Here is a 70,524-nt window from a genome sequence, read left to right as displayed (position 1 = left end):
CAAGTCTGTATTCTTAAAACTGATCGATCATACAACAGAAGCAGCGGGATTTACCAAACATTATTTAATAAATGATTTTGCAATACAAAACATCTGTGCAAAAATATTCAGACAAAATACAAAGCCAAGGCCTCTCTTGATCAATATGCATGTAAACCTGTTATGGGTACACTGGCATTGAAATATACATATACTTTTGTTTCTTCTTACCAATAAAAGACAAAAAAAAAGGCACTATAATGAATTTTTGCCAAATACAAAAATACCTAAACTTGATTAAGATTCACAGTCTTGTGTACAAGTGGTTTGTGCACTGCTATATTAGTACATAGACTACATAAAAAAAGATGACTGTAGCCACAATGACGGCACCCAATGGTTGAAACCTTCACTTGAGCATTTTCACTTTTATTATTTTATTCTATTAGACTCTGTACACTCATACGGTAGCCATGCCTTATACTATTCTCTGCCTTATTAGCAATTGTCAGTGACAGCATCCTTAACAAAATGAGAAACGTCCTGTATTAAATAAGGCTTCACTGATGTCAAAAATCAAGTGAGAAGTGGACTGGACTGGGGGAGTCGCCCCCTGTTGGCCATCAGTGCAGACTGCGTTGGCCTTGCTTTTTTAAATCTGGAAGCAAAGTCCAGCTTATATATACAGTCTATGTTAGTATTCGTACATCATTTACATTGCTGGGGCTCATGGGTAAAGATGCTTAGGTAGCTCACTCTGCTTTAGAAAATAGAATCACAAAAACACACAGAGAGGAAAGGCATTTGAAAAATACACTCTCAAATGATTTCAAATAGCATGGAAACAAGAGCACACCCTTCATGCTGCTAATAACAGCCAACCAGCTTCACTACTGACCTCTACTCACTTGAATGCTGAGGAAAACTAAAGAGCAGTAGGATTTATAAAGACAACTGAATTTGATTGTGATGCCATTTTTGTAGCTACTTTTTTCTTGTTGCTACATTTCACATGTGTCCACTTACTTTACAACTCAGAAATGCACTTTATTCTCTGCATGTCCTCAGTAAAAACAACCCGGATGTGTTATTGCTGTAGTTAAAACATGCACTCAGGAACATTCGCACCCATAGATTGTTGACTTGACACATTACTGCTGGTTTTCTGACTTTTGTTTTGAGGGAATGAAAGAAGCTTCATATTTGGCCTCTCATAAACCATCGTGGATGGCTGAGGCATAGTTTGTGCGGCTACGAAACTGAGACTCACCAAACACACACTTCATCATCCTTCACTGGGAAACAGACAAAACGGTCAGACTTTTTTTTCAGGTTGTACTTTTTCTGTTAAAAGCTGCACGTGCTGAGCTTTTTTTTTCCCATCTCCAAAATGAAATCCGTAAAAACTTTCGGAAAAAACATAAAAGACTGTATCCAATCAATTATGCGGCGAATGAAGTGTTTGCCCTGAGAACGGTGTGGGTTAGCTGTGGAAGGAAGCGAGTGCTTTGTGATGTCTTTTGTTCATCTGCAGGGGGCCCTCTTGCCAGTTCTGAAGTTAGATGCGATGTCTCCCGGAGAAACAAAACTGGGGGGCGATGATGAAAAGAAATGATACTTAAAGGGAGGCCGATCAGATAAACTTCTAGCTTCACTGTGTCCGGTCTTCTTGTTGCAGACGTCTCAGACAGCGTGATGAAGTTGGAAAATAAAAAAACAAAAAAAAACAAAACACACATTCAGCTGTCATTCTCAAAGGGACTTCTTAGCACCTGCATTAGTACTTTCATAGCTGTTGGCAGCATGGGAATTATGCATGCTAACATAAATGTTACTGATTGGTTTATGAGGGCCAAGGAGGCATCATTTATTGGAGCAGGCCACTGTTGATCGTTTTTATAAAGTTACTCGCCGTTCCAATTCCCTTGGATATTTGATTTTTTGTGTTGACAAGCAAGCCAATGAACTAGTTTAGAAAAAAAGGCACCTGAAAGTCATCACATGAATATCCATGTCTGCCTGACATCCTGTAGGAAAAAGTCCATCGAGTGGGAATTGTTTAGTTTTTTTTTGTCTGATTGGAACACAAACTGTTGAATAAGGCCACGGGAAGAATGTTTTCACCTTTAAAGTGTTTTACTTAATAAAAAGTTCATTTGAATATATATCTTTGTATTTCATTCATTCATTCAGGACCTATGTACTGTATTTACACAGAGGTTAAAATAACATTTTCAAACCATGATAGTAAGTACGCCTCCTGTAAACAGTAAGGCATGACAGAGTCAGACAGCTGCTTATATAGCCTGCTTAGTGTTTCTTGGATACCCAGATGTGTGGCACGCTCCATCTCTGTTGGGTCTCGGTAAGACCAGAGAAGAACTGTGACGCTGCGCCACTGGCTGAAGCGCTAAACGTCTCATATCTGGGATCTAAGCTCAAAGAGGTTGAATATTTACAGGTCTGCAGTGATGACTGAGTCGTTGTACATCAGCACATCAGAGTCAGGGGTAAGCAGTGCTGAGGTCTGAGACACGTGGTCCACCATCCCCTTCTGGGAGATTTGTCCGTACACCTGAGCCGACCCTCCGCCGCTCCCCGGCATGATGCAGTGGGACAGCAGCGGCGTGTTGGCGTCATGGTTGGAGCCCGTTGTGGAGGGCACGCCGCTGACATGACCCGTGCTGGTGGAGCCGCTAGCGCTGCTGGGGGAGCGGCTTTTTGGAGGGGGCAGGTGGTGCTGGATTACCCTAGTAGGCGGAGCTGGGGGTGCAAAGTGAGCTGGGAATGCTGCGTATCCTGGCGGGATTGGGTATCCGTTGACTGGGATAAAGCGCTGGTGGGTTTGGGTCACGGCCATGGGCGTCCATGCTGGAACTGCACCCATCTGTCCCGGCGCGGGAATAGCCTGGGCTGGGTAGAGGTACCCCGCGGCGGCGGCAGCAGCGGCAGCATAGCGTGGGTTGCTAAGGTTGCTGACGGGGCTGGCGCTGAGCGAGGTGGTCTGAGTGGTGGCGTTGCCTCCTCCTCCAGAGGGCGTGCTGGAGCTGGCGTGGGACGACAACCCCTCCCAAGCTCGCAGGCGGGCGTGAATATCCTTGAAGCGCGGCCGACGTGCTGGTCCTTCCTGCCAGCACTCTGTCATCAGACCATAAAACCTAAAAGCCAACAGAGTTATTTCATTACCACAAACAGCAACAATCAGACTGCTTCTAAAACTCTATTTGAATTGAATACACTAAACTAACCCTAATACCAGAGTCCAATAAAGACACTTGCACACTTGAGTTTCACCATTAGCTGGATGCACTATCTTCTTGTATACTTCTCATATTGCACCGGTAATTGCAACATACCTTGGTGGGCAGTCTTCGGGGCAGGGCAGCAGCTGCCTCTTTCTCGCCATCTCCATCACTTCCTGGTTCGAGAAACCATAGTAGGGCTGTAGCCCGTAGCTGAAGACCTCCCACAGCACAACTCCAAACGACCAGATGTCCGAGTCTGTGGTGAATTTTCCCGAAGCGACGGCCTCAGGGGGCATCCAGCGGATGGGCAGCACAATTTTAGGCTGGAGGCAGTAGTAGTCTGAGGAGTAGATCTCTCTGGAGAGACCCAGGTCAGAAATCTTGACGTGGAGCTGCTCGCCTACCAAAATGTTCCGAGCTGCGAGGTCCTTGTGAACGCAGAAGTGGCTGGCCAAGTACTCCATCCCAGCAGCCACCTGGTTCACAATATTTAGAAGACGTTTCAAGGAGCAGTGAAAGGTAGACATTAAAACACTGATTTTAATTCAAAGTTTCTACATGAGCGATTAAGATCATCATCAACATTTCATGTAAATGGTTCATGTTTAAATGGAAGGCACAACAGTACTTCTTCCACTACGCTTGTAGCCAACTACGAGGATGTTTTTAGATCCTACCTGTATGGCCATATGCAGAAAATCTCCATGATCCAGGCTGGATTTCACCGTGCCGTCCTCATCGCTGCTACAGCCGACGTCTGAGTGTGGCGAACGCATGATGAGGAACTCGTGGAGGTCACCTTGGGGCAGAAACTCAAACAGCATGCAGACCGGCTGCTCCTGGGTAACCACACCCACCAGGCACACCAAGTTGGGGTGCTGAAGCTCGGTCAGCACTGCGGCCTCCTTTGATGAAGTTGGATAAATAACGGTGAATTTCAAAGAAACAAACAAACAAAAAAAGGTGGCTGGCAGGTTGATTTCAACATTTACTGGAAAAGTGGATATTTACAAAAGATGTGGGAGTTTAATGGAGAAACTGAGTCTGAAACTGTGTGGCTTTGACAGGTGATTATAAGAAGATCACCCAAGCTGGTTTCACAACGGCTCATTGATCACTTTTGAAATTGAGTCGATGGCAGTACCACTTTAAAATGTGGGCACAGTTCAGGTCTGCCTCACTTTCTGTAAACGGAAAGTGAGGATTACGTCTTACACATGCCGACTGCCTCAATCCGCCGTCACATCTAAATTTATCTGGACAACCTTCCACCAAGTTACAGTTTATTTTGGGAGCTATTTCCAGAGAACTCATCTACAGTTGAGCAGTTCAGCCGTCTCCAATCTTTCACCGCGTCTACCTTCTATAGACATACAACAAGCCGTGCTTGAAATCTTGTGGGCCTAGACGCCTTTCCTCTAAGAAAGCAGCCACATGTAGTTTTTAGCAATAGGATATTTTAGTGGTACATTTCATTTTCCAACTCTACACAAAGACGACTGATGTGGCTTCATTATTGTATATATATACATTTTTTATGTGTGTTGTAAAAACGGTTAATTTAGAAACATTTCTTACTTGCTGGAAGTCAGCCCACTGCTGGGCATTGGAAATGTCTTTGAGGGTCTTTATGGCCACAAGCTGGGCCTGGTCCATGCCCGGCAGATACAGATGACCTTTGTAGATCTTCCCTAGAGTACATTCTCCGAGCTCCTCCATGAAACGGACGGCTGATAATCAGAATCAGAATCAGAATACTTTATTGATCCCTGGGGGAAATTATTTTTTGTTACAGTGCTCCATTTTAAACCAACATTAAGACAAGACAGACAATACACTAACTAAGAATAGTACAATATATACATATATATACATACATACATACATAAGTCACTTATAAATAAATATTTGGAAAAGAAACATGTGTAGTTGTAGCAGCAAACAGTGTGTTAAGTGGATGCGTTGTACAGGGAGATGGCCACAGGCAGGAATGATTTCCTGTGTCGTTCAGTGGTGCTTTTCGGTAATCTCAGGTAAGGGAAGCTCCTTGGCCTTGCTCTACAGAAAGAAGGAGGAGGAAAAAAATGGTAAGGTGACATCAACAGGTTGAAAACACATTCAACAAAAATGAAATCATTACTTTCTTTGTCGGGTCAGCAGCCTTTCATCACCGCTGTCCTTGTAGGGAAAAGAAAACATGATGTCGCTGCTTTCAATCTGATGTAGGCGAACTGCCTAATATAACACCAAATCCGTGTTTGAATTGTAGAAGAAAAATAAAACTATAGCTCAGAGCTGATAATTCACGCAATCAGACTCAGCCCATTACATCAGCCCCCAAATCGCCCCTTTCACGCCTCTGGAAAGCGATGTGGGAAAATTGCGAAATCTGGCAACATGTCGCAGCTTAAAAATGTCATCTGGCTGACAGGTTAAGCAAAATTTGGGAAGATGAGGCAATTAATTCTCTTGCCAGTAAACCCTAGAATCAGCTGCAACAATAGCAGAAAACAATGTAGCGCTCCCTGTGAGGGATGACTTTGCTTTTTCATCTTTTGGAACTCACTGAGGAGTGCTCTGACTGGAATGCTGGGTTACAGCACATCTAAATCCAACAGGAATGAGCTGGGCTGTGGGGTTAGGACAGGGTCAGGCACGTTTTGGAATTCATTTAAAGTAAATTGCAGTCAATTAAATCCATTTCCTCATTAAGATAAAGAAAACGAATGATTCAAATGGAGAAAATGCGGTTCAGCAGTTTCCCACAAACACCACAGCAGATACACTGTGTAAATGCCATCTGTTAGAAATTAGTCACCTTAATAAGTATATTTAGTGTCAGATTTCTGTGTAAAATAGTTGAGGGGAAAGCAGATCACTTGTTTAAGAATTCATGAGGACTGTTCATCAGATGCCCCCCACCTTACCATCTCTCAAAAAAAAAAAACGAAATCCAGGGAAAATGGCCTTCTTCAAAGGAAAGTTTATAAGAATTTATTTTTTATATTTTATGAGTGATTATTTTTTAATTTTTTAGGGGGCAAAGTCTGTGAGCTACACTTCTGAAAGTGTGAGCACAGACTTTCAAACCTCAGCTCAAGTTAATCCAATTTGGATGTCCGATCTCCAGCAGCAGCTTGGGAGGCCAGTAGAGGAGATGGGACCCACATTTTTGTTTACAGCTTCACATGTGCAAAGCACGTAATAGACTTTAAAATGGAGCAAATCAGCTGAACACTTCACAGATATTAAAGCCTGATTATGGGGGAAAAACACATTTTCATCCATCTTCAGTGCGATAAGTCCCAGGTATGATGCCATAACTTTTTTTGAGACTCTTATCCAAAATCTGTGACGGTATTTTAATTTCTCAGTATGAATTTTTTTTTTTAACATAACGTCTTATTACAATGTGTATCTTTCCCCTGATTTTTTCTTCAGGCAAATCTGTGATGTCAGGTTTCTGTGTGTGTCTTCTTTTTTTATTTTGATCATTAAGATTAGTCTTCTTTGCAACCAGAGCATGACCACGGTTGATAATCATACCGACCATCTCATTAGAACAGCACCAACAGATGACGGTGGGGATGTTGGGGACTGAATATTTTTTATATAAAGTCGATGGTGCCAAACTGCCACTCGTATCTATGCTTGGGAAGAGATAAAAGGTGCAGAAAGGTTGGCAGAGATTTCCAGATTCCAGGAACTTTGAGATGAATAATGAAATTCCTCTGTGAGGACACATGCACTCACACACTCACACATGCACACCGTCTGTACGAGCTCTGAGGGGGGTGGTGAGTGTGTGTGTTGTGCATGATGTGAGACACAGATGTTTTTAGTTATGGGTTTTTTCCCCGCTGTCTTTCCTCCCCACACCCAAACCCTCAGAACCTCCTCACACCACCACAGATTTCTATGTGTGTGTCTAAATGGACTGTCATAGGCAGTAACCCTTGGGTGACCCCCTGCAAGCAAAGCCTGTTAGGTAGCAGCTTAATCCAAGACAAAGCTGCAGATAATGAAAACAGGAAAGAAAGACATTTGACTTAGTAAAACGTCTAAAAGTCGGAATATTTAGCCCATATAAAAAAGTTTTTAAAAGACAGAAATCACACAGCCGCTCCCTTTTATTAAAATTTTCTTGTAGATCTGTAAAATTTAGCTACAAGGCTGAATGGACGCATGAGGGCGGGGCTTTGGTAATCTTTCAGCTGATGGTTATGCAGTCTGCTATATTTCAGAACCAAGTTGGCAACAAAGACCATTTAAAATCAACTGTATAATTCCATGACTGCATGGCTGTCACTCTCCTGTAAACGTAACTCTTTGCAGACACAAGGTCTTCATGTAAACAGCAAGGAGAGACTCCCTTTTTAGGTCAGTGAAACATTTATTCCAGTCCCCCTCCCAAAAAACCCTCAGAAACAAAATAAAGCAAGGATATTAATGGATTCTGACGCATCTGTGACATCTGCAATTCTCTCCGCGGCTCTTCGCTGTAATACTATACGCCTTACCTTGAGCATCAGCTCAAGTGTGCCCAGCAATACATGCTGTCTAGATAAACCCCCAACCCTCCGCCCTCAACCACCACAATTATGTGGAAAAAAAGATGTGCTTACACGACATGACAGGGTGTGCAGCCTTGAAGGCAACATGATACTCATGCTGATGTGAGCTGTGTGTTTTACTGGGAGACCATGATATACATTACAAAAAAGAAAAAAGCTCCAGTGGTATTAGGATGGACAGAAGCATAGCAATGGAAAACTAGATCTACTTCTACTGAATCGAGAAAAGGTTCCTGAGAAGAGATTTAATTTTCAGTATATAAGAAATTTGGGGCGTTTCTGAAGGTACTGTACCATGTTAGAGCATCTTAACATAGAGTCCTTGAATACTAGGCAGTTGTAGAGGATGAGTTACTCTACTTTAAATGACTCCCACCCCTTATTGGAGGATTTCAGCTTCTTCCTTTGGGACAGAGGTTTGCAGCCCCTAAATGCAGGCGAAGCTTGAAGAAACAGCTTTGTCCAAATTGCTATTTTGTTGTCGTTGTTGTTGTTGTAGCAAATGACACACATGTTTTTTTCTGTATTTTTTTAAAACTGTATTTATTTATTTACTGTACTTATTTCTCTGTTTATGACAGTGCTTTTATCTCCTTTTTGCCGTTTTATATCAGTATAGTGTTGTCTAGTTTTAGAAGCTGTGATTAGGACGTCTATTTAAATTGTTGATTAAAGATCATAATTAGAGATCATAAGCTGCCTTTGATTTAGACATGTCTGATATTTTTGTAAAAACACAAAATAGTGTATATATATGAATATTTTCAAAAAATGCACAGAATGCTCTGTGAGTTCATGACATCATCATAACTGATTTACTGAGCAGCTGAGTTAGAACTTGTCACTCACACACTGAGCAGCACTCACAAACTTTCTGTTTCTAAACAATTTGTTCACTTTTTATCTCAGTCATGCCTGAAAAGACATCAGGTAACTTTTTCCATCGCTTTCGAGATTTGATTCAGAGAAAACGCACAGGTGGAGATGTAAGTAACTAAACATACTCATTCTTGACTTCTCTGCTGTTCAAATGTAAATGTTTCGGAGAGATGTGTTATATTTTGCTGCTTTGCACAGTGTAATTTTTGTGTAAGTCACTGTAGACAGAGCAACTGTCAGCGCTTCACCACAGAGTCCAGGATCCTGGACTTTCACAAAGCTCTGAGCAGTAAGAGAAATGTGTTCTTTCAACAGGCAGACACATCGCATATCGCACAGAGACCCAGAGATTATGCTGTGCGACTCCCACCTTTACCTAAGCAATGCGCAGGCTCTCCACAGAGAGTCCAGAGAAGCAGGAACTTAAGTCCCTGGTTGGATGACCCCTTTTGGAATCAGGAGGACCCTAAAAGAAGTCCGTGTAGCCTCAGCTCTGTAGACACACACACACCAAGTGAGCTGAGGGCCATTCCTCTCATTGACAGTCCTGTTGAGATGACACCGCTCACTCCAGTTCCTCCACCTCCTCGAGCAGCTTGTCCATCACAATTGCCTGTTTTCTCTGCTAAACATTTAGGAGCAGGTCAGTTCAAAGGTGATGCTTTTCTTTAGTGGTTACACCTGCTGTTAATCAGTTAGTTTAGATTTTAAAATTTGACACTGTAGATTATCTATTTTAATGCTAAATTACACATATTCTTGCTGTCCATTCATTTTATATGCTTTTTTGTAGAAAAAAAAAAATCAGGAAGAAAAATGTCTATTGTTGTTTTTTTTAGTAAGATGTCAATTTGTAGTTATTTATTTATTTTTTTGTCTAAACAGACACGAAGGTCATTCGTGGAATAAGAGTCTTGACAGTAAAAGACAAATTTGGGCCTATTTTGGAAAAACTGCAGCATTTCCAGGATGGGATTGTAACCTCACCTGGACACACAGTACCAACCAAAACATTTACTGCAGTAAAGCCTTTGACTCCAAAACCTCCAACAGTTCCCATACCGCAAAAACGAGGACCTCGGCTTGGGACGCTGCTGCGCCGTGCAAAAGTCGTCCCTATAGACGGTAAGTGGTTTTCCTCAGTAACTGTAGAAGATGCTGAATAATCAAACTTTAAATTAAGAGATTTTTTAAAAAGATTTTAATGAACAATTAATCACTGCATCATGTACAATGCTTCAAATTAGAAGAAATTACATTTTCTCTTTACTAACCTCGTTGATTATCAGACAAGAAAGCAGACAGTCAGTGCAGTCAGAATAATCCAAGAGAGGGCAGGGTCAAACTCCCGCCTCTAGCTACACCTGTAGAGAGCCTGTCCCACAGCTTTAGTCTGCTGTCTTCAGACGACTGGTAAGAAGCGTAGTAAGGAGACATTAAATACTGCACAGAAACAGTGCTGCATAATGTGGCTGTGTTATTTGTGGTGTTCCTGAAGTCGTGTTCAATGTTGTGTTGTGTAAATACAGGATTAAGAAAAGACAGGGGTTGCAAACTATTCAGTCTCTGGCAAAGCACCACTCGGACATCCTGAAGACTAAACTGCATGAAGTGTGTCTGGTCCTCACTGAGGAGGTATTGCACACTTTATGTTTCTTATATGTGTTTCATGCAGCTAGTTTCCCTTCAAGTGCATACTACAGCCTCAACTGATGATTTTCACTCACATTTTAGGTGAAAAACCAACGCTCAGCAGTAGCCTGTGAGGCCATACATACCATCGATGAGCTCTACATTCAGCTCCAGAAAACAATGGACCCAGAAGTTGAAACAACAGGCCGAGCTCTATTGCTGAAGCTTGCACAGACCAACAACAACTTTCTTCATCAGGAGGTCAATCTGGCACTTGATGCCATGGTGGAAAATTGCAGCCATGGACGGATTCTGAGCGCTCTGTTTAACACAGGACTGACGTAAGAGGAGAGAAGAAGCTGTAGTGATTTTATTAGAAGACATGAAAGAGAGATGATGTTCACTGAGTTGTGTGTCTAATATTGTCCTTGCTCAGCCATCGCTGTGTCGCAGTGAGGAATAGCACAGCTCAACACCTGCACCAGCTGGCTGACAAAGTTGGAGCAGCCGTCATCCTGAAAGCAGGAAGCTTCACTGAAAGGTTTCTAATTGCTGCCTCTAGAATGGCAGGGGATGCTGCACCTGAAGCCAGGTGGGTACTTTTAAATGGGTTTGAAGTGCAGCAATGTTTTATTTTCTGTGAGTTTACACAATTAATGACAACTGTAATCTTCCACAGGTACCATGGGCGAACAATCATCAAGAAACTGACCCTTCACAAGGATTGTCCCTGAAAAAGACAGGCGTCCTGTGGAGAAGAGCCTGAAAAAGGCTAATAATTACAGGCAGCAGGTCAGCATTCAGACTAGGCTCTCCTCTCCAGCAGGGCCTGGGATCCCCAGATGTGACAATGCAAGTCCTGACGAGTACAGAGGAGAAGAGCTACAGTAGCAGCAGCACTCTGAGGCTAAGCTGGGAAAGTGGTTGGAGGTTCAACCATCATGACCACAGACAGTCCCAGTCGCTCTGCAGGAGTAAACTTCTCCATCTTCAGGACTACAAACTATTTCTCTGAAGGACAATATTATTTAGATTTACATTAATTATTATTACATCATTCTTATTATTACATTATTTGTATTATTTCATTATTATTATCACATTTTTAAGATCCTGAATGGACAATGAATGAATAAATCCCTTTTTTTTTCATGTGAATTAAAATGGCACTTTGGTTGGCACATATACAGTTTCTGTTTTTCTGTCAACAAATATTAATACATTCTTAGTTCTCTTGTTTTCGTTTTTAACCCATGATTTTGCATTTTTATCAGGATTCAAAGTCATTTTTATAACATAAAGAAATATTAAATAAATACTAGAAAGCGAAAATTTCAGAAGAAATTTTAAGTGTGTCTATGCTAATCAGTGTAGTTTAGAATAGAATAGAATAGAATTCAACTTTATTGTCATTGCACATTTCTTGGATTCATTTTGTGATTTATTAAATCTATAACTGTTATTCTAATCTGCTGCTGAGTCTCTTACACTTTTCTTTATGCTGTATATTTTCACGTCTCTGGAATAGTTGGAAGTTAGATAGTCAGCTGGGAAACTTTGTGTTAACTCATGGAGCTGAGGATATCGTGGACATGCTGACCTCGCTGCGTGGTGTACAGAGCGAGGTCAGCATGATTAATATTCACAATAAAAATATTAGCCGAACATCATGAAGTCTGTATGTGTTTCATAGTGTCGAACAACCTTTGTACAGTTAAAGCCAGCAGTTACTACATGACAGAAACACCAACGTTATCTCTTTTATGCGTTTATACACAGGTCACGCTGATTACTGAACAAAAACCCAAAGATCAGATGTTAAACAAATTTATTTGCTCTCTCTCCTCCTTAAACATGTTTTTAATGTTAGTTATGATTCAGAATTGGCGACTGAAACACGTAAGACACATAAGAACATCAGGAAATAAAACACCGATAAATATAACCTCAGTAAAAGAAGTCAGCGGGGGTTACTACAGCTGTGCGCTTTGTCGGTGGGATTGCTTGCGAGGCGAGCGGGTCTATCCCACGCTTTGCCGTGAGACTGGGCAGACATCTCCGAAATCATCGAAACACTTTTGCAAAGAGGCTGTATCTTGACAAACCGACCAGACACATGAAGATTATAGTGATGGGATTTCCGGCTCTTTTTAGAGATCCGGCTCTTTCGGTTCGGCTCACTAAAAAGAGCCGGCTCTTTCGGCTCCGAACCGGCTCTTCAGGTTGTTTTGTTGCTTTAATTAATTTATTATTAACAATAATATAAAATTATGCACAAAAGGAATTACTAACGTAAAAACAAGTGGTTTTATTTATATATGTTTATATATAAATATATGCGGTGGCCCCTAGAGACAAAACACGTACAAACTCCAAAACACATTTCTAGCATGAACTGAACTTCCAAAGCAGAGCTACTAGATCACTTAAATTACACAATTGAAAGCATGTGTGTATTGTTTGTATATTTATACACAGGCACTCATATATATATTCAAATAATTTAAAAAAAAAGTTCATTTACCTGTTATTACCACACACCAAATCCGGTCGTTGGTACTTGCTGGCTTGTGTAGCCACAAGATAACAAAGGCTCAACACTGTGCCCAGCATCCTGGAGCACTTCTGTTGTCTTTTGTACGTGTTTTGAGTTTTTATGTGCTTCTGAGTTTTTATATGCTTCTGAGTTTTTACGTGCTTCGGAGTTTGTACGTGTTTTTACGTGTTTTTGGAGTTTTTACGTGTTTTGGAGTTTGTACATGATTCAGAGTTCGTACGTGATTTGAAGTTTGTATGTGCTTTGTCTCTAGGGGCCACCGTAAATATACTTTTATTTATTCACTCCACATAAAATGTAATAAATAAATCATATAATACAAAAATCAACTATTCACATTTCAAGTTTTAACTATTTAAATTTTCAGCTTTTTCCTTTCACAAATTTAAAGTGAAAAGAACACAAAACACTGCAAACCACAACACAATTAAATATAAATTATAATATGAAAACTAAAAGAACATGCATATTCTCTGTCATATGGACCTGCATGAATAAACTTTCTCAATCCTTTATCATCTGCAACCGAAAATAGTTGTGGATGATTACTATACCTTTCTAATGTTGTTGTCCCTGCCTCTCTTTCTCTCCCTCTGGCTCTGTTCCTGTGCTACTGAGTGTAATTACCGCCCCTCCCCCCTCTGCCCAGCGTAAAGCACAAGGCTCGCGTGCAGAGTGAAGCGGAAAAAAAGTGCGAGAGAGAGGCCGAGAGAAAGAAAAAAAAAAAAAAAAACCCCCACGTGACGGCTCGCGATAAGGAGCCGGCTCGCGTCGTTCACGTCAAAGAGCTGGCTCTAAGAGCCATTTCGTTCGCGAACGACCCATCACTAGAAGATTAAACCACTACATTCTCGGCTAAAAAAATATTAAAACGGTATTTGGTGACACACAAACAGGGTTTTTCAAAGCTCAGTTCTGTTAGCTTCCACATGCCGGTTGTTGTGTGCTAGAAACAATGGCCACCAGGCCAAAGCAATGGTTTTGACTCGATCAGCGTTAACCCCGCCCCCCTGAGTTTGAGGCTGACAGATAAAATTATTTCATGATGAGAGCCAGGCGCCAGGACTGCCAAAATGAAATAAATAAATATATCATTAAATAATTAATTAAATGTGTCAATAATTAATTAAATGTGTCAATAATTAATAAAAATGTGAAATACATAAATAATTAATTAAATGTGTCAATAATTAATTAATTAAATGTGTCAATAATTAATTAAAATGTGAAATACATAAATAATTAATTAAATGTGTCAATAATTAATTACATGTGTCATAACTATTTATTTAATTAATTAATTCCAATTTTAATTAATTATTGCCACATTTAATTCATTATTTAATGGTGTATTTAATTAATTCATTATGGCAGTCCTGGCGTTCCATACTGCTCTACCAGGTGTAACAATTGAGTTTAACATCCAGGCATCCATGAAAACGGAATTTATGACATTTAACGGAGTTAGAAGTTAGCAGGGAGTTAGCTCGCTAGCTTCTATCTAAATACAATATAGCATGTCCTGACTGCGGGGTTTTGGAAACAAATTAAAATGTACAGCTCTGTTATCACTTCCAGCATAAATGAAGACAGAAAACTAAACAGCAGTGACGTTTGTAGGGTTACTGAAGTTGGGCTAGCTGGTATATAATGATGTGCTACGTGACCGCTAGCGACACAGCTATGTTAGCATAATATAAACAAGCTAACTTTTTTTTCCACTCGATAAAAGTTAATGTGAGTGTTCTCGGTGGTCAGGAACAAATGTAATCGCATGGCAGGATGCTGTAAAAGGACCAAACTTCAGCCAGGAGAACAACTGAGATAATCCATCCACAATACGAGGTTAGTCATTCATATACTGCTGCATGGGCTGGGCTGTAGTTACATCCTAAGGTTTTAAAAACTGAGCTTAAATAAATGATTAGCGGTAATAAAAGCCGAGGGAGGTCAACAGTGATCACTGACTGTTTTAGGAGCTTTTTGAGATCAAATAGAAGAAAATACATAACATTAAACATGTTAACAACACAAAAGCCATATTAAACGCAGACTACTTTAGACCCGGAAGTAAGATTCGTCGCGTCATCACTGAACAACCGGATAAGAATAATAAAGCCGACGAATAGTAATAAGTGTGCCTCTTGGCATAGGCACACTTAAAAAGATGAATTAAGTGAGAGGACCAAGGATAAGGAGAAGTGTAAGGGAAGGGTGTGGAAAAAGAGACAGTGAGAAATAAACAGGAGGGAGGTGGTGGGCTGCAGTTGAACATTCCTGAACCTGCTGAGCTCTGATGACGGATCTGATGCTTTGTCTGAGACAGGTCGTTACCACACACACTCAAGCCAGTAACCCCGGCATGCCGTGACATATCCCTAATGACACACAGAGGGCTGTGCCAGTGTTTTGACTCCTTCTGCAGTCTGTTTGCATGCCAAACGACAGCCTCTTTACAGTCATTACACAACAGCGTGATGATGCACTTAGTGTCCACTTCAAAATCGTGAAGTTTACAGTGTTTAATTTTTGCGTTGATATTACATGTAAAAAGTGTTCTATATCTGCAGAAATAAACGGTAATCTGCAGGATTACCAGGAAGGCCCTCCGTCATTTATTCCCCACCCTGAGTGCCATCTGCTGTGACTGTAACGCTCCCTACCTTAGGCTTGTATGCAGTCGCGAGCATGGACATCTCAACGTTCTGGCCGCGGACGGGTTTGGGTTGGCGCGTCACGGGAGGCCTGGAGGACTTCTGGTTGTTGCGGCACACGCAGATGAAGAAGAAGACCAATGCGATGGCTAAGGGGATTACCACGCTGGGAACCAGGATGTACAAGATCTCAATGCCAGACTCCTTATGGTCTAAACAGATGGGACATCGAGAGAGGGGAATCATCTCATTTCACACGTCACACATGTGTCACAAAGGCAACATCGCAAACTACGATTTAAAACTAGCGTCTCACCACAGAGGGGTATGTCGCAGAGCTCCATTCTGACCCCCTCATCTAGTGTGAAGCACCAGGGGGCCTCGTGTTTGTTCCCTGGGTTGCGGCAGTACGAGTGTCCTCCGTTAAGCTCCGGGTAGCGCACAGCCTGGTAGTTGTGGCTGTGAGGATACTGGGAGTTCCACGGCTGACACTGACGCCCTGACTTGGTTATGCTTACCGTCCCTCTGTAGTCTACCCCACTGTTGTTATAACATTTGTGATCTGGTGGAATATAACAGACAATGATGTTTTAGCAGCGTCAACACAGTAAATCATTACAATTGCCACATGAACATGTCTCACTCTTGTTAATAGGCTCTGTCATAGGGATCCCGATCCTCAGACAGTTGGCGGCCTCGGGGCTGTCGGAAGTAGCCAGGTCATCGCAGTTTGGCAGTTTCAGTCTCTTCAGTATTATCGGGTTGGAGCGGGCGATGATGTACTCGGTTTTACACAAGTCGTTCTCCAGGATCTCGCATTCGTCCTTACAGAGGTCACGGGGTTTGTCGGACCCCGAGCTGCGGTCGCACGTTGGGAAGGCAAAGTGGCAGAGGGAAGGGATGGCGAACTGCGAGCAGCGGTCAGACAAATGGTTGGACGTCCCGATCATGGTGAAGGCCGCTGGGAACGAGAGGATTCAATTTCAGTTGCTTGAAAGTTTCTAAATAACGAAGAATTAGGAGACTGAATAAAAACAGAGAATTTCATACTTTAAATGCACGACTCGCGCACAGCGATGCTGTTCACTTATTGCAAACATGTGCATTGCTGCGGCTGTCATTATCACTACGGCGACTACGATGAAGAGGAGACGCGAATAAAAAGCGGCCAAGTGAACCTGACAACCATCCAAATGTTTCTCCAGCACATGTTGCTTGAGTAAAAAGGAACATAGAGATCAGTAAGTGTGACATTAAATTCAAGATGCTGAATCTGGACTCTGATATGATTTACAGTCCTACTGTTGGCCTGTTACGACTCTGTGGCGCCATAAATCTCAATTATCACTCGTCCTTGATGTTTCAGATCAGGCTCTGGATTCATGGCCTGCGTCATTCCCTGAACTGTTGCACGGATATAATCAATAATGACCTCTGAGGACAAACGCATGCATACGCATAAAACAAAAAGCACACACGCTGAGACACAGACGTGTAACAACACTGGAAACAGTGTGTCGGCCACATGTGATTCATACTGAGTGGTGAACTCCCTTTGAACTCTCTAAGTGACGTTCTGCTTCCTTCCTGGAGCATATTAATTATGATTACCTTCTGAAAAATCTGAATTTACACAAAGTTTTTATTGAATTACTACATCTTTTTTATTTTTAGCAGCAAATTATGTCTCTAAAAGAGTTTGGCAGTTTCAGTCTCTTCAGTATTATCAGTATTATCAGTATTATTTGTCTTTTAGAGACAAATTATGTCTCTGAAAGACATAATTTTCTCCCATTTAATTGAATCTACCAAAAATGCAGGTGCCATCTGCCATCAAGAGCAAGGACAGAAGAAGCGGCACTTATTCCAATTTTTCAAACAAAGCATAAAGAAATGACTTTTGGCTCAAGACTTTTGCACAGTACTGTATGCCCTTTGGTCATTGATTGTGTTCAGTTGTCTTTCTTGAATCTGCAGGAACTAAATATTTAGTAACATGGAATCATCTTCATCAAGTTAAGCCTGTACACACAAACTAATCAAACGTTTCTTATGAATGAATATGTATTTATGATGGATGTAGAAGTAAATTTAATCTATTCTCAAAACATTAATTCGATTTGTGTTGGCTCGAAGGAGGTTTAGCCCGCTCAAACTCACCTGTGATCTGGGTCTCAATCTCCCCCTGCATCTGCAGCGAGTCGACAAAAATGCTGCGGTTGCCGATAAAGCGGGCGCAGGCTATGCCTCTGTACGGCTGGCAGAATCCATCTTCAGGAAACCCGTTGCTGAGAGGTCAGAGGGGCGAGAAAGAGAGGGTGCTTTTAAAGTTCGTCTGAACAACATGAATCAATTTCATCGACTCTTTCACAGGAAAACCACTAGAGGTCAGTCTACATTAGCATATCCCACAAGACCAACTAGTTCCACTTCTGTGGAGGGAAAGGCTGCTCCTTGCTGCCTTTGCTTGGCTACAGATCAGGCAAACTCAAAGGCAGATATCTAATACACATAAATGTCCTTATTCACAGTAAACTGCTTTAAGAATCTCACGTCGGACTTTATTCGTGTTGCGTCAGAGAGTCGTCACTCTGAGCCACAATTTAAAACATATGAAAGGAGAAAGAGAGCAACCTTGTTTCTACAGCTATGCAACTCCACTCAGTGAGCTTCTTTTGGGGCATTTCTTTTAATTTCCTCGTTAATGTAACGATTCTTATCCCGCTTAACACAGTCATCATCATCCTCTCCCCTTCCTGTCTCACTCTCTGTGCTTTTTTATTCTTTCTCCACACACACACACACACACACCCACACTTAAGACCAGGCACAACTGCAATATGTGGTATAGGCGAGTCCACGATTCCACTGCATATATGAAGTATATCCTCATGGTGCAGACCTGCTGCCTGAGTAATGGCGAACAGAAGCAGCTAGACTATGACATTTTTAATATATTTAACTTAAAGTGCAGCCAATCACAGCTAAGACACAGGCCTCAGCTGTGATTGGCTGAACAATAACACCAATAGTCAAACATTTCGACTCTGATAGGTAAGGTGGCCCCGAGAGGTCGATCGGACCGCAGCTTATGAAAACACCAGCAAATAGAAAAATGCTGAAAAAGCACACAAAATAAAACTGAATAAAAACCCCAATAGAAATAGAAAAAAAGTTGCTAATAATCACAAAACAACACACAAATGTTTTTGGGGAGACAATAATGTGACGGAAGAGTTGCACAAATGACAAGCCAACAGTAGATGGCCAATAGCAAACTACCTACAGTATTATATGAAAGTGTGCAATTAAAACAACAATATAACACATAACATTGATGAATCCTCAACTGCTTTTAATGACGCCTCCGTATTTTTTGATTTCTGTCCGTTCTGTGGCTGGTCCATCACATTATTGTGTCCCCAGAAACATTTCTGGATTTTGTTTTTTCTACTTCTGTTTTATTCAACTTCTGTTGTGTTTTCTACGCTTTTGCTGCATTTTTCTATTTACTTAGTGTTTCCTTAACTTGCAGTCTGTTTGACCTTTCAGGGCCACCATATATGGGGGTTTAAAAAACACTATTGTGTAGCAGCCTAGTGAGAATTTAACTGCTTCTCTACTTCTTTTGCACATCATTCTTTTATTACAGCTTTACAGAAACGTCACTTTTGCTAATGAGAGTTGGATGGTTTACAAGAGATGGTACAAAGTGCGAAAAGCACTAATTTTACTCCACAAGCTGTAAAAATTGCACACACATTCCCCCATCCTGGTTTGGTGTGAGTGTGAGGTCAGTAGGTTACCTCTCTCTGTGGAGTGTTAAGTGACTGAAGGGCCAAGGTCAGTTAACCCCCTTTCCCTGTCTGTGCAGATCTTAAATGGGCTTTCCAGACATGGACACACACTCACACACACACTCATGCACACACACACCCACACTCACACACATGACTACCAGGGCAGCGGTCTGCATACTGCCGATTCCTCAGAGATAGGGTAACTTTACAACTTAATGCAGGTTTAAACAGATTTTATCCCCGGAATATGTAATTTCCTACTAAAATATGCAGTAATAATGACTTCATGTTGCGGTGGGCCTGCAGAGGGCTTAGCACCCCTTCAACAAGCCGCAAATGCATAAACTGATACTCCTTTGGATGTTTTTCACCCTTTTGGGGAAGAGCCGCCTGTGTTTAGGTGAAAGCAATAAAGGGAGTGTCTGGTAATTGTAAGCAGTAATAATTGAATAATTTGAGAGACTTACAATTGGTTAGGTTCCTGCCATTTTTGAACGTAATGAAGCGGAACATAAAAAAAGGTAGCTCTGGCATGAGAAAACATACACAAACGGGATAAAGAGCGAGGGCTGGAGTGTGTCCAGGCAACCCAGAGGTTAGTTTGGTTGTGCGTCACAGAGAACGGTGGACACAAACATCCACACTAGCATGAAGCCACACACAGACAAGCAAATGACAAGGGAGAGGAGACGATCCACCGCAGTGCAGCCAGATCCCCGCGGGCAAATTATAACTACTGCAAGTCAGAACGCCCTAAACCAAAGCGGCTCAGCTTGAATCCCAAGTCGCCCTCACTGGGCTTCCTGTATTTTAGCTTCTTTCACTGGTTTCCAAATCAACGGAGCTTCCAAGACCATGTCTAAGAAGATGATTAAAGCATCTCGTCTGGTAGGGAAGGAATGGATAACAGCATGTTCGAAGAGCGATAGACACATCTACGAAAACCTAATCACTGTGAGACATCTGAGGTTTTCCGAAAACCTCTCTCGGTGTTTTCTTGTCCATTTATTTTCTCATGTGTTTGTGTGTGTCAGTGTAAGCTATCCCGAGCAGGGGAAAGCTAAGCGCGGTTGCTATTTGTGTAAACAGTGAATAACTGTTCAGGCCTTTGATTTTACACACTAACGCCACGGGCCCTCTGTATAATGTTTTATAACAGTTAATTACAAAGGGAGCCTTCTCCGTTCCAGACTCGATCTATAATCCAGATATAAACAGAAAGACGAGCCTCACCACAGAGCCTAAACAAGGTGCTGAAGACACTGATGCATTGTCCAATTACATTTTTTCCGACCTCATTATTTATTCAGGGAAGTGCTTGCTGAGCAGCCATGGTCTTTTTCCACCCAACACCCAGGTTAACATCCACAGTATTAAATAGAGACTAGTATTTACCAGACCTGTGTGGTAAATACATTTGCACAATAGGTGTGTAGAAAAGATATAGAGTTCAACTCATTCGATTCATATGTAATTCAAGTATTTATTTACTTTTTTCACGCTCGAAATAAATAAATAGGGAGATGGATATAAATGGAACATCTAGCTCATGTGAGCTACATTTAGCAACCCTGAATTGGACAAATGGAAGACGTTGGATGGGTGGATGGTTGTTGAAGAATGGAAGTACAAAAACACCTACGTACATGTTGTTATTACCTGGTTGGACCCCATTATAACCGTCCTTTCAAAACAGCTTTAATTCTTGGTGGCACAAGATTTTATCCATACTAGCGTGAGAGCATGAAGCAGTTGGTGCACATTTTTCTCCCCTTCCACCGCATGCCAAATTGGACTGAGATCTGACAGTGTTGTGTGTCAAAATCCCAGTATATCAGCAGTTTCAGCACATCTAGCACCAACAATCATGCCACAGTCTTTGTTCAGCTTTCTTTTCCATTCCAATGCTTGGTTTGAATTTCTGCAGCTCATCTTGACCATGTCTGCATGGCTAAAGGGTTACTGTCATGTCATTAGCTGATTAGTTATTTGTTAATGACCGGTTGAGCAAGTGTACCTAATAAAGTGGGAGGTGAGTTTTATATAAATTTGAAAGCATCCAATAAGAGAACAACACTGATCCTATCCATACTAACTATTTTGGCACTGTTATAAAAACCAAGCTAACACTGCTTTATGTTTTCAGTCTCACTCGAAATCCCAAATGTAAATCCACACGGTGGTGCTAGGAGATTGTCAAATACATAAGGTAACATAATCCAACATCTGCATATTATTGCATGGTAATCCATCTAATAGGTGTTGAGATGTTTTAATTTGAACGAATGTGGTAAACCATCAGACTCAAACAGCAGCTCTGGAGTCATTCTGTAAACTAAAATTAGGATTACAAGGAAAAGAACATGGACATATTTACAATATTGTGTCTTGAGCCACTTCAAATTTCTTTATGTTTTGCTAGCAAAATTGGAAATAGGTGCAGGGATATATTAAAACATGTGCAAGCCTACATGGAAATAAAGTATAGAAAGCAAAAACAGAGTTTGTACAATTGTAGTGTGAGAGTCAGTATTTGGTATTTGGCCACCTTTATTTTTCATCACTGCCTGAATTCCCTTTGGCATCTTTCTTATAATTTCTTTAAGTAGTCTTCAGGAATAGTTTTCCTTGAAGGCCATTTAAGTTTTTTGTTTGATGTTGCTAGATAAATGGGAACAATTGCTACAGGCTGCTAGCCCAAAGTTGCAATTTCAAATTGGTACCTTGCGAAGTTTTCGATTATGTTTTGACACAACACTGATTCATCATTTGAGTAAGGTGCCTTTTTATGCTTGAACAAGCCATAGGTCAGCAGTCAGTTGCTTGAACTGGTCAGGTGCACGGACTACACTGTGAAAAAGCAGCCAATGTCCAAACAACTGTGAAAAAGCACCGAGAATCGTTGCTCAAGACCATTTTAATAAACATCACAAGAAAGTCTGGCTCCTAGAAGCAAATTCTAAAGAAATTAGGAGTGGCTCAAAACCTTTGCACTGTACATTTTCAGTTTTTCATAGGCAGAAACACACGTGCTTGGACAATGAAACATATAAACCACAAACTGATGATAGGATGGAGTGGGCTCGTTTTGATGTCTTCTCTCTGATCTCTTGACTAATACTGTGTCAGAACATCAGTACAATGACACAGACACGTTCCGGGATTTAAGGGCTGTGGTTTAACACAAACATAGAATTATCAGGAAAGGGAGAGTTTTCAGTTAAGGAAGAATGTTAAAAAATGTTGAGTCAACTCTGAATATCTCTAATAAGTTGTTCAATCTGGATTTTTTAAACCATATTCATCAAAACGTCCAAAGTTCTCAGGATTTCCACAGATTCCGCAAACTCTCCCAGTTCCACTTTCCAATGTGATGACTCGTCTTCACTCTTATCTGCTTTAACTTTTCCGTGACGATTTTTATTCATTAGTGGGACACATGGCAGTGAAGATAACTGTCCGACCAATGAACACAGAACATGAACACAGCTCAAAAAGGCTGTGACACGAATGAGCACACACTTTCTTTACTCCAGAATCAGAATCAGAATCAGAAAGGGGTTTATTGCCAAATGTTGAGCAGGTTTACAACATTAGGAAATTGCTGCGGTGCTTCAGTGCAAACATGCTGTCATAAATAGCACTTAAATAGACATGGAAAAAAATAAAAGTAGGGATAAGAATTAAAAGTGCTACGTGGAAAGATATGTGCATGAGATATACATGAGATATATACATGAGAATAAGAATTAAGAGTGCTACGTTGAAAGATATATACATGAGTGCAGGTGGTGATCAGTGCCAAACATAGAATGATGCAGTGAACACAGCATAGGGTCATGTGTTAGTGGCGGGTACAGTCATATGGTTATTGTTCATGTGTCCAACAGCAGAGGGGAAGAAACTGTTCTTATGGCGAGAGGTTCTGGTGCGAATGGACCGGAGCCTTCTGCCTGAGGGGAGCAGGTCAAACAGACTGTGTCCAGGGTGAGAAGGGTCAGCTGAGATCCGAGCTGCACGCCGCAATGTCCTGGAGGTGTACAGGTCCTGCAAAGATGGGAGTCTGCAGCCAATCACCTTCTCAGCAGAGCGCACAACACGCTGCAGTCTCTGTTTGTCCCTGATAGTGGCTCCAGCGTACCACACGGTGATGGAGGAGGTGAGGATGGACTCGATGATTGCAGTGTAGAACTGCATCATCGTCCGTGTTGGCAGGTTGAATTTCTTCAGCTGCCTCAGGAAGTACATCCTCTGCTGGGCTTTCTTGATGACGGAGGTGATGGTGGGCTCCCACTTCAGGTCCTGGGTGATGGTGGTACCCAGGAAGCGGAATGAGTCCACAGAGGTGATGGGGGTGTCAGACAGGATGATGGGGGGGGAGTGGAGCTGTGTGCTTCCTGAAGTCCACAATATTCTCCACTGTCTTCTGGGCATTCAGCACCAGGTTGTTGTGGCTGCACCAGGACACCAGACGTTCAACCTCCCTCCTGTAGGCAGACTCATCCCCGTCCGAGATGAGTCCAATAACGGTGGTGTCATCTGCAAACTTGATTAGCTTGACAGACTGGTGGGTGGAGGTGCAGCAGTTGGTGTACAGGGAGAAGAGCAGAGGAGAAAGAACACAGCCCTGAGGGGAGCCGGTGCTGATGGTCCGGGAGTCCGAGACATTCTTTCCCAGCCTCACATGCTGCTTCCTGTCCGTCAGGAAGTCAGTGATCCACCGGCAGATGGGATCAGGCACATTCATCTGGGAAAGCTTGTCTCGGAGATGGTCTGGAAGGATGGTGTTGAAGGCAGAGCTGAAGTCCACAAACAGGATCCTGGCGTAGGTTCCTGGGGAGTCCAGATGCTGCAGGATGAAGTGTAGGGCCATGTTGATGGCGTCGTCTACAGACCTGTTGGCTCTATATGCAAACTGCAGGGGGTCCAGGAGGGGGGCCGTGAGGGTCCTGAGATGGGAGAGAACTAGGCGCTCAAAAGACTTCATGACCACAGATGTCAGAGCCACGGGTCTGTAGTCATTTAGTCCAGTGATCCTAGATTTCTTGGGGACAGGGATTATGGTGGAGGACTTGAAGCAGGCAGGCACATGACATGCCTGCAGTGAGGAGTTGAAAATGCCAGAAAACACTGGGGCCAGCTCGTTTGCACAGTGTCTGAGGGTGGCAGGAGACACACCGTCTGGGCCGGGAGCTTTCCGAGCATTCAGGTTCTTAAACTGCTTCCTCACATCTGCTTCATGAATATGAAGAGTTGTGGTGGGAGGAGGTGGTGTGACAGAATATGACAAGCGGCCTCGTCCTGGTCTCATTTGAGGATTAAACTTTGGTGTAGGGTTCTGATAATGAAAGAAACCTTTAAGCCTTGAGGATATAAGCTCGAGTGTTTCCCCATAAGAAGTCTGTGATGATGGGTTTGTGCTGAGTTGTGGGGTAAAGGGATGTGAATCTCAATGCTCTTTGTTGGAGCATGCTATGGAAAGGAAAGGATTTGAGGATGATGAGAAGGGGGAGGGAAATCGTGATGACACTTTAGATTTTAGGGTTTTGTTTCCATTAGCTGCTCTGGGTGCTGAGTGAAGAGGAGATGAGCTGCTAGCAACATGAGGTCACAGCTGTTGTATCCTGATTAGGGATGCCCCTAAACTAGTTTTTATTTAATCACTCTCATCCTGGTTTGACAGGAATAATAAATGCTTTGACAGAATCAGGAGGTCTAACATGACCAATAACTTTTTGCTGCTCTAAACCTGCAAATTTAGTTGATAATGTACCTTTTTGTTACCAACCCATTATACATATTACGTTGTATAAATTCATAATTGTCATGTAAAAGAAGCCAAAGTGCAATGATGTGCAAATCATCTAAAGAGACTCAGAAAAGAAGGTGACTGGTTGGATATGCCCAGTAAAGCTCATGAGTTGTATTGTATCACTTGAATACAACTGTTTGCAAATTTATGTGTTAGACGCTATGTATGTTTGCAACAGATTAAAGATGCCCAACAACAAATCAGACGGCACTTGTGCATCTGGAGATGCACAAGTGCATCTAAGTCTCCGTTTTTCAATTTGTCTGTGCAGCAGGTGAAATCTACACGCATTCGTCAGCATGTTGGGCTCTCTCCATTGGTGTGCACTCGTGATTTCATTATCACAGTAGGGCTGTGTAATGATCTCTTACTGACAGGGAGCCAAAATGGCCACCAGAGGCTGAGGCTGACTGGGATCTGTGGCTGCCAGTGGCCCGTGACCACACTGGGAATGAACAGCAAGTGAGGGCAAACTGAGGCACTGCATCAGGATACAGTGGAGAGAGAAGGCCCTCTTGGTCATCATGTTACTGCTGCTCGCTGACTGCAACAATAGAGGCTTCTGTCAGAGAGAAGGAAACTAACAGAGCGCTAAGAGAAGAAGGATGTAAGAACAAACATGAGGGATTAATTTGAGCTGGTGTGCATTTTTTTTAAAAGGGAAAAAAATAAGGAGGCTTCTCTGAAAACAAAATCAAAATCACAGTTTTTTTCCATCCAGCATAGCAAAACTTTGGTAGTATGGTCGAAACTGCCTGAATGCTAAGCTTGATTAATATAGCCATCAGTATGAGGGTTTATTGGGTGCCAAAACCATGAATGAAGCTTTATAATACTAGGAGGAAGAAGGTTTCTTCTTCTGTGGTTTTGTATCACAGTATTAATATAAACAGTAACGGGGTAAACAGTACAAATGGGGAATTCAGTGTCTGCCGTTTACAGATGATCCAGCTGTTATTTTACTGCCTGCCTGGCTACCCACTCAGTCTGGTATCATTTAAATAAATGGGGAGGCTGCACTTTTAAGCACACAGACAGTGGGTCTAAGGCAAAGTGTATAAAACATGGATGTGTCACTGGTTTGGTTTGTGGACTACTGTTTTGGAGCCTCTATGGCCTTTTAAGAGACAAGTAACCAAACACTGGAGTGACCATATAAGCTGTGAGCTAATGCTAGCTAGGTTAAAAAGGATGATGCAGTGGAAACCAGCTAATTATGTGCTAATATATAAAAAAATCTCTCTCTCTAGATATTTATCTCACTGCGACTGTAACCGGGGTTTAGACATTAGAATTCTCTCCTAATGAGTCATATTTAAGGTGTAGCATCTGTGCTCCACTGACCAGCAGAAAGGGTACACTTCTGAAGAGACCAGGTGCCAAAGAATCAAAACCAGACATTTTGGAAAACTGTGAACAACTTCACTTTAAAAAAATTTCCTCTTTTACAAGAGCAACTTTGTATCAATAAATATGGAAGAAGAGTGTTGTTTACATAAAACAATGAAATAAGACAACAAAATAGAGAATTATTCCGAAACAAAGTTAGTTACTCAGTGGCTTTGACCCTTTGAATATTTTTACTCTGGCTTCATTTTTCAGTCTCATTGCTTATCACTTGGTCTGAACATAGTCTACAGTCGCAGTCTTTGTTTCTCTGCTAATGCCAAATATAGAATTCTTGCACATACTTCAACTGATTTTTACTGAAAAGCCAGTGCAGTGATTAGTGACTTTGAAAAATAAAAGCTAAAGCTTTCATTAAGCTGTCTGTTTGAATAACTCTTGAATTGAGATAAAACCTAGAAAATTATTTTTGTAAAACACTTCACTGAATGCAACTTAGATACTTATCTTGTCTATAATAACGCAAAAATGACTCCCAGATATAGATGCTGGTGTTGCACTGCGCTCTGCTATAAGACCCAGAAAAGTTTAATACAAGAGTTCAACATGCAGGAAAGGAACCGACATCAATCCCATCACTCCTCACAAAACTCCTGACCTGGTGACATCACTTTCCCAGAGGGCAGAAGGGACTCAGAGGTCCTGGAGGGTGGAGGGTTTGGGCAGTGAAGGTGTCAATCTGTCTGTCAATTAGGAGTATAGGAGGCAATATGTCTGCTTAAGCCTGACATAAACCCAGTGGTTTTTCGGCAGACGCATACATACAAGCAAACAGAGCTCAGGGGTCACAGAGTCGAATTTGCTGCCTGAGGAGGAGAGGGCTGGAGGGTTTTCGCTTGAATAGCCACATGAATGCCTTAGCAAAAACTATAACCCAAAGCAAAGGAAAGTAAAGGAAAAAGTGTGATGAAGAACATTAAAAGGAGGGTCAAAGATTAATAAAATACAAAATACAAAGAACCTGGCAGCTCTGATATCTGAAAAATAGAAATGTTGATAATTTTCAGAACATCTAAAGTTGTTTAAGCAGGAAGGACCAGCAAAATGGGAAAACAGCCTTATAATGTTTGACTTCCATGTAACAAAAAATTAGGGCTCTGAATTCCAAACTGTCAGTCGAGTATAACAAATACATCAGTTCGTAATTTATTTTCGTAAGAGGTCTTCTCCCCCCGGAGAGCTATTACAAATTTTATTCTTGTTTTCCATATCTCTGTTGCAAATAGATTCCTGACTTTATCTTTTTTCTTAATAGCATTCCTTGAATTGACTCCAGGCTGCCAGCAAACATCCGTGTGGAAACAATAATGACGAGAGAAGAAAGGAAAGCAGAAAATAAAGAAGAGTGAAACAAGACTGCCAGGAGCAAACCTGCTTCTACCCCCCGACACACAGATATACACACACACACACACAGATATATACACACACACTTTTGTGCATGATTTACGACAGCTTATAGCCTAGATCACAGATCCCAATCTGAACACACAGAGACAGACACTTAAAAAAGACAGGAGGACACATGTTTTGGCTAACTGGCTACTGACGGTGCTTAAGGAACAAGAATGTGCATGTTTGAACACAAGCACGGCTTCCTGAGGAAACTGAAATAATCCTTGATGAGAGCGAGTAAGAATCACAAAAGACACGGAGAAAGGTAACACTGTTGTGAAGCTCATAAATAATCCGTCTTTAAACACACTGGGGACTGTATGACAGAGAAAACACACAAAAAGACTTATGTTCAGTTTAAGGACATCCACCTTAAACGACATTCCTGTAACTAAACAAAGCTTCTAATGAACTGCTGACAGTATCTTCTGTATGCCTTTGTCCACTGGATACATTTTCTGCAATTCCCACGGAAAAAAAAGCATTACAAATGATAACACACTTTATTTATATAGCACCTTTAAAAGCAGTTTACAAAGTGATTTGCCAAAAGTGCAAAGCACTTTAGAAAGGTAGAAAGGTTTCAGGTGAAAAGGAAGGTGAAACTTAAAATTATATCTACTGCAATGTAAAAAAACCCAAACAAACCCTAACATCATTAACCCTTTCAAAATTCGCACTAGCGAAATGAAAATGTCAGGGAGCTATACCTGAGCCTGTGACTTTAAACACTGTTCTGGGGGTTAGAAAGATAGTCTAAGAAATACATTTGAGAAAAGGGATACTCTTCAACTGCATGTTGATAACAGATGTCATAAAATACATGTAGATTTTTTCTTTCTTTTCTTCTACAGCCTCTTTTTAATTTACTGCTGGATATATTCAGTCCGGGTGCGGTGTTGAATTTGGCTCTTTGTCCTTGTAGGAGGTGATAGAGTGAACAAAGGTGCAGCATGTTTGATTAACAATGAAGACCAGATCCTCTGTGCTAAAGTTTGCAGTAAGAGCAGTTAAAAGGAAACAACAGTAAAAAGTGTCAGAAATCAATATGCAAAATACTGGATTTTGATCCCAGTCACTGAAAATATATCTTTGGTTCACTTTATAAATTTCTTTTTAGGATGAATGAACAATTATTACCCAATGTGATCAGGTGGAACCCCCTTTCCTTTGCTATACACATCAGTCGTGTTGCTGTTTCTCGACACATTTTACATTCAGAGTATCCAGGCATTTTGTCTGGAGTTCCTGGGAACTACAGGCAAGTAGTAATATGTTGATGAAACTGAAGCACACAACCAAGCTTAAGGAATGTGAGTACAACAGAAAATATTTATTGGAATGCTCCAGCCATAATAGTACAATATTCACCTGCTGTGTGACAACCGGTGTAAAGCACAAATCTTGACACGGACATAAGAACTTACAGGCATACTCAAAAATGGTTTTGCTGAAGGTATTTTAAGGGATATGACTTGTCTTCAAGGTCCAACCTTCCAATAATAAGATAAGTTAAGGCTCCTGCACTCGTGGAAACAAACACAACTATTCATTTGGTGAAAGCGCCAGGCAAACCCTCTCACAGCTGTCGTATATATTTACAATGTGCTTGATATATGTGTACGTATGTGCAACTTTGTGTATGTTCACAGAACCTTTTTGTGATGGAGGAAACATTATAGTATTTCAACAAACCAAAAGGTTTCTGTGCATGCACGAACCTCGCCGACTCACACGAACTGCTTATCAGCCGAAGCTGCATTATAACAAAGTCAAAGTCCCTCTAGAAGCAAGCCAGCGCAAAACACCACTAGACACATATTTGGGGATTATTCTGAAGCATTAGCTAAATTAACTTTAATTTGATTGTTTACTTAGACATGGAAATGGCATGTATGGAATCACAGGTCAAATCAGATGAAAACTGTTTAAAGTGTTTGCTGGCTTGGCTGCAAAAACAACCCTCCTTGCTGTTTGGGGGATTTCCCCATCAATTTAAAATAGGAATTCTTTGAGTTCTGTGTTTATACCAAGAGACATGAAGTCAAAATGATCTCCTAATAGCAAATAATTTCACTTTAGCTCTTATTGAGGCGGTCGAGTCCTCAAGATTTTCTGATTAACAAATGCAAATGCAACTTTTTTTTAGATTCTAACATTTTATAAAAAAAATGGATATCCTGATATATCTCTGCTTTTCCACATAGTACTACATGGTGTATATAAAAAAATCACTTAACACACTTAAAATAAATGTATTGAGTGGGTTAACTTTTGGAGGCTTTGTTTATTTTTATTTTTTTGGACTGACGATGATGTGAAAGTGTCAAAGTGTATCGTTAGAATGTATCAAAGTGCTACAGAAAGCATTATCAGTGGTCAGACAAAGCAATGGCTATGGGGAAGGGTGAAATCAAAAAGGTATGCGATCCCAGTTGTAATGCATTTGGCAAATTCATTTGTGACTCATAAGACTCAGTTATGAACATGGGTGTCTGTGTGTCATTTTTCACCACACAGACTAAGAGTTTTCATGCTAAGACTGGGTCAGCAGCATTTTATAAAGTCCACTTTAAAATTGCTAAAGTGCAGGAGCAGTGTAAACTCTAGGCATACAATATATCTCTTACAGTCTTTACAAAAACAGAGCTGAACCCAGGCTGGAAAAAGAAACATAATTTAATCAGTTTTGTCACCAGGCTCCAGCAGCCCAAATTTGCTCATACTTGACCTCACCCTATCCTGGCCCACCTAAGATGAGTTTGACATCATTTCACAGAAGTGAATGAATCTGATCAAAACAGAAAAACATACGTAATCTGGGCTCTCTGCCTCACACTGACACTAATAAAACTGTAGAATTGGTCCAGTGAGGTTGCGTTCATCTAGCTTTTCAAGAAAATCCAGAAAAGGAGACTTTATCAAAACCCTGAATGGCCTTTGGTCACATGCATGCAATTTGGTGGGCGCCAGGACTAATAAATGCTAAACTGATTGATAAACTGACCTGAACTGATGGAAGATAATAACACTCTCAGCGCAAACTGCATTGATCACATTAAGTGCTGCATGCCATCTGGCTTTCGCTGGCAGGACAGCGATCTAAACTGCTAACAAAAGCGTCTATATAACCTCGAAATAGACACAACGTACACTGTGCCCATTTGTTTCTCTCACACACCACCAAGGGCAAAGAAAGAGCACTTTCTCTGCATACAGTTCCCTTTTTTCCTGTGCAAAAGTGTATATGTGTGTGTGTGTTCATGGGAGGTTTAGGGCAGAGTTCAGGGAAAACCCAAATACCCTGTGTAGACCTTCTAACCCTCAGGGAGAAACTGTGATTCACAAAATATCTCTCTCTCTCTATCTCTCTCTCTCACACACACACACACACACACACAGACACACACACACACACACACACACACACACACCTTAAAACACAGACTTTACCAGATCTGACCTTGACCAGACCTGCCAACGGGATCACCAACACACATACACAAGGAAACCTGGGAAACAGGAAGTCGGCCTTGTCCAAGCATGTGTGCGAAAGCTCCGTTAATAAAGAGTGGTGTATGAAAACTCATAATGTGTGTAAAGACAGACGTGTGTCACGTCTAATGCCTAATAATGTAAATTGCTTTAATGGCTAAGGCCGTCTACAATTTATGCCCCCCCCCCCCCCCCCCCCCCCCCCCGAGTGTGTGGGGCAGCAGCATTTAGGTGGGGCTTGTGGGAGGGAGGCTGTGGTGGTATCTCTGATTTCAAACAGCCGCTGGTGCTCTGGGACCAGGGCATGTCAAAAGGACCCGTCCCCGATGAGCCATATTAGGGCCCTGATCCCCAATCAATCAGCACCACGCTAAAAAGAATCCCAAACAAGACGGCAATTAAGCCCCGCCGAGGACTTAACTAAACATGTGAGAGAGATAGGCTTTGTAAGAGTAACTCTGTGGGCACTTCTTTGACTCGGTTTGTGAGTGTGCATTTTTGCGGGGAAAAAGGCCCCAATCTATGCAAAGTACAGAGGTTCAAAATGTCCCTGCAGAACAACCTTTGTTTTTCAAAGTGGAACAGTAAACACACTCATATTTGAACACGAAGCATCAGAGCGCCTACCGATTATGTTTTGACGACTAGACTAGAAGCTGAGTCTGATATGCAAATGCAGGTAAAAAGGAGACCTTTAATATGCTATAACTTGCTTTTTCACCTGGTGAGGTGACCATTGAACCTTTAACTATAATGCCCTTTTTTGAAAATTTCACCAGTAAATTATTTGATACACACCCCAGCTTATTTTAATGGGGTCAGGCTGGAGGATTTGATTGGCTTTCATTGAATGACCCAAACATGGACAGAATACCTTTTTATAAATTTCGCTAAGAAAGTTTCCCCGCTTCATGTTCCACGTTTTGCAGATAAACATAAGCAAATAGGGGACTGTCCACCAGCTACTGCTCTTACCCCAATTAAACTGCAAGCAGGTTGAGAAAACTCACAGAGCCATTTGCGTGCAAGTCCAAATGGCAAGAAAAAAGACTTTCAGTGTGACAGATGTGTTCCCCCTACTCCTAAAATTAAAAGAGAGAGAAGAGCCCCATGTGTTAGTCTGAAGCGCTGAAGAAAATCAGCATGTGGTCGAGAAGAAATGCATCCAAAAATTGAGAGGGCCTGTCATCCCCTCAGTCTGAATGGGTGCGATGCTTGTGGTGTAGAGCAAATCATAATCAGTCCTGGCCAGCATCAGAGAACCGCAGCCGTGTTGACACTGGCACCGAGGTGCGAAGAAGTGAAACCAAAATCCAGGGTTTCTCAATACAGCACACAAGTTCACAGTCTCAGTAAGAGTCTATTGTGACCAAAAACAGCACATGCACTATGCTGCGGGCTGGGGGGTTTAATGGGCGAGTGGTTTTGAAATGGCGGGCCTGCATATCTCTCTGAACTAACAGGACACTTTTTTGCGCCTCGTTTCAGAGTTAGCATGCATTTGGGGTTTTGTTAATATCAAATAAGGCAACCGGTTAGCCAAACAGCATGTTCACCTTCTTCCTGAAGTTAAGAAATAACGTTTGTATGCTGAATGCGACTCTATCGCCAGGGGTTGCTAGCATGATGACATAAATAAAGGAAGCAGCTACCTCGGCTTTGTCCAACACCACAGATTCACATTTTATATGTTGATTGTGTTATCTGTAAAACCGCTAAAGTGATTTAAAAACAAAAACCAGATTGTAGGGTTGCAGGAGGTTATGTGTGGTGCTTTCTGGGAGTCCTGAAGGCAGTTGATACATTTCAGTGTTTTCAATGGACTAAACAAACAGTTTGGATTTTGTTTACTTTGGACAGCAGCAGGCTATGGGGCGCCGTTTGTAAACTGAAACATGCCGAAATTAACAGCAACATTTTTCCACATTTAGCTCTAAATCTTACAAAAACATGTTTTTTCGAGTCATTTTTTTACAACATTTAGTAAAATATTTGTAACTTTTCATATTTAAAACAGGATTTTAAATGTTAAATCTAAATGCTAAATGTTAAATCTAAATGTTAAATGTTAAATCTAAATGCTAAATGTTAAATGTAAATATTATATTTAAATGTAAATGTTAAATGTTAAATCTAAATGTTATATATAAATCTAAATGTTAAATGTTAAATCTAAATGTTATATATAAATCTAAATGTTAAATGTTAAATCTAAATGTTATATATAAATCTAAATGTTAAATGTTAAATCTAAATATTATATATAAATCTAAATGTTAAATGTTAAATCTAAATGTTATATATAAATCTAAATGTTAAATGTTAAATCTAAATGTTATATATAAATCTAAATGTTAAATGTTAAATCTAAATGTTACGGAAAACTAAATATTTAGCTAATATGCAAATTTATTGTACGGGTCAACGGAAATACCAAAATAAAAGCTTCAAGAAAACCTCCCGCGCTAAAGTGTGCCGGTCGCGGTCAGGTTCTGTGTTTGCGCTCCTCTTACGGTCACTTTTGACTGCCATGAGCTGCTTCGACTATTCCCTACCAGCATGTTCAGCGATTTAGCTGAAAACATTGGAAGAGCCGTTTTGTCGGCCATCCAACGATTCAGCGGTAATGCACCCTCGACCTCACAAACGCCGCAGCACTTGGTAAGTTTATTGTATAGCATTTTGGACGGGTTGATAGCAGTGTTAGCAAAACTAGCAAAGCTAAATTACTTAGCTAGTCCTCAATTATTTCTCTCAGTCAGAACATGGTATGAAATGTTTAGGTGGAAACTAGCAAGCTAACTTCCTGTTAAAGCAATGTTAACAGTTTTTGATATTCACGCTGTTGTTATTTTAAATAAATATGTAGGCCAATAAGTACAAAATCCAGAGAGCTACACAACATGGGATGGTTCATTTACAAAGAAGTGGACAATTTTACAGAGCTTCATTAACTCTTCCAGTCACATATCCTGAAAAGGTTGAGTTAAATTGATTGTCCCCGGTGAATGGGAGGTGTCTGTTTACCTCGGAGATTGAGTGGCAGTCCACAGAGAAAAACGTTGGTCAGATCTGTCTTCATCTAATCCCAGCTAACTGAATTTTGTGTTTCTTCAGTGTTTGGCGGCATGATGTCGAGGATGTGCCGCTTCCCAACCACTGATGGGAACCACCTACGAGTGCTGGAGCAGATGGCTGAGAGTGTCCTGTCTCTAAACGTTCCCAGACAGCCTTAGATGTAAACTGGGATGGTTTGCATCAAAGAGTGAAGTTGCAGGAAGGACAGTGAGCACCTTCAAGTCAAGGGCCGTGGTCTTCAGCAAAGAAAGAGCAGAGTCCTGTCTGCAGGTCAGGGATGACTCGCTGCATCAAATGGAGAATTTTGGTACCTCAAGGCTTCCTGTTAAATCCAGAATTGAATTCAAAATCCTGCTCCTCACATACAAGGTCTTAAATAATCAGGCCCCATCTTATCTTAATGACCTTGTAGTACCATATCACCCTATTAGAGCACTTCGCTCTCGCTCTGCAGGCCTACTTGTTGTTCCTAGAGTATTTAAAAGTAGAATGGGAGGCAGAGCCTTCAGTTTTCAGGCCCCTCTTCTGTGGAACCAGCTTCCAGTTTGGATTCGGGAGACAGACACTATCTCTACTTTCAAGATCAGGCTTAAAACTTTCCTTTTTGCTAAAGCATATAGTTAGGGCTGGACCAGGTGATCCTGAATCCTCCCTTAGTTATGCTGCAATAGACGTAGGCTGCCGGGGGATTCCCATGATGCATTGAGTTTTTCCTTTCCAGTCACCTTTCTCACTCACTATGTATTAATAGACCTCTCTGCATTGAATCATATCTGTTATTAACCTCTGTCTCTCTTCCACAGCATGTCTTTTATCCTGTCTTCCTTCTCTGACCCCAACCGGTCGCAGCAGATGGCCGCCCCTCCCTGAGCCTGGTTCTGCCGGAGGTTTCTTCCTGTTAAAAGGGAGTTTTTCCTTCCCACTGTCGCCAAAGTGCTCATAGGGGGTCATATGATTGTTGGGTTTTTCTCTGTAGCGCCTTGAGGCGACTTTTGTTGTGATTTGGCGCTATATAAATAAAATTGAATTGAATTGAATTATTCACAAATGAAGGGAGAACAGAGCGGGAGGTTGACAGACAGATTGGGGCTCTGTTGTTTTGAAGTAAGAGTTAAGCATAAAAGTGAAGCTGTTGATTTATCTGTCAATCTACCTCCCCACCATCAACTATGGTCGTGAGCTTTAGATAGTGACAGAAAGAATGAGATGGCAGATATAAGTGACAAAATAACCCTTCTCTGAAGGGTAGGCAGCCTTTGCCTTTGTGATAGGATGAAGAGTTCAGTCATTGGGGAGGCATTTGGATTAGAGACACTGCTCCTTCACATCGAAAGGAGGCAGCTGATGTGATTCTGGCATGTGATTTGGATGCCTTCTGGACACCACCTGCATGAGGTGTTTTAGGCATGTCCTGGAGGTAGGAGGCCCCAGGGCAAACTGAGGGCTCGGTGGAGAGATTACATTTCACAGTTGGCTTGGAAATAATTCAGTTTTCCCCCAGATGAGCTGGAAGAGGTGGCTGGCAAAAGGGAGGTCTAAGTTTCTCTCCTTAGATTGACCAAACCCATGACTTTGAACGTGGATATATAGGACAGGGAGGATAAATAAAAGGATGTTACATTAAACCAGTGGTTTCCAAACCTTTTTTTTTTTTTTTTTTTTTTTGCTAGGCCCCTGTTTGTTTTACAAGAAAATCTTCGCAGCCCCCCGGCACAAACACATTCTCAAACCACACACAGCCATTTATTGTTTTCAAACTCCACTGCAGTTTCTTTCACACCTCAAACCTTTAAAAAACCAAAAGCAAACAAATAAAAGTAAACTACAATAAATTAAAGGTTGGAACAAAATAAACTAATACCATCTTTATTTTAAGCGTAGTTGTTTCATTCCCCGTTTGTAAGAATAATTTTTCAAAACATGCCTCTCTGTGCAAAGTGGGTTTAAAAACATAAAACGTGATTTGGACAGGGGAAATGGGTTTTGGTTTAGACACAAATACATATGATTTTAAAAAAATCTTCTTGTGATCACACATACTTCTTTTTGTGCCTCTAAAACATCCTCGTTTGTCTTTCCAGAACAGACATATGATGTCGTAACTGTCGGAGCACCGGCCTCTCACTGCCAGGGTTTCTAAAAATGGCGTTCTGAGGAAGCTCATCCAGAAGTTTGAGGAAGCAAAGAAACAGTAAGTTGAGAGTAAAGTCGGGCGTCACATTAGGGCTGGGCGATATGGCCTAAAATCCATATCGCTGTATAATTTGAAGCACGTGCGGTAATGATATATATCGGGAAATATTCTTTTCTTCTGTATAACATATTTTCCACACTATATGGCACACTTAATTAATTTTCTCAAAAATCGAAAGAGTGCCTATGTATGAATTCTGTTTGTGCTTACTGACCTCGAACCGATTTTGGCGTGCAGACATCTGTTAAAAAATGTTTTAGTACTACTTTGGTAAGCTGCACTGCTTGATGGATTGTCAGAGCATTACGGCTGCCGTAGTGAGGAGCTTCATGGAGTAATCTGGGTCCAAAACTCCGTGGGCTTCAGCTCCCAAAGTCGGATGAACACTGAGAGTTAAAAACGGTCTAAATTCTTTCATCTTTAATAAAATCATCAACCTTGCTGCTTTACCAGATGTAACAATTAAGTTTAACATCCATGCATCAATGAAAACAGAATTTATTAAATTTAACGGAGTTACAAGTTAACAGGAAGTTAGCTTGCTAGTTTCCACCTAAACATTTCATACCATGTTCTGACTGAGAGATTTTTTAAACTAATTAAAACGTACAGCTCTGCTACCACTTCCAACATAAATGAAGACAGAAAAGTAAACAGCAGTGGCGTTTGCAGGGTTACTGAAGTTGGACTACCTGGTATATAATGTTGTGCTACGTGATTGCTAGCGACACAGGTTTGTTAGCATAACATTAGCACAGTGAAGCTGGAGGATGAACGCCAGCTTCACTTTTTTCCACTTGATAAAAGTTAACGTGAGGGATTCTGGTGGTTAGGGACAAATGCAATGGCATAGCGATGACCTCTGCTCCTGTTTTGGGTTTTTATATTTTGCTTTATTCGTCTTGTGATTTGTATTTAAACAGTCGTTTTTGGTCATCTTGTTTCTTCAATTTCTGCATTAATACTTCAGTTCCCATTTTATGGCTTCCTCTTAATTTTGCTTTTGTTACTTTTCCAATCAGCGTAAATGAGGAGGAATGGTGAGTCCTTGCACTGCTTTGCTTGTTTTCATTTGACTGAACTAACTTCATTAGAGTTATTTGATATTGTATTTTGCACTATCCTACTGTATATTACTGTAATAGTAGTATTCTTATTGTATATATGGTATATCTTATTCCTCTGTTCCTCTGTCTCTCTTGCTGCATTGAGTATGTGTATGACTAAAGAATTTCCCTCGGGATAAATAAAGTTCTTCTTATCTTATCCTTAAGATTTGTACAACAAAGTATTTTCAGTTTTAAGCTGGAAGAATGGGGTTTTGCACAGCTTATCATGTTAATGCAAGGAAAAAAGGGCACGTAGTGCATCGGTGATGTGTTCACTAATATAGAACTAAAATGTGTGTTACCTTAAAATGAGCAAATCCTTTGTCACAAAGTTGTATATGAATACTGCTCATTGTATAAATTCAGTCATTTTAAAGTCTATCAAAAACAAGTCAAATCCTGACAATATTAATGAGACGTTTCTAAAATTCTTCTACACAGATGGTCTGAATTTGTGAAGCGAGTGGTATCGCTCTCCGTCCCCGGCAGTCGGCTCCTCCTTGTTTTTTCTAAGCCACGATTAGGCTCGTTGAGAGCAGGCATGTGCATGCAGACAGTGTTTGTTTTTACATCTGGTGGGTAACGTCCCTCCCTATATTTTTGGAACAGTACCTCTGAAGCTTGATTTAGATTTCTGCAGGAAATTTACGTTCTAACTTCAGATGTAACACCTCTTAACACTAAACCGGTCCATTCCACACTGTTGTTTCCAGTTACAGCGTATATTTCCTGCTGAAGCATATTTCAGGCATAAGACAGAAACATTACAAAAATATACACCTGCAGGCCACTCTATTGTCTTTATTTGACTAAATGCACTAAATTGCTGCCACAAGCTTTTGAACACATGTACCTAATAAAGTGGCTGGTGAGTGTAAGAGTATCCTCAGTCCCAGCTTGGATAAAGACGTGTCTGTGTGTCTTTGTTCCCTGCAGTAGTGCCCTCTCCAGCTCAGTCATCATCCACATACCCCAGGACACTGTCTGAGCCAAAGAGATCATCGCCCACGTCAACACGCAGAAGACTCAGGTCAGCTATTATGCAGAGGCTATCTCAAGCTGCCAAAGACCAATCGCTCGCCAGTCTGGCTGACAAGGTACTAAAAGTGTTTGACGTTACGTGGGGACGCTTCATATTTCATTCATACCCTCTTCCTTTCAGACCCGTCAGCTGGTGACAGTGTGCGGCTGCAAGCTGCTAGCTTCAGCTATTTAGGCCCTGAACGCAGTACGGGGCGAGTACATCGCAACCAAAGCTTCTCCTTCCGCTGAGTCTGAACAAGTAGTGCTCCGCAATGACCAGGATACGCTGAGAGCAAAGTACAGCGGTCACAACAGCCAGTCGTCACTGCACGTGGACTGGCACGAAGAGGAGTGGGTGAGTTGATCAGCAGTTATTGGCTGTTTTCTGATTCCAGATTTTTTATTTCTTTAGCATGAGAACAGACAAGCTTAGTTTCTTGGCACACATTGTGGATACAGCTTAATATCTTAACTAGACTCTGAACTCTGTTTTTCTTTTCTTGTTGCTTCTTCTTCTTCTTGAGTCATCCCTCTCATGTTGATTTCCAGCTCAGGTCACTCCTTACTTTTAAGAAGTTGGAGGATTCGTGAGCAGATTTTCCTTCACCATATCAGCCGACTTTATTCTAGAGAAAATACTCTTAAATGACTCTTCTTTAAAAAGTGTTCAGTGTTTTATGTCTGGTCCGTGTGTCATCTTTGTCTTTACAATGTTGCAGCAATACTGTAGTAATGATATGATATGATATACCTTTATTAGTCCCACAAGGGGAAATTTAAATGTTGGTTTAGTGTAAGCTCAGCTTTTTAACTAATGTAAGAAGTGTTATGACTGACTCGTTTTTAATACCTAAATCTGGCCTCAGTGCACAAACCTAAATGAATCGGTACATATGAAAGCGCCCAAGTCACAAGCTGTGTTCAAGGACATGGATAAAACAAAAAGGTTCAAATTTGTGCACAAAAACCCCACAAATCAGTGTCACTGTTTTAAAATCTGCTGCGAGACCGCTCTAAATGTCAGCTTTTTCTTTACGTAAAGACTGGGGTCTGTAACATATCAGCTCGTTTCTTATTTATTAAAGAACATGCCTGACACCAGGCTTTTGAGTTAACGGCTCCATTAGATCTCTGCAAGTATTTTTAAGTATTTTTAGGTTCTTTCCAGCAGGATTTGTGGCTAGTTCTGGAGCTTGACCCTAAAAGATTTCAGTGTGTCGGTGCTTCTGCTTTCCCTGTTGTCCTTCTGTTCCGTCTTTTTTTCTGTTTCTGTCAAATTTAAAAACAACTGCACTCTGAAATACACACTCTTTGCAAGATGTTGTCTAAACTAGTGGTTAGAAGGCATATTTGTGTTTGGTCTCTGATGGTTTATTTACACTTTTTGCAGGCCACGCCCACGGACTACAGAGCCACGATGAGCAACAAAGCCAAGAAGTCTATGGACTTCCTGCTGATGCAGGACACCGCCCCGACGATAGCCACGGACGTGTCACTGCAGTACCGCCTCGACATCGTCTTCTGCCAAACGGTCACCTACACATATTTTAATTATTGAATGTCTGAGCTGATGCGTTTATCCTGCAGTGACTCAGAGTGAAGGAGAAGGCCAAGAAGAAGTGTAAATATCATAAAAGCAAGGAGTTCAGAGCTCTACGACTTAGTGTCTTTATGGTATTTATGTGTGTAATGGAGACCAGGGGTTCCATTACCCTTACTTGTATTTTTATTAATTGACTGACTGATTTGTATTTAAAAACCATAATGAAGAAAAACACACACTGGTTGATTGTGATCTTTATTAGGTTTTTTGGGTTGTTATTTAAGTGACTCGTGAAAGGTGAAGAGACAGGGGGACTGGCCATCCTACCTGTGTCAGGAAAAGAACCCGTGTTAGAGCTGTTCACATTTAAACATTTGTCTGTAACCTAAATTAGTTGTATATGTAAAAAGAGAAGTGTTAACAGTACTCACTTTGTAAAGAGTAAAAGCAGCTCAATCACCTGCTTATGAGCTCCTGGAGCAAACCAATGTGCCAGGCTAGGGGAGTGTGTGTTGGAGTGATTTTGTTAAAAGTTGTCATTATTGTGCTTGGACCTTGTCTTGAACTGTATGTTCAGATATTTTTCTGTTCCTCCCCCACATGTAGGATGTTGGGGATGTTACTAGCTATAGTTTTCAACTGCAGGCCCAATCTATGTAAGATTCTGGTTTCCTTATTTGGTAAGGAATGTTCACTTCCTGCCCTTTACAGTATGGGCTCACCATGTAAATGGTGGACTGTTAAAGAGGTTAAGCCATATACGAGGTTGAGGGGAGATACCCTTTTATGACTAGAGATGTGGTTAAAACGTTTGTAACCAGGAAGTCACGTATACACACACACACACACACAGTGCCTTAGCTTTTACCACACAACATATGGGGTTTACAATGGGCGGTTGTGTAACTGTTTTCATTCAATAAAAGGCTGGAGTTGGAGTTGTCTGAGTTTGGGTGTAGAGCTTGCAACTCTGAGAATCTGACCAGGCTTCCCCTGCACAAGTAAAAACCAATCGAACTCTGATTGTCTTACTTTGTTCTGAGTCAGCGAGGGCTGAAACCTAACTGTGTGGTTAAGGTGTTTTAATGCAGCGGTCCCCAACCGCCGGGCCACGGACCGTCGTTTGGTCGAGAGATGAGGCTCGGGTGTGAAATGTATGGTTTTCAGAGTTTTTATCGTTATTTTGTTATCGTTTTTATCGTTAACTCTGTTTTCCTGGGTCTTTCACGTGTGTTATGAATAAATCTTTTTTTCCGGTACCGGTACTAGTTTTATTTTGTTGTATTTATCTGTGACACCTTAAAGGCCGGTCCATAAAAATATTGTCGGGCATAAACCGGTCCGTGGCGCAAAAAAGGTTGGGGACCGCTGTTTTAATGTATATAGAAGAGACTGAAGTTTATATGTTAATGAATTATTTATAGGACTTGTTCCAAATCTTCATATGTCTATGATGTGCTATATCAGCCCATTCTCACTCCCGAGGCGTAACATGTCGACGTTTTGTCACGTCCCGCAGCGTTCCTGAGGAACGCGAAAGGAGACCTTCGGCGTTCTTATTGTACGCGGCGGGCTATGGCTGGAATCCAGTGCAATGACGCTCCCGCGGTAATAGACGTTCCAGCCCTGTATTCCAGCCCTAAACCTAACCTTATCCCTAGCCCTGACCATAACCTTATTCCTGACCTTAACCAGGACTTTAATGATGTTAAATAGCGTGTTTCTAAGCGATTTGAAGAAAAAGAGCAAACATGTGTAGATTCAGTCCAGACGGTTCTCATATTTCCTCTTTTTTCCGAGGTCGTCATTTAGGAACGTGGTGGGTAGCCAAAAACGTAATATGGTGACGATTTGTCACCTAGCGTAAAATGTTACGCTTTGGGAGTGAGAACGTGTTGGTTATATTGTAGTGGTTTTCTTATGGGGAGGGTTTTGTTTTCCTTTGGTTTGCTGACCCCCAGACTTGGTCTATTCCAGATGCTCACCTGAATCAGGTAGAGTATAACAGGAAGCCATTTGCTTTTCAGAAGGGTTGGATTCTTTGCTGTATCACCATGTGTTCTCATTAATAAAGTACATTTTACTCCAGTCTCGTGCTATTTTAGTGGAAGTGACCCATGACCGTCGGCCAAAACTGACAATATGACTATTAAAAGTCTGAGTAATACTGTAATTTTCTGCTGCTCATTCCTGTGCAACATCCCATTTGGCCTCCCGTCATATTTCTTTTCAAGATTTTCTTATTTAATCACTAGTGTACATATATTTATATTTATAGATACATATATATTTAGTCATCTTTTCTCTTTTACCACGTCTCTCTAATATTTTGCTCTTTACTATTTTTCTATTTTTTATTTTATTATATTTTATTATATTTCTACTGTACCATGCTGCTGAGTGACTGCTGCTCGTCAAACACATTTCATTGCAATGTTGACCCTGTGCTAACTTGCATATGACAAATAAAACTGAAAACAGTAAAGGCAAAGGGAACACATCAAGTAAGGATTTCACACTCCCACTCACAACGGCACTTTCAAAGCATAAAGCCAAATATTTCAAAATTTCATTTTGAGGCATTTTAAAAATGAATGTGTTTGAGTTTCATTGCTCCAAAGCAATGTTTTCATATAAGCAAGACAACAACCAGTTTGCAACCATGTAAGTACAGTCCTCTATTGTAAACAGACGTGTTGGCAATCTGTCTGCGTTTATAAATTAGACAACAGTTATTTGCAGATCTTCATCAATCTGCCTGAGAGTGATTGCAGTCGGTCTGAGTTGGACTGCAACTGTTTTGAGTCAGGTTGCCTCCAAGGAGGCAGTTTATTATTTTCCTTTCCTAGTTGGAGAGATGGCTGTTGTTTTGTTTTTACTGTAGTGTGCTGGGCCATTAATGGCTCAGGGGCTGCAGCGTATCCGCGCCAACACCTAAGGCCAACGTGGAATCACCGGTCAGACTAACATAAAGAAAAAATCTGTTAAATTACACATTTGTATTCATTAAGTCACAGACAATGAAAACAAGCAGAAATCAAGATGTAATATTTTTATAATTTTATTGATGTTAAATTAAAGTCCCAGCTTAGTTATGTTGTCAGTGCAAGTCACTTCAATCTGTATAGCACCAAAGGAAACAATGGTGTTTTCAAGGTGCTTCACACTGTAAGGTAACAACTTACAGTATTAAAAAGAAAACCCCAAAAGAACAAACCCCTCTGAGCAAGCACGAGGCGACAGTGGGAAGGAAAAACTCCCTTTTAAGAGGAAGAAACCTTCGACAGAACCAGGCTCAGGGCGGGGTGGCCATCTGCCGCGACCATTCCTGGGGATTTCAAAAATGACTTGATCTGATCTAAATGTAAAACTAGCTAATTTAAAGTGTCCAGTGAGTTTTAGAAAATATCTTGCTGTTGATATCACGATGTCACTATAAAGGGGAAACTTTGTTTCCTCCCTTAAACCTCCCAAAAAATGCACGCACCGATGAGAAGCACTTAGATATGCAACTTGGTTCTGTGAATAGCTTTCTTTTGAAAGTTTTAACAATATCTTCATCAAGATCTTGGACGTTTAATTGCCAGAATGTCACAATAACCGCTGCATGCTTCCATCTTTTACAGAGGGATTTGAAAACCCTCTCGCTGAGTTTCTTGAACTTCTCTGGGGGGATTTTGTCGTATTCTTCCCTGATTTCAGTCCAGATTTTCATGGTAAGCCGGTTGGAGATAGCTTCAGCATTTTCAATGCTGAAGACTGTGCCTGATTTTTTTGCAACCTGGGAAATCAGTCCTTCCACAAAGCTTTCCACTGAAAGTCTGCATCTTTCTTTCTTTTCATATGATTCCAGTCTATCGATAATTGTTACTGCCAACAGGTGTTCTTGGAATACTGAAGTAGTTATGATATTAAACATTGGTTGTCCCATTAAATTCATTGAATCCTCCTCCCCACTCCTCCCCAATGATATTAGTGACAATTTATGTAATTTGTCACAAATATCAGTGAAAATGGCATTAGCAATGCAGTCAAAATAATTCTGCACTTTTCGGTCTAAATGCAAATCCATCCACTTGAATTTGTCCAAGAGTAGATCCAACAAACGTTTTTGGTGAGAATGAGGGCACTTTAAAAGTTTACCAAGCTTTGAAAGCACAGCCTGAATTAATGCCTCTAACAAGGTGTTTTCAGGTGGCTCACAGTCTACAGAAGATCTGTGATTCTGTATCTTTTTATATGACTCCGTTTGACTTATGTTTGTTAACGGTGGGATGCTGGCTTCATGTTCAACACAGGATTTCTGCTGCTGGGGATCTGGAATTGGATTGTTTTCTGCTTTTGCAGCACTGTGTTGGTCAGCATTTTGACAGCGTTCTTCTGTGTTAGCTGTTTCTTGGCTGTTAGCATCTATATTCTGTGCTGTATCAAACTCCTGCTCAGCAGAATCGTCCAAAAATTTCACAGGTGACAAAAACGTTTTGCCAGTGGTGGTGTGGACAGAACAGTTTTGATGTACAGGGGAGTTCTGGGAAGACCTCAGTGGTGATACTGCTCCTGACTGTTCACACAGGTCCATTACGTCCTCTACAAAACCTGCAAGCCGCTTAGCGGTGGAGCAATCCGGATAGCCTGAGGTAAGCTCTTCCCACTGCTTGTACGAAAAATCACTGAACAAGTTATTCAAGAGGGATACTAAAGCATGTACTGTAGAATTATCCCGATTGGTCTGAACTGTTTCATCATTTGTCATTGTGTTACAGTTTGAGCTTGCCATTTCACTTTTTTGTTTTTTATGCCTAAAATGTTGTTTTGTGTTAAACTCCGTGTTTGAACGTTTAAAGCGCTGCTGTCCCGCTGTATGAATGCGTTTCAACTGAACAGCCAGGTCTATATATAAGGTCGGTTTCTTTGTAACGTCACCAGTCAAAGGACTGGCCCGGCTCGTCATAACGAAAGGGGGCGGGACAAATCTGTTGCTTAGCAACTGAAAAAAAGGCACACCGCGCTGAATGCTACATCCGTCCTGCGACGGTACACCGCCTCCGCACCACCGATTAAACATGAAGTGTGGATGTTAGAAGATCCCAAATATGGTGAGCTACTGGAAAATTACTCACGTTTTTGTTCTTGAGAGTGAGCGATAATAAGCGACATTTTATTGAGAAATTACAGTAGTCTGTCTGTTTCTCTTCATAGCTCTTTTCAAAACACGGTTACCTTTGGTTTGTTTGGCTCGCAGCTTAAAACGTAGTTTCAGTGTTTTTTCGCCTTCTGTGATTAATTCTGGTTTGCCTGCTTTATGGAGCTCAAACCAAGGCAAAATTGAAGTATCAGTATTTAAATGTAAATAGACTCAAACTAGGAGTGGATCAAAGGGGGTCCTTTCAGGTGCCAAATCTCCACTGCTAACATTTTATGCATGTTTAGCTTAATTGTAGAAAAGGTGCTTGTAATAATGTTTGGGTGAATAGGTGAATGAGGCATGTTGTATAAAGCGCTTTTTAATGCACGAGCAAAATACAAAAACCCTATATAAAAAGCAGTCAGTTTACCATTTATGTATTTGTTCCATTGAACGCTTCTGTGAAAATCAATTTGATACTTGTTCAAATAAAAAATTTGAATCGATTAGTTGTTTTCTCAACATTTATTAATCGACTATATGCAGAAAACTGTGACACTGTGGAACCCTTATTTTAAAGACCTCGTAGTTTGATAGTTTGCTCCCTGACCGTGGTTCTGCCAGAGGGTGCTTCCTGTTAAAAGTGAGTTGTTCCTTCCCACTGTATTGAGGTTTTTTCTTTTTAATTGTAGACTTTCTACCTTACAATCTATACCACCTCGAGGAGAATGTTGTTGTGATTCAGCTCTGCATAAATACAATTAAATCGAATTAAGTGGGTTCAGCTAATTTGTGAAATAAATGTGAGTGACACGGTAAGTAATAGCCTGCATGTAACTCATTGTAAGAAGAGCAATATCGCCCCCTCCTGGTTCAACTTTTTTTTCTTTGCAGTAATCTTTCCAATAATAATACATATGCACTAACCTCATGCTTGCTGTTAACAATAGCCTAAAGACATAAAATCAAGTTTAGTTTTTTCTTTAAGTTTATGTTTTTTATATGGTTGGCATTTATTTTGTTTCTTTTTAATAATTATATTGATTCTATTGATTGTTTGCCAAGCACTGAGGTCTCTGCTTAGACTGTGCTACTGGGATCACTGATTTAAAAATGAGGCAAAAGCACCAAAGTTGTGCTCAAAAACAGTACAGTGAGCTACAACCTGTTGCTGTAGTAATTCTAACACACTTATTGTTTTTAAATACATACATGTTTAGTTTTTTTAAACCTAATTATATAATCTTTTTTTGCAAAAGTGTCACCTAAACACCCAAATATACGTAATTCAAAACTTACTTTAATTATTACCCATTTGGCTGGTAACATGGACCCAGTCTGATGGATAGTTACTGAACAGATAGTCTTTTCTTTAAAGGCTGCAGTCAAAGCAAATCATTGTAAAAACAAGACAAGTCAATAAAAAACAAGTAATAACTATAATATTAAACTACAATAGAGAGAAAATCCAGTAAATATAATTATATTATGTAAAAAAATATACAAATATTTACCTCTAATTTAAAAAGACATTACAAGGGTACTAGTTTCATTTTAATCTAAACATAATCTAAATTGACACTAAATCAGTTTAAATATTACAGCTGAAGGTGATTTTAATAAATGTACTGCTGCTTGACTTTGTTTTACTACTGCAGTATAATTTATCATGTACAAAAGCTCCAAATGTTGTTTCTCTGACTTAATGTTCTGATGACGTTTGTGTTATTTTGCAGGAAATAGTCAGGACCCAGATGAACCTGTGCTGGAATTCAGTGTGGGTGAGTAATATGAGCATTTATGAAGGCTGTCCATGACCCGTAATTAAATTTAGCGTCATTAGTCTTATTTTGTCTCTCAGTGCAGGTATGTAATGTGACAAAACCTCTAATGATCTGATATGTTTGGGATGGATGGGCTGTGAATTATATAGTGAATTGTCTTATTTTGTCGCTCTGTGCAGGCTAGGGCCTATTATATGCTGTAGCCTGAAGGCAGCTGAGTTGCAGAGGATGGAGTGATCACTGGCTTTCTACTTACAGGGTGGTGGGTCTCAGAGGACAATTGCTACCCCTGTTGAAGTGAACAACGTGTGGAGTGCAACTGGCTTTGTGGCATAGCTGGCTCTGGCCTTGGACTGTGTGTTTTTACTTTGTACCTAAATGGGACACTGGACTTGTAACTATTATTCATTGTGTTTATAAATAAAATTTTAGAATTTTATTGACTGTCATCTTTTTGCCCACGGCGGAGACGGTTGGTCAGACCTGGAATCTCTTTATGTGTGTGTGTGTGTGTGTGTGTAACATCAGCAGGGTTTTGCATAAAAGAGTGTGAGCAGGTCAAAAGGTCAATTCATTTATTGTAGTTTTATGGCAGCACCTTCTAGTGGCCTTGAAGCAAACAGTCTCCTAACTAAGCCATGGCATCTCCGGTCTCTCCTACTTTTGTGTGCTGTGCTGGAGGAGCAGCATTGGATCTAGTGATACTGAGTAAGCTGATTAGGACCGGCCTGGAGAAATGTGGTTTGCATGAAGTATCAGGAGAAAAACAACCTTGTATTGTAAAATAATAATACACGAATAATAAATACTTTTCATGACATTCAGATTTCTGGACTCACGAGTTCATAGAACATTAATGTTACGAAACATTGAGATAAGTCTTAAAACTACATTGTATACTTATTATTTATTTACTTTAATCAGATTTGACTGGTATTTTTAAACATTAAGTTTTTGTTCCTTCAACTATTGTATTTAAGCTTATGACTCACTCACAGTATGTTTATATAACTGTCTAAAAAACAGTGAGGATGTGGCCGCAGTGGCTGAGAAGCAAGAAGTTTGCTTTTTCTTTTTTTTTTCTTTTTTTTAAATTGGGAAGCATAAATGAACATACCAGAAAACCCTGCACGAAGGAGCCATATTTGTTTTTTGTGTGTGCATAAGATGAAGCTTTAGTATTATTACACATATGATAATGGTGTTAGCATGCAACACACAAACTCAAGTGGTGTTGCCAAGATAGTTGCTGACTGGCAAGAAACTTCTAGAAGAAATCTGGTGACAGTCCAAAGCACAAATGAACATGTTTAATACTCGTGCAAGACCCTGTGGGAAGGTGCCAGATTGCTGTATTTTGTGTGAATCAGGAAAAGTGCACGGTGATGACTAAAGCTTATAAAACATCTCTCTCCTTATGTGTGCATATATGAGAAAGAAAATTCTGCCAAAGCAACTTTAGCTTCTTGCAAGCATCAGTACACAAAGGATGCTAACACAAAGCTAGCCAAGAACCAAGAGTGATTTTAAAGTTGAACGTATGCCGACCCCAGCAGCCAAAGGGAGCTCAGGGGAGAGCTTCTTGGGGTCCAGTGATGTGTCCTGAAGAGACGACATGAGCTCTCCCTCCTGTAGGCCCACCCCAGCAGTAGGTGCTGTCTGTCTCATTCCGAGTTAACTGCTACTCCTCTACATCTAAACGAGCCAGTTGAGGAGGTTCAGGCATCTGACAAGGGTGCCTCTTGAGCGCCTCCTGGGTGAGATGTTCCAGGCATGTCCCACCAGGACAGACAGGACACACCCAGGACATGTTGGGGAGATCACAGCACTCAGCAGAGAATGCCTCAGTGTCCCCCAAATAATGGAGGAGCTGGCTCGGGAGAGTAAGGTCTGGGTCTTCTCTGCTTATGCTACTGCCACCGAAACTAGACACCAGGTAAGCTCAGAAAAATGAACAACCTGTTTAAATAAAGGTTAATTTAAAAAAAATGTTTGTCATTAGCTAGTCTGTGTACATGTACTTCTTCTCCAGTGTTGAAAATGTTAAACTCACAACCTGCACATTTTCTGGTTGCATCATCAAATAAATACCCCCAAAAGTAGTCTGAGTACTTTTACACTGGTTTTATGCTGCGATATTTTCAAAGTCTTTCACTGAACACATTCAGTCACACATTGTTCATAATTTATTGGAAGTTTATTGTTTAATGTCCTGTCTAAATAACTTCAGTCACCATTTGTATTCATTAATGAATAACTGACTTCTAATATTAAAAGAAATAGAAACTGTTGTGCTGTTGTTCACGTAGAAGGGCCTGCTTCTGGATGTCCAGACTTTGTGCGTCAGTGGGAAGGTCAGGGTACAGGGTTCGAACCTCCTCATGAGATGTCGTATCTGCTGGATAAAAGCAAGCTACATCACATCAGGGATTGTCCTAGAGCTGCCCTACAGTAACAATCAACTGACTAATATATGAAATACTTGCAGTAGCACAATAATAAACACAAAGCAAAAAAATGTTTAGTGAAGATAAAAAAAACCCCCATCAAAGTTTTAGTTTGGATAAAGGGAGACAGAGCACCAATCTAAACAAGTCTAAACCATCTACAAAGTGATTGTAGGAGGAAACAACCTTGACTTCCTTTACATAGCTTAGTACTGAGAATAAAAGAAAAGCATGATTAGAATTATTTGTGCTTCTTCTTCTTTCGGCTGCTCCCTTTAGAGGTCGCTACAGTGGATCATCCGCCTCCATCTCTCTATTTCTAGCATCCTCCTCAGTCACACCAACCCCCTGCATGTCCACCTTCACTACATCCACAAATCCAGCACCACAGTTACTCTCTTCGCACCTTATCATAGCCTTCACTCCTACCCTCTCTATGCCTCCCGTCTCCATCCTCTTCAGAGTTGCCTCGCTTCCTTCTCTAATTCAATTTTCAACCAAAGTACTCCTTCTCTCTTCTCAACACACATTCTTCACATTAGCACATTTCCATCTCTATACTTGGTTACTCTCTTCCAGGACAATTTATGTGCCTTCCCATTCATTAAAAATCATTTTCTCCTTAGTGTCCAGCCTCACATACAACTCACTACAAGCCTTTTCCTGTGCCAGTGACACCTCTCTCTTTGCTGTGCACCTAGCCTTTTAGTACTCCTTCCTTCAGCTCCCTGACTATCCCACTCTTTCTTTGCCAGTCTCTTCCTTGAATACATTCCTGAATCTGTTATTATTTGTGCAATGAAAATTAAATCAAGAAAGATTTTGCTTTTACAGTCTCACTGCAGGTTGATACATTATAAGCACGCCTGTGGTTCACATGAGCATTAAAAGCTTGTATTACTCCCTGATGTTTTGCCTGTTAGCATGTGCAGCAGCTGGAGAAGGACTCCTAGCTGAAGACAGGACAGCTTCTCGATGTGCAGATTGGTCGTCTTCTACGCAGAAGCAAAGGAGAAAAACCCCAAATTAAACAGAACAACTACTTCTAATTACAAACAGACGTCTCTCTAAAACCGTGGCAGCAGTTCACCATGTCAAATGCTTTCTTGTCGTGCACAGTGACTATAACAATTAGCCCCACTGGCTGCACTGTCCTGCAGTGACATAAGTTAATTCAGCATTGCTATAAAACAATGAGGCTATTACGTTTGACCTGTACTTGCAGAATACATTCCAAAGCTTTTGTTCCCTAAAGCATTCGTCCTTCTTTGTGAGCAGTTTGTGTCAAAAGAAAAGCCCAGAAACAGGCACCAGTCCTCTCCTTCCTTTCCGCATTTGGGTCTGAATATTGATTATATCTGTTCTAAGGACATTTTTATTTCTGACCATTATTGTGTCTTTTTTAATATGTCTTTTTATGAGCCTATGTCTCCTGTTCATCGGACAGTTATTTCCCGCACTTTAGACTCCTCCACAGCACAGAAGTTCTCTGATGTTTTTAATTTAACATTATCCCCACAAAACGATGTTGATTTTTCTATAGATCTATTCAATTATCATTGTCTTTCGATCTTAGATGAAATCTGTCCGATTAAAATGAGACCTGTGCCTGTTTCCAAGTCTGTACCCTGGTTAAATGACAACATTCGTCTTATAAAACGTAATTGTCGTAAAGCCGAGCGGTTATGGAGGAAAACGCACTTAAATGTTCATCTCCTCTATTTAAAGGATCTTTTAGCCTCCTTTAACAGTGCTATTAGAGTTGCGAGGGCTGCTTACTTTTCTCAGTTGGTTGCAAGGAGCAGAGGTAATCCTAAAGTTTTATTTGATACTATTACTAATATTATTACTCCTGCTCCACCTGCTGCTATTATTTCTTCTGTTGAAGATTGTGAAACTTTTCTTGCTTTCTTTTTAGAAAAAATTAGCAACATAAGGAAAAACCTGTCTTTTTCAGCGTCTGCGCTGTCTGTTCCCACGCCAGCTCGGCCTGTTGTTTTAGAAGGTTTTTCACCTGTTTCACTACCAGAGCTGGGAAAAATAGTTAGTGCAACAAAATTATCCTCTTGCTCTCTTGATTTTTTACCTGCATCATTATTTAAAAATGTCTTTTACTCTACTGGTCCCTGTATTCTTACTATAATTAATACCTCCTTGGCCTCGGGCATAGTCCCTGCCTATTTTAAAACTGCTGTTATACATCCCTTGTTAAAAAAGCCTATGCTGGACCCATCTCTCACTAGCAATTATAGACCGATCTCAAAAATTCCGTTAATTGCTAAGATTCTAGAGAAGATCGTGGCTAAGCAGCTTACAGCAGTTTTAGATAAATATAGTATTTTCGACAAATTTCAATCTGGCTTTCGTAAAGTTCATTCCACTGAAACAGCCCTTCTTAGAGTTTCTAATGACATTTTGTTACAAAGCGATGCAGGTAAATGTTCTGTTCTCTTAATGTTGGATCTTACGGCGGCCTTTGATACTGTTGACCACTATATTTTACTTAACAGGCTGAAACACTGGGTTGGTGTCTCTGGGACTGCATTGAAATGGTTCTCCTCGTATCTCTCTGAACGATATTCTTCTGTGGCAGTTTCTAAGTATAGATCATCTTCTGCGTCCCTGTCTTTTGGTGTGCCACAAGGCTCTGTGCTAGGGCCATTACTGTTTTTAGTTTATTTACTCCCTCTTCAGCACATTTTGAGCCCTTTTGAGGATATTTGTTACCATTGTTATGCAGACGATATACAACTCTATATATCTTTTAAACCGGAAGAGGCTTCTAAGCTGCGGCTTTTAAATGTGTGCTTGGAAACCATTAAAGGCTGGATGGCTGAAAACTTCCTCCAACTAAATGAAAGTAAAACCGAAGTCCTCTTATGTGCCCCAGATAGACATATACCCAGTATAATAAATGCTCTTGGTCCTCTTTCAACGTTTGTAAAACCATCTGTCAGGAACTTAGGGATTATCCTTGATCCTGCTCTTACGTTAGATAGTCATGTTAAATCTCTTGTTCGGTCTTGCTTTTATCATTTAAGAAATATTTCTAAATTGAGCTCTATTATATCCTATACCGAACTGGAGATTGTTATTCATGCTTTTATCTCTTCACGACTGGACTATTGCAATTCCCTGTTTACTTGTTTAAATAAAGGTTCTTTGGAGCGTCTGCAGATCGTTCAGAATGCTGCAGCAAGACTTTTGACGAAAGCTTCTAAATTTTCACATATAACACCGTTGCTCATGCAGTTACATTGGCTTCCTGTTGAATTTAGAGTCCAGTTTAAGATTTTGGTTTTAACTTTCAAGGCTCTTCAACAACAAGCACCACCATATATCATTGAACTTTTACAGCCCTATGCCCCTAGTAGGTCTCTGAGGTCGAGTAGTCAGGGCCTACTTGTCATTCAGTATACGAGACTGAAAACTAGGGGTGATAGAGCTTTTGCTACTGTGGCCGCCAGACTGTGGAATTCCCTTCCTCAGGACTTACGATCCGCTGATTCATTGATTACTTTTAAAAAACAGCTAAAAACACATCTTTTTAAAACTGCCTTTTGCTAACTTTGTTTGTATTTTGTCTTTTTAATCTGTTATATCTTGTAAAGCACTTTGTGATCTCTATCTAGAAATGTGCTATATAAATAAAATTTTACTTACTTACTTACTTACTAGTTCAAAGGCATTTCTCAGATGATTTGCTGTAAACTTGAATACAAGTGTAGCACGGAGGCGGAAAGTCTGATTTTATTATTATCTTTCTTTCCACAGGTGATTTGTGTTTTTTTAAAAAGGAAGGAAACCTTCCTCAAAACGGGCAGAGCAGTGGATCCGCCAAGGGAAAGCACACAATTTAAACTGGAAGATTAAAAATATAATTTATTATATTTAAATAGTTAAAAATGTAAGATAAATTAAAACAACCTTGGCCAAGGGATAACACAATAAAAATCAATAAAACACAACTTTAAAAGTCCAGTGGAATCCACCACAGCATAAAAGTCCCAGGGAGTTAAGAAATCCAGCGAAGTAAAAGGGAAACCCAGCGGAGTCCTCTCCTTCCTTTCCGCATTCGCGTCTTGATATGCTAGAGAAAGGGAGGAGCGGCAGTCACTATTCTTCCGGCAGTTTTTATTCAATAAAAGGGGATAAGTCAAAGACTTACCCCGGGTGGGCAGAGCTCTCAACTCCGCCCGCCGCTTCTTAAAAACTGCAAAGCCACACAGCCGTCCCGTGCCTTCCGCTGGTGCTGTCTCCGCTCTCCCCGCTGGTACTGTCACTCTCTGCACTGGTGCCCTGTGCGCTGGTACTGTCCGTTCTCTCCTAACGCCCAGCTCCACCAGCCCCTTCGGCTTGCAGGTGCCGCCGCCTGGCACCACTTACTCCTGGCCGTCATTCTAGCCTCTCCGTCGAACCGCTTCCTTTGGTCTGCCAGGCCCTCTTATTGGCCTCTCTGGGATCTCTCGCAGGTGTGAACAGTTTATTATCAGGTAGGGGCGGAGTCTTTCCAGGACAAGTCATCAAATAAATACCATTAAAACATGCAGTAAAACTCATAAAAATAAACCAGTGTACAATATTAAAATATTAAAAAGGTAAAACGCAGCAAAACATGCATAATAAAACCCTAAATAACTTGTCCCGTTTCACCCCGTGACACAAGCACAGATGAATTGTCACGGGTGTGGAACGGACTCAGGCGCAGACTGAAGTAGCACAGTTCAACGACACTTTATTAATCACACTGGTGCACTATATACACGTGAAGGGGGGGAAACACCAGGGTCCCGGGGATCGATAGGCTGGGGAGACACACTTCTTCGCACTCGCTCTGCTCCTCGTCCAAACAGTCTCCACACAAGCAGCTCAGCTCACTCTCCTGCTCACGGGGTCCAGGGGTCACAAAAGGGCTGATCCAGGTAAACCTGTTTACACAGACGAGGGTAAGTTGAAGGCAAACACGGGAACAGTAGAATCGCAAGGAAGCCAGGCAATACTAACGAGAGTTACTCAATATTCCAGCGACGAATAGCTCAGAGCCCCAGCCTTAAGAGCCAGAGAACTGCAATTCACTCGATCAGCTGCAGGTGCGTGGGCCAAGGGCAGGAGCCCAATCAGAGCTCCGCCCAGGCAGACAGGTAGGAGAGACAGAGCGAGAGAAAAACAACAAACAGTTGTGGCCACACTGGGCTGGCCGGGGAGGCACAGGGACCATGACACACGGGATGCTCACAGTGAAAGAAAGCTGGCCCGCACTCCAACCCAAGGAAAGTTTATTCAAACAAGGCTGTAATATGAATGAGCACTGTTTTATGCAGTTCTTCTATCACCAGCATGTTCACCTCCATAGATGTCGATGTTGATACGGTTAATTTTCTGACCGCTCTCTAACATTTTTCTGTTAACATTCCTTGGAAAAGCTTGAAGTTAATCTTGCATGGAATACAGTAGTAAAAATCGGAGTGCTGGTGTACTCGCACAAGTAAGTGTGCGCCTCTATTTATACCCATCAACCTCTCTATTCACACACATCATTTTTCATTTGAGATTCTTCTGTAGGCCTATGTGCTTTTCCTCATTTGTTTGTCTTGGCCAGTTTGTGTAACCAGGAGCATTTCTGCATACCTAACACAGGTTTTGGGGTTGAGAGAACTTTCCAGAGGTTTTTCATGACATTAAGACCAATGTTTTTCCTGCACATTAAACTCTTAGGTGGCCCTCCAGATAGTTTTTTTTTTTTACTGACCAGCTTAAGGGGAAAAATACGGTTCTGGAGGGAATCACGATTTAGTTCATCTTTGTATTGCAGTGTGTTCTAATAGCATTACCCTTCATGAATTGGTTTCGATGGCGAGGCACTTTTTGCTCGCTGTAATCATTCCTCTCATTCATAACAGTAATCAAGAGCTGTTTGTTTTGACTGTTTGAAAACAGGCACGAAACACTGGGAACCAGTCATTTTAAATTAGATTCTTCTTTTTTTCGAAGACCGCAACGCAGGTGATATTGCCTCATGAGCTCATACACATAAATCTGAGGGGGAAACCCTCTGGCATCATACAGCCATGATGAAAAGAGAAATTAGGTGTCACAACAGTGGCAACCACAAAATAACTTGTGAAACCAGGCTCTGAATATGTGTGTCTGAAAACACGGAGTTTGTTTTACCGCGTTTCTTTTTCACACAGCAGCATGTTTTATTTAATATCTGGCTCTGAGGTAGTACAGTAAGTGTTGTTTGATTTATGTCATCGTTCTTGGGCTGTGTAGTACAATTTTCTTGATTTTCTTCATTCATGGTCTTGTTCGTACATACATATATACATATACACACACACACATATATATGTATATGTATATGTGTGTGCGTGTGTGTATCAGGTATAATAAATCTGTTAAATTACACATTTGTATTCATTAAGTCACAGACAATGAAAACAAGCAGAAATCAAGATGTAATATTTTTATAATTTTATTGATGTTAAATTAAAGTCCCAGCTTAGTTATGTTGTCAGTGCAAGTCACTTCAATCTGTATAGCACCAAAGGAAACAATGGTGTTTTCAAAGTGCTTCACACTGTAAGGTAACAACTTACAGTATTAAAAAGAAAACCCCAAAAGAACAAACCCCTCTGAGCAAGCACGAGGCGACAGTGGGAAGGAAAAACTCCCTTTTAAGAGGAAGAAACCTTCGACAGAACCAGGCTCAGGGCGGGGTGGCCATCTGCCGCGACCATTCCTGGGGATTTCAAAAATGACTTGATCTGATCTAAATGTAAAACTAGCTAATTTAAAGTGTCCAGTGAGTTTTAGAAAATATCTTGCTGTTGATATCACGATGTCACTATAAAGGGGAAACTTTGTTTCCTCCCTTAAACCTCCCAAAAAATGCACGCACCGATGAGAAGCACTTAGATATGCAACTTGGTTCTGTGAATATCTTTCTTTTGAAAGTTTTAACAATATCTTCATCAAGATCTTGGACAATAACCGCTGCATGCTTCCATCTTTTACAGAGGGATTTGAAAACCCTCTCGCTGAGTTTCTTGAACTTCTCTGGGGGGATTTTGTCGTATTCTTCCCTGATTTCAGTCCAGATTTTCATGGTAAGCCGGTTGGAGATAGCTTCAGCATTTTCAATGCTGAAGACTGTGCCTGATTTTTTTGCAACCCGGGAAATCAGTCCTTCCACAAAGCTTTCCACTGAAAGTCTGCATCTTTCTTTCTTTTCATATGATTCCAGTCTATCGATAATTGTTACTGCCAACAGGTGTTCTTGGAATACTGAAGTAGTTATGATATTAAACATTGGTTGTCCCATTAAATTCATTGAATCCTCCTCCCCACTCCTCCCCAATGATATTAGTGACACTTTATGTAATTTGTCACAAATATCAGTGAAAATGGCATTAGCAATGCAGTCAAAATAATTCTGCACTTTTCGGTCTAAATGCAAATCCATCCCCTTGAATTTGTCCAAGAGTAGATCCAACAAACGTTTTTGGTGAGAATGAGGGCACTTTAAAAGTTTACCAAGCTTTGAAAGCACAGCCTGAATTAATGTCTCTAACCACCTTTCAAAGTCTAAGGTGTTTTCAGGTGGCTCACAGTCTACAGAAGATCTGTGATTCTGTATCTTTTTATATGACTCCGTTTGACTTATGTTTGTTAACGGTGGGATGCTGGCTTCATGTTCAACACAGGATTTCTGCTGCTGGGGATCTGGAATTGGATTGTTTTCTGCTTTTGCAGCACTGTGTTGGTCAGCATTTTGACAGCGTTCTTCTGTGTTAGCTGTTTCTTGGCTGTTAGCATCTATATTCTGTGCTGTATCAAACTCCTGCTCAGCAGAATCGTCCAAAAATTTCACAGGTGACAAAAACGTTTTGCCAGTGGTGGTGTGGACAGAACAGTTGTGATGTACAGGGGAGTTCTGGGAAGACCTCAGTGGTGATACTGCTCCTGACTGTTCACACAGGTCCATTACGTCCTCTACAAAACCTGCAAGCCGCTTAGTGGTGGAGCAATCCGGATAGCCTGAGGTAAGCTCTTCCCACTGCTTGTACGAAAAATCACTGAACAAGTTATTCAAGAGGGATACTAAAGCATGTACTGTAGAATTATCCCGATTGGTCTGAACTGTTTCATCATTTGTCATTGTGTTACAGTTTGAGCTTGCCATTTCACTTTTTTGTTTTTTATGCCTAAAATGTTGTTTTGTGTTAAACTCCGTGTTTGAACGTTTAAAGCGCTGCTGTCCCGCTGTATGAATGCGTTTCAACTGAACAGCCAGGTCTATATATAAGGTCGGTTTCTTTGTAACGTCACCAGTCAAAGGACTGGCCCGGCTCGTCATAACGAAAGGGGGCGGGACAAATCTGTTGCTTAGCAACTGAAAAAAAGGCACACCGCGCTGAATGCTACATCCGTCCTGCGACGGTACACCGCCTCCGCACCACCGATTAAACATGAAGTGTGGATGTTAGAAGATCCCAAATATGGTGAGCTACTGGAAAATTACTCACGTTTTTGTTCTTGAGAGTGAGCGATAATAAGCGACATTTTATTGAGAAATTACAGTAGTCTGTCTGTTTCTCTTCATAGCTCTTTTCAAAACACGGTTACCTTTGGTTTGTTTGGCTCGCAGCTTAAAACGTAGTTTCAGTGTTTTTGCCTTCTGTGATTAATTCTGGTTTGCCTGCTTTATATGGAGCTCAAACCAAGGCAAAATTGAAGTATCAGTATTTAAATGTAAATAGACTCAAACTAGGAGTGGATCAAAGGGGGTCCTTTCAGGTGCCAAATCTCCACTGCTAACATTTTATGCATGTTTAGCTTAATTGTAGAAAAGGTGCTTGTAATAATGTTTGGGTGAATAGGTGAATGAGGCATGTTGTATAAAGCGCTTTTTAATGCACGAGCAAAATACAAAAACCCTATATAAAAAGCAGTCAGTTTACCATTTATGTATTTGTTCCATTGAACGCTTCTGTGAAAATCAATTTGATACTTGTTCAAATAAAAAATTTGAATCGATTAGTTGTTTTCTCAACATTTATTAATCGACTATATGCAGAAAACTGTGACACTGTGGAACCCTTATTTTAAAGACCTCGTAGTTTGATAGTTTGCTCCCTGACCGTGGTTCTGCCAGAGGGTGCTTCCTGTTAAAAGTGAGTTGTTCCTTCCCACTGTATTGAGGTTTTTTCTTTTTAATTGTAGACTTTCTACCTTACAATCTATACCACCTCGAGGAGAATGTTGTTGTGATTCAGCTCTGCATAAATACAATTAAATCGAATTAAGTGGGTTCAGCTAATTTGTGAAATAAATGTGAGTGACACGGTAAGTAATAGCCTGCATGTAACTCATTGTAAGAAGAGCAATATCGCCCCCTCCTGGTTCAACTTTTTTTTCTTTGCAGTAATCTTTCCAATAATAATACATATGCACTAACCTCATGCTTGCTGTTAACAATAGCCTAAAGACATAAAATCAAGTTTAGTTTTTTCTTTAAGTTTATGTTTTTTATATGGTTGGCATTTATTTTGTTTCTTTTTAATAATTATATTGATTCTATTGATTGTTTGCCAAGCACTGAGGTCTCTGCTTAGACTGTGCTACTGGGATCACTGATTTAAAAATGAGGCAAAAGCACCAAAGTTGTGCTCAAAAACAGTACAGTGAGCTACAACCTGTTGCTGTAGTAATTCTAACACACTTATTGATTTTAAATACATACATGTTTAGTTTTTTTAAACCTAATTATATAATTTTTTTTTTTTGCAAAAGTGTCACCTAAACACCCAAATATACGTAATTCAAAACTTACTTTAATTATTCCCCATTTGGCTGGTAACATGGACCCAGTCTGATGGATAGTTACTGAACAGATAGTCTTTTCTTTAAAGGCTGCAGTCAAAGCAAATCATTGTAAAAACAAGACAAGTCAATAAAAAACAAGTAATAGCTATAATACTAAACTACAATAGAGAGAAAATCCAGTAAATATAATTATATTATGTAAAAAAATATACAAATATTTACCTCTAATTTAAAAAGACATTACAAGGGTACTAGTTTCATTTTAATCTAAACATAATCTAAATTGACACTAAATCAGTTTAAATATTACAGCTGAAGGTGATTTTAATAAATGTACTGCTGCTTGACTTTGTTTTACTACTGCAGTATAATTTATCATGTACAAAAGCTCCAAATGTTGTTTCTCTGACTTAATGTTCTGATGACGTTTGTGTTATTTTGCAGGAAATAGTCAGGACCCAGATGAACCTGTGCTGGAATTCAGTGTGGGTGAGTAATATGAGCATTTATGAAGGCTGTCCATGACCCGTAATTAAATTTAGCGTCATTAGTCTTATTTTGTCTCTCAGTGCAGGTATGTAATGTGACAAAACCTCTAATGATCTGATATGTTTGGGATGGATGGGCTGTGAATTATATAGTGAATTGTCTTATTTTGTCGCTCTGTGCAGGCTTTCTACTTACAGGGTGGTGGTTCTCAGAGGACAATTGCTACCCCTGTTGAAGTGAACAACGTGTGGAGTGCAACTGGCTTTGTGGCATAGCTGGCTCTGGCCTTGGACTGTGTGTTTTTACTTTGTACCTAAATGGGACACTGGACTTTTAACTATTATTCATTGTGTTTATAAATAAAATTTTAGAATTTTATTGACTGTCATCTTTTTGCCCACGGCGGAGACGGTTGGTCAGACCTAGAATCTCTTTATGTGTGTGTGTGTGTAACATCAGCAGGGTTTCGCATAAAAGAGTGTGAGCAGGTCAAAAGGTCAATTCATTTATTGTAGTTTTATGGCAGCACCTTCTAGTGGCCTTGAAGCAAACAGTCTCCTAACTAAGCCATGGCATCTCCGGTCTCTCCTACTTTTGTGTGCTGTGCTGGAGGAGCAGCATTGGATCTAGTGATACTGAGTAAGCTGATTAGGACCGGCCTGGAGAAATGTGGTTTGCATGAAGTATCAGGAGAAAAACAACCTTGTATTGTAAAATAATAATACACGAATAATAAATACTTTTCATGACATTCAGATTTCTGGACTCACGAGTTCATAGAACATTAATGTTACGAAACATTGAGATAAGTCTTAAAACTACATTGTATACTTATTATTTATTTACTTTAATCAGATTTGACTGGTATTTTTAAACATTAAGTTTTTGTTCCTTCAACTATTGTATTTAAGCTTATGACTCACTCACAGTATGTTTATATAACTGTCTAAAAAACAGTGAGGATGTGGCCGCAGTGGCTGAGAAGCAAGAAGTTTGCTTTTTCTTTTTTTTTTCTTTTTTTTAAATTGGGAAGCATAAATGAACATACCAGAAAACCCTGCACGAAGGAGCCATATTTGTTTTTTGTGTGTGCATAAGATGAAGCTTTAGTATTATTACACATATGATAATGGTGTTAGCATGCAACACACAAACTCAAGTGGTGTTGCCAAGATAGTTGCTGACTGGCAAGAAACTTCTAGAAGAAATCTGGTGACAGTCCAAAGCACAAATGAACATGTTTAATACTCGTGCAAGACCCTGTGGGAAGGTGCCAGATTGCTGTATTTTGTGTGAATCAGGAAAAGTGCACGGTGATGACTAAAGCTTATAAAACATCTCTCTCCTTATGTGTGCATATATGAGAAAGAAAATTCTGCCAAAGCAACTTTAGCTTCTTGCAAGCATCAGTACACAAAGGATGCTAACACAAAGCTAGCCAAGAACCAAGAGTGATTTTAAAGTTGAACGTATGCCGACCCCAGCAGCCAAAGGGAGCTCAGGGGAGAGCTTCTTGGGGTCCAGTGATGTGTCCTGAAGAGACGACATGAGCTCTCCCTCCTGTAGGCCCACCCCAGCAGTAGGTGCTGTCTGTCTCATTCCGAGTTAACTGCTACTCCTCTACATCTAAACGAGCCAGTTGAGGAGGTTCAGGCATCTGACAAGGGTGCCTCTTGAGCGCCTCCTGGGTGAGATGTTCCAGGCATGTCCCACCAGGACAGACAGGACACACCCAGGACATGTTGGGGAGATCACAGCACTCAGCAGAGAATGCCTCAGTGTCCCCCAAATAATGGAGGAGCTGGCTCGGGAGAGTAAGGTCTGGGTCTTCTCTGCTTATGCTACTGCCACCGAAACTAGACACCAGGTAAGCTCAGAAAAATGAACAACCTGTTTAAATAAAGGTTAATTTAAAAAAAATGTTTGTCATTAGCTAGTCTGTGTACATGTACTTCTTCTCCAGTGTTGAAAATGTTAAACTCACAACCTGCACATTTTCTGGTTGCATCATCAAATAAATACCCCCAAAAGTAGTCTGAATACTTTTACACTGGTTTTATGCTGCGATATTTTCAAAGTCTTTCACTGAACACATTCAGTCACACATTGTTCATAATTTATTGGAAGTTTATTGTTTAATGTCCTGTCTAAATAACTTCAGTCACCATTTGTATTCATTAATGAATAACTGACTTCTAATATTAAAAGAAATAGAAACTGTTGTGCTGTTGTTCACGTAGAAGGGCCTGCTTCTGGATGTGCAGACTTTGTGCGTCAGTGGGAAGGTCAGGGTACAGGGTTCGAACCTCCTCATGAGATGTCGTATCTGCTGGATAAAAGCAAGCTACATCACATCAGGGATTGTCCTAGAGCTGCCCTACAGTAACAATCAACTGACTAATATATGAAATACTTGCAGTAGCACAATAATAAACACAAAGCAAAAAAGTGTTTAGTGAAGATAAAAAAAACCCCATCAAAGTTTTAGTTTGGATAAAGGGAGACAGAGCACCAATCTAAACAAGTCTAAACCATCTACAAAGTGATTATAGGAGGAAACAACCTTGACTTCCTTTACATAGCTTAGTACTGAGAATAAAAGAAAAGCATGATTAGAATTATTTGTGCTTCTTCTTCTTTCGGCTGCTCCCTTTAGAGGTCGCTACAGTGGATCATCCGCCTCCATCTCTCTATTTCTAGCATCCTCCTCAGTCACACCAACCCCCTGCATGTCCACCTTCACTACATCCACAAATCCAGCACCACAGTTACTCTCTTCGCACCTTATCATAGTCTTCACTCCTACCCTCTCTATGCCTCCCGTCTCCATCCTCTTCAGAGTTGCCTCGCTTCCTTCTCTAATTCAATTTTCATCCAAAGTACTCCTCCTCTCTTCTCAACACACATTCTTCACATTAGCACATTTCCATCTCTATACTTGGTTACTCTCTTCCAGGACAATTTATGTGCCTTCCCATTCATTAAAAATCATTTTCTCCTTAGTGTCCAGCCTAGGGTTGCCAACCGTCCCTTAAAATACGGAATCGTCCCGTATTTCGAAACAAAAGTACACGTCCCGTATTGAGCTAATAAGGGACGCACTTTGTCCCGTAATACAGTGAGAATCAAAAGTAGTCTATAAATGTTAATGGAATTAACGCTTTGTTGGAAAACATAATTCCCAGCCCCTCTCCTGCTTTGTGACCAATGAGCTGACAGCACACTTATGACAATTCGAGTATGACAATTCAGATTACCGCTCATCTCATTGGTCGAGGAAAGGTCGCTTACGGAGAAAATACCGGAAGACAACAGATGACCACAACAACAAGCATGGCCAACAGGGAAACAAACGCTGACACTGCGGTGCAAGTCTCGGACGACAGTACACCTAAAGCTGGGCAGACACTGTGCGATTTTTTCAGTCACGTTATTCAGCTCCTGCTCAAACTGCACGATTGACTCGCAGGGGTTAGACGTTGGTAGGTCACGATGCAGGTCTCACACTATACCGCCCGATGCTCTGATGCGACCTGAGTGCTCACACTGTGCCTCCATAAAATGAAGGTTATAACAGAAAATCTGTCGCTCTCCCTCTCTCTCTCTGTCTTTCACTCACACAGACACACTACCACCATCAACTTTGCTAAATTGCTAATGAAAAACATTGATCAGGCAGCTGTGATTGAGCAGCAATGTAAATCCAACTATTTTCACGGTTGTTGTGGTCGTGATCATTTTGTGAGGCCACATTGGAAAGCTCATCCGAGCCTTTTCGAAGTTCTACAAGTAGTGCCTCCATCGCTTGTGTCCAGATCACACGCTGCACTGATGTGCTGCTCAGTCTTTTTCACCGACGTTTACGTGTTTGCGCGTGAGCAGTGTGAGCGCCTGTGGTGACACCTTCACGAGCGATTGATGATCGGGAGCTGGTCGTGAGGTGTTAATCACTTCTCGTTACCCCACGTATACTACACGATGCACGATGAAGGCCAAAATCGGGCCGATCACTCAAAAATCGGCTCAAAATGGGCCAAAAACCGCACAGTGTAAGCCCAGCGTTAGGGCAGCAATGTTTGTTCCCCTCAGAGAAAGGGAAGAATGGGAAAAGGAAAACACCTGGCTGGAAAAAGTTAATATGGGCATGTGCAATGAATATCAGCGCTATGTGGCCAGAAGTGTGATAATATAATTTATTTTGTGTAATAAACAACTGCAAGGATAGATGATTACAACAAATAGATGACTAATACATAAAAGTAATACATAGATGAATAATGATGATGAGTTAAGATGCGTAATCATGGGAACAAGCGGGTTTACAAACAGGAGCAGCTGATTAGCATTAGAAAAGCTGAAATAATACCTCAGCTGAAGCCAATTGTACTAAATGCACTAAATGTGCACTGTTACAAGAATATTTTTCTTTCTATTGTTTTCTATTATTTTAAGTTAAGCAGGACAGAGTTCTTTTAAAGAAAGATTTACTTATATTCTCAAAAGTTAAGCATGACAGGCTTCTGTTTAAGAAAGAGACCTGTTTTACTGTGTTAATGTTGTCATTTTGAGCTAAAAATAAATGGCTAAATGATCATTTGTTTCACATGAGTTCATATCACAAAGAATAGAATATGCATGTACTTAAATCAACTTCAAGTCAAATGGTTAAAAAAATAATTTCACACACAAAAAAAGAGCTAGAAAATTCACCACACTGGGAAGGGTGAAGACAACTGGGTCGCCCGGCCCTGGCCACGAGGTGTCCCTTATTTATTTTTCAGGGAGTTGGCAACCCTAGTCCAGCCTCACATACAACTCACTACAAGCCTTTTCCTGTGCCAGTGACACCTCTCTTTGCTGTGCACCTAGCCTTTTAGTACTCCTTCCTTCAGCTCCCTGACTATCCCACTCTTTCTTTGCCAGTCTCTTCCTTGAATACATTCCTGAATCTGTTATTATTTGTGCACTGAAAATTAAATCAAGAAAGATTTTGCTTTTACAGTCTCACTGCAGGTTGATACATTATAAGCACGCCTGTGGTTCACATAAGCATTAAAAGCTTGTATTACTCCCTGATGTTTTGCCTGTTAGCATGTGCAGCAGCTGGAGAAGGACTCCTAGCTGAAGACAGGACAGCTTCTCGATGTGCAGATTGGTCGTCTTCTACGCAGAAGCAAAGGAGAAAAACCCCAAATTAAACAGAACAACTACTTCTAATTACAAACAGACGTCTCTCTAAAACCGTGGCAGCAGTTCACCATGTCAAATGCTTTCTTGTCGTGCACAGTGACTATAACAATTAGCCCCACTGGCTGCACTGTCCTGCAGTGACATAAGTTAATTCAGCATTGCTATAAAACAATGAGGCTATTACGTTTGACCTGTACTTGCAGAATACATTCCAAAGCTTTTGTTCCCTAAAGCATTCGTCCTTCTTTGTGAGCAGTTTGTGTCAAAAGAAAAGCCCAGAAACAGGCACCAGTTCAAAGGCATTTCTCAGATGATTTGCTGTAAACTTGAATACAAGCACAGATGAATTGTCACGGGTGTGGAACGGACTCAGGCGCAGACTGAAGTAGCACAGTTCAACGACACTTTATTAATCACACTGGTGCACTATATACACGTGAAGGGGGGGGAAACACCAGGGTCCCGGGGATCGATAGGCTGGGGAGACACACTTCTTCGCACTCGCTCTGCTCCTCGTCCAAACAGTCTCCACACAAGCAGCTCAGCTCACTCTCCTGCTCACGGGGTCCAGGGGTCACAAAAGGGCTGATCCAGGTAAACCTGTTTACACAGACGAGGGTAAGTTGAAGGCAAACACGGGAACAGTAGAATCGCAAGGAAGCCAGGCAATACTAACGAGAGTTACTCAATATTCCAGCGACGAATAGCTCAGAGCCCCAGCCTTAAGAGCCAGAGAACTACAATTCACTCGATCAGCTGCAGGTGCGTGGGCCAAGGGCAGGAGCCCAATCAGAGCTCCGCCCAGGCAGACAGGTAGGAGAGACAGAGCGAGAGAAAAACAACAAACAGTTGTGGCCACACTGGGCTGGCCGGGGAGGCACAGGGACCATGACACACGGGATGCTCACAGTGAAAGAAAGCTGGCCTGCACTCCAACCCAAGGAAAGTTTATTCAAACAAGGCTGTAATATGAATGAGCACTGTTTTATGCAGTTCTTCTATCACCAGCATGTTCACCTCCATAGATGTCGATGTTGATACGGTTAATTTTCTGACCGCTCTCTAACATTTTTCTGTTAACATTCCTTGGAAAACCTTGAAGTTAATCTTGCATGGAATACAGTAGTAAAAATCTGAGTGCTGGTGTACTCGCACAAGTAAGTGTGCGCCTCTATTTATACCCATCAACCTCTCTATTCACACACATCATTTTTCATTTGAGATTCTTCTGTAGGCCTATGTGCTTTTCCTCATTTGTTTGTCTTGGCCAGTTTGTGTAACCAGGAGCATTTCTGCATACCTAACACAGGTTTTGGGGTTGAGAGAACTTTCCAGAGGTTTTTCATGACATTAAGACCAATGTTTTTCCTGCACATTAAACTCTTAGGTGGCCCTCCAGATAGTTTTTTTTTTTTTTACTGACCAGCTTAAGGGGAAAAATACGGTTCTGGAGGGAATCACGATTTAGTTCATCTTTGTATTGCAGTGTGTTCTAATAGCATTACCCTTCATGAATTGGTTTTTAGATGGCGAGGCACTTTTTGCTCGCTGTAATCATTCCTCTCATTCATAACAGTAATCAAGAGCTGTTTGTTTTGACTGTTTGAAAACAGGCACGAAACACTGGGAACCAGTCATTTTAAATAAATGGTTTTCAGAGTTTTTATCGTTATTTTGTTATCGTTTTTATCGTTAACTCTGTTTTCCTGGGTCTTTCACGTGTGTTATGAATAAATCTTCTTTTTTTCCGGTACCGGTACTAGTTTTATTTTGTTGTATTTATCTGTGACACCTTAAAGGCCGGTCCATGAAAATATTGTCGGGCATAAACCGGTCCGTGGCGCAAAAAAGGTTGGGGACCGCTGTTTTAATGTATATAGAAGAGACTGAAGTTTATATGTTATGGAATTATTTATAGGACTTGTTCCAAATCTTCATATGTCTATGATGTGCTATATCAGCCCATTCTCACTCCCGAGGTGTAACATGTCGACGTTTTGTCACGTCCCGCAGCGTTCCTGAGGAACGCGAAAGGAGACCTTCGGCGTTCTTATGGTACGCGGCGGGCTATGGCTGGAATCCAGTGCAATGACGCTCCCGCGGTAATAGACGTTCCAGCCCTGTATTCCAGCCCTAAACCTAACCTTATCCCTAGCCCTGACCATAACCTTATTCCTGACCTTAACCAGGACTTTAATGATGTTAAATAGCGTGTTTCTAAGCGATTTGAAGAAAAAGATGATTCTTCTTTTTTTCGAAGACCGCAACGCAGGTGATATTGCCTCATGAGCTCATACACATAAATCTGAGGGGGAAACCCTCTGGCATCATACAGCCATGATGAAAAGAGAAATTAGGTGTCACAACAGTGGCAACCACAAAATAACTTGTGAAACCAGGCTCTGAATATGTGTGTCTGAAAACACGGAGTTTGTTTTACCGCGTTTCTTTTTCACACAGCAGCATGTTTTATTTAATATCTGGCTCTGAGGTAGTACAGTAAGTGTTGTTTGATTTATGTCATCGTTCTTGGGCTGTGTAGTACAATTTTCTTGATTTTCTTCATTCATGGTCTTGTTCGTACATACATATATACACATACACATACATATATATATGTATATGTATATGTGTGTATATGTGTGTGTGTATCAGGTATAATAAATTGGCTTTGGCTTCAACAGGGCAAAAAAGCAAAAACTTGCACTTTGCAGTTGTTTTTACTGCACTACAAACATCTTTAAGTACATTTAAAAAGAACAAAGAAAATACATACATTTCATAATCTGTAAAGAATGCATGCAAAGGGCATTTTTCTTCTAGTCACCTCCACATGATCACCATCTGTCTCTTCTTTCTCTCTCTCGTATTCTTTTCTTTTATCCTACCTACACTGCCTACCAGGACCTCACTTCATCCGCCTCGACGCTCCCATGAACAACATAACCACCTCCGTGGGCCAGACGGCCGAGCTTTTGTGTCGTGTCTCCGGAAACCCACCACCCACTGTGCGCTGGCTTAAGAACGACGCTCCTGTGGTACAGGAGCCGCGGCGGGTCTCCTACAGGTCCATGCTGTTTGGATCACGCCTCCGCATCCTGGACACTACTGACACGGGATACTTCCAGTGTGTGGCCACCAACATCCAGGGCTCTGTTTCCACTACGGGCGTGCTGTTTGTCAAGTTCGGTGAGAAGACTTTGTTACCAGTAGCATCTAAGCATCTGTGCATCTCAAACTGATAAAACAGCCAAACTTTTAAAAACGTACTGCCATCCATTTCCCCCCCACCTATTTCTATTTCTTTTCCTAGAGATCTGGCTCCTCATAGCAGCACTCATCTCAGCTGATTCTTCTTGTAGCTGGCAGCTTGCACAGAGAAAAATCTGGAAACAATATTGTTTATCCTGTAGTAAAAAAATCCCCTTGTCTTCTTTTCCAGATCCAGATCCGCTCCCTACGTCTCTGCCAAAAGAGCCCACGTAAGTCGCTTTTCCTCTAACCATTTTTCTCTCTGTCAGTCTATTCATTACCACAATACAAGAGACAGCTTCAGATAAGTTCGTTTGTGAGCAGATCCCACAGACAACTTGCAGATTATGAGAGAATTGCATTTTACATATTGCTGGAACTTTAAAACTAAAGAAAGACCTGCTCGTGCATGTGTCACAAGCACCTCATCGGTTTAGGTTAGTAAAACATGCAACTTGCAGGTCTTATGAACCAAAAAGATAATATACACTGTAATTTTGTTTAATATTTACTCTGATAATTATTTTAACTAAAGACACATATTAGTGTATGGAGCATTCCTACTTCATACTGAAGTCTGCACATGCAGTTTTGAAAGTGGAAAACACAGCGATGATTTGTTTGTCCAGCTACAGCAATTCAATGCTGGTTTGCAAAGAGCTACCCTAAGACGTCCTATAAAGCATATTCATTGAGTAATCACTCACTTTATAACATGGCCTGGTCTGTAATTTTCCATTTTATTGGTACAGGTCTCATGGGGAACTAAATGAATATTTAATATGAGCCTTTAAAGCTCAGATCTCTCTTGTTCTAGAAAGCTTTTCCACCCAACTGTAGACACGCACATGGTCCATATTTGAATATTTCAGTCCACGGTTTGGAATGTGGACTGTTGGGCTGTCACACACACACACACACACACACACACACACACACACACACATATGCGCGCAGAGTTTGGGGCCCAAAGCAGACACTGACGCACACAGTGCTTTGTCTCTATATAGCATCTAATACACTGATGCTCATATTGGAGAAAGTGGGTTACTTCACTTACACACACAACAACTTTAATGAGCAAACAGGGTTTGGTTCATAATGTTAACAAATGCGAAACCTGTGCCATTCATTCAGTTTTAGAGGAAAACGAATAAAAATGATCCAGATCCATAACAGAATGCCCACAGTGCATCACTCCACCAAGTTTCATGAAATTGGACCTGCTGTTTTTTTGTGTTGACAGACAAAATGCATTGAAAGCATTGATCTGATTTCTAGTCTATAATTAAGTTAGAAAGACGAAGTTTGACAACCTCCCCCCTCAGTATATACATCAATAACAATAGTGTTTGACAACTATTAGAATAGTGAAGGAAATCTCTGTCCGTAGATAGAGCTTTTCCTCCTAAGGCATGGGCACCAATAAGCAGAGTTCATCCTTTAACATATAACAAAATTAAAATATTCTCATGCATGATCAACGGGCAATCACGGTACCGGCCGGAGTACCGGGAGTAGTTTGGAAGAACAAGAAGACACGGAGACTGTTCTAGGTTGTCATCCCAAACCAACTCAAAGGTTTATTAAGTATACAACAGCTTATATAGAGGAAAAAGGTTCGTGTGTCAGCAGATTCTCAGTTCAAACCGGTACAGACCAAATAAGGAAACGTCTTCCTGCCTTGTGAGCAGAGAAGTATCCTTTGTGTAGTTTATCAGTTCAGCTACAATTTATGATCATTCCAGCAAAATACACTCCTAGACATAGAATACAGAGTTCTTTCATTAGTGAATTCTGAAACAAACCACCTGGCCTTTAACGAGCCTTTTTCTAAGAGATAAAGAAGGGAGGATGGGAGTAAGGAAGTGGTCTCGTCTCTGTGGTATTTTCGACCTTGGGGTACCAGCCTGTGAGTCTTACACATCAATTCTTGGGTCAGAGAGAAAGAGAAAAACAACTAGTAAATGGGCCTTATTGAGTAACAGTTTTCCTGTATAATATCACTATAAAACAATATCCTGTAAATGCTA

At 40.9% G+C, this 70,524-nt stretch overlaps 4 protein-coding genes and 6 long non-coding RNA genes across 18 annotated transcripts; 5 read left to right on the top strand and 5 right to left on the bottom strand.

Moving 5' to 3' along the window:
• Window positions 1-1,522: 1,522 nt before the first annotated feature.
• Window positions 1,523-17,816, bottom strand: LOC113009484 (inactive tyrosine-protein kinase transmembrane receptor ROR1-like; the record flags this gene model as incomplete). The annotated part of the gene is made up of 9 exons (XM_026147795.1): window positions 1,523-3,137; window positions 3,336-3,700; window positions 3,902-4,129; window positions 4,803-4,962; window positions 5,263-5,282; window positions 15,530-15,732; window positions 15,837-16,082; window positions 16,164-16,481; window positions 17,681-17,816. Coding segments are annotated over 9 exons (2,379 nt in total), but the record flags the coding sequence as incomplete, so codon positions are not given.
• Window positions 8,829-11,356, top strand: LOC113009257 (uncharacterized). 5 transcript variants are annotated; one of them, XR_003270143.1, is made up of 5 exons: window positions 8,829-9,332; window positions 9,563-9,802; window positions 9,967-10,090; window positions 10,207-10,901; window positions 11,053-11,354. XR_003270143.1 is itself a non-coding variant. In XM_026147465.1 (5 exons), exons 3-5 carry the CDS (start codon window positions 10,490-10,492, stop codon window positions 11,198-11,200), a joined length of 465 nt encoding a protein of 154 aa, XP_026003250.1. In that variant the 5' UTR covers window positions 9,529-9,802; window positions 9,967-10,090; window positions 10,207-10,489; the 3' UTR covers window positions 11,201-11,356. The 5 variants fall into 5 exon arrangements, 2 of the variants coding, with proteins under 2 accessions (XP_026003247.1, XP_026003250.1); XR_003270142.1 differs by having other exon boundaries at window positions 11,049-11,354; XR_003270144.1 differs by lacking the exon at window positions 11,053-11,354 and having other exon boundaries at window positions 10,207-10,650; window positions 10,763-10,775.
• A 16,020-nt stretch (window positions 17,817-33,836) lies between the features above and the next one.
• On the top strand, window positions 33,837-41,562 carry LOC113009644 (uncharacterized). Of its 4 annotated transcripts, none has more exons than XR_003270224.1 (6): window positions 33,837-34,090; window positions 34,547-34,777; window positions 36,589-36,698; window positions 38,747-38,840; window positions 38,973-39,188; window positions 40,224-41,562. It is a non-coding gene; the product is annotated as an uncharacterized LOC113009644 (long non-coding RNA). The 4 variants fall into 4 exon arrangements; XR_003270223.1 differs by having other exon boundaries at window positions 38,747-38,907; XR_003270225.1 differs by adding an exon at window positions 37,724-37,741 and having other exon boundaries at window positions 38,747-39,188.
• Window positions 41,563-43,651: 2,089 nt separating this feature from the next.
• LOC113008950 (uncharacterized) lies at window positions 43,652-57,777 on the bottom strand. The gene is made up of 2 exons (XM_026146929.1): window positions 57,269-57,777; window positions 43,652-44,519 (listed from the first exon to the last, which is right to left on the bottom strand). The coding sequence occupies exons 1-2, from the start codon at window positions 57,717-57,719 to the stop codon at window positions 43,810-43,812; spliced, it is 1,161 nt and encodes a 386-aa protein (XP_026002714.1). The 5' UTR covers window positions 57,720-57,777; the 3' UTR covers window positions 43,652-43,809.
• LOC113008951 (uncharacterized) lies at window positions 44,778-47,724 on the top strand. Its single transcript, XR_003270097.1, has 4 exons — window positions 44,778-44,843; window positions 44,950-45,472; window positions 47,238-47,282; window positions 47,544-47,724. It is a non-coding gene; the product is annotated as an uncharacterized LOC113008951 (long non-coding RNA).
• Window positions 49,464-52,873, bottom strand: LOC113008953 (uncharacterized). Its single transcript, XR_003270100.1, has 2 exons — window positions 50,634-52,873; window positions 49,464-49,680 (listed from the first exon to the last, which is right to left on the bottom strand). It is a non-coding gene; the product is annotated as an uncharacterized LOC113008953 (long non-coding RNA).
• A 6-nt stretch (window positions 57,778-57,783) lies between the features above and the next one.
• On the top strand, window positions 57,784-60,367 carry LOC113008952 (uncharacterized). 2 transcript variants are annotated; one of them, XR_003270098.1, is made up of 3 exons: window positions 57,784-58,236; window positions 60,005-60,049; window positions 60,232-60,367. It is a non-coding gene; the product is annotated as an uncharacterized LOC113008952 (long non-coding RNA). The 2 variants fall into 2 exon arrangements; XR_003270099.1 differs by lacking the exon at window positions 57,784-58,236 and adding an exon at window positions 58,243-58,908.
• A 1,791-nt stretch (window positions 60,368-62,158) lies between these two features.
• LOC113008949 (uncharacterized) lies at window positions 62,159-62,944 on the bottom strand. Its single transcript, XR_003270096.1, has 2 exons — window positions 62,856-62,944; window positions 62,159-62,375 (listed from the first exon to the last, which is right to left on the bottom strand). It is a non-coding gene; the product is annotated as an uncharacterized LOC113008949 (long non-coding RNA).
• Window positions 62,945-65,625: 2,681 nt separating this feature from the next.
• Window positions 65,626-65,953, bottom strand: LOC113008947 (uncharacterized). Its single transcript, XR_003270095.1, has 2 exons — window positions 65,916-65,953; window positions 65,626-65,839 (listed from the first exon to the last, which is right to left on the bottom strand). It is a non-coding gene; the product is annotated as an uncharacterized LOC113008947 (long non-coding RNA).
• A 1,552-nt stretch (window positions 65,954-67,505) lies between these two features.
• Window positions 67,506-68,794, top strand: LOC113008943 (inactive tyrosine-protein kinase transmembrane receptor ROR1-like). Its single transcript, XM_026146928.1, has 2 exons — window positions 67,506-68,428; window positions 68,682-68,794. Exons 1-2 carry the CDS (start codon window positions 68,173-68,175, stop codon window positions 68,723-68,725), a joined length of 300 nt encoding a protein of 99 aa, XP_026002713.1. The 5' UTR covers window positions 67,506-68,172; the 3' UTR covers window positions 68,726-68,794.
• The last annotated feature ends 1,730 nt before the right edge of the window (window positions 68,795-70,524 follow it).

The sequence above is a fragment of the Astatotilapia calliptera genome, chromosome 17 (genome assembly GCF_900246225.1).
Source record: "Astatotilapia calliptera chromosome 17, fAstCal1.2, whole genome shotgun sequence".
NCBI classification, from domain to species: Eukaryota; Metazoa; Chordata; class Actinopteri; order Cichliformes; family Cichlidae; genus Astatotilapia; species Astatotilapia calliptera.
This window is presented reverse-complemented; position numbering and strand designations above follow the sequence as displayed.

Excerpts from the sequence above, each read along its gene's own strand:
- LOC113009257 (XM_026147462.1), top strand. The coding sequence starts at position 9,233 with ATGACACCGCTCACTCCAGTTCCTCCACCTCCTCGAGCAGCTTGTCCA. Across the intron at positions 9,803-9,966 it reads AAAAGTCGTCCCTATAGACG|ACAAGAAAGCAGACAGTCAG; the intron begins GTAAGTGGTTTT and ends GTTGATTATCAG. Across the intron at positions 10,091-10,206 it reads CTGCTGTCTTCAGACGACTG|GATTAAGAAAAGACAGGGGT; the intron begins GTAAGAAGCGTA and ends GTGTAAATACAG.
- LOC113008950 (XM_026146929.1), bottom strand. The coding sequence starts at position 57,719 with ATGGACCTGTGTGAACAGTCAGGAGCAGTATCACCACTGAGGTCTTCC. Across the intron at positions 44,520-57,268 it reads GGCTGTGCTTTCAAAGCTTG|GTAAACTTTTAAAGTGCCCT; the intron begins GTAAACTTTTAA and ends TTTCAAAGCTTG.
- LOC113008943 (XM_026146928.1), top strand. The coding sequence starts at position 68,173 with ATGAACAACATAACCACCTCCGTGGGCCAGACGGCCGAGCTTTTGTGT. Across the intron at positions 68,429-68,681 it reads CGTGCTGTTTGTCAAGTTCG|ATCCAGATCCGCTCCCTACG; the intron begins GTGAGAAGACTT and ends CTTCTTTTCCAG.